The sequence below is a fragment of the Temnothorax nylanderi genome, unplaced genomic scaffold (genome assembly GCF_030848795.1).
Source record: "Temnothorax nylanderi isolate EJ_2023f unplaced genomic scaffold, tnyl_v1.0 TNYL_tig0276_pilon, whole genome shotgun sequence".
NCBI lineage: Eukaryota > Metazoa > Arthropoda > Insecta > Hymenoptera > Formicidae > Temnothorax > Temnothorax nylanderi.
Window position 1 is genome coordinate 29,100 of NW_027249338.1, and position 72,089 is coordinate 101,188.

At 37.5% G+C, this 72,089-nt stretch overlaps 1 protein-coding gene, 1 long non-coding RNA gene and 2 pseudogenes across 2 annotated transcripts; 3 read left to right on the forward strand and 1 right to left on the reverse strand.

Annotated features, from left to right (window-relative positions):
* Positions 1 to 25,043: 25,043 nt before the first annotated feature.
* Positions 25,044 to 26,190, forward strand: LOC139780402 (uncharacterized). Its single transcript, XM_071719037.1, has 2 exons — positions 25,044 to 25,544; positions 25,617 to 26,190. The coding sequence occupies exons 1-2, from the start codon at positions 25,477 to 25,479 to the stop codon at positions 26,188 to 26,190; spliced, it is 642 nt and encodes a 213-aa protein (XP_071575138.1). The 5' UTR covers positions 25,044 to 25,476.
* An 828-nt stretch (positions 26,191 to 27,018) lies between these two features.
* LOC139780403 (uncharacterized) lies at positions 27,019 to 27,608 on the forward strand. Its single transcript, XR_011720223.1, has 2 exons — positions 27,019 to 27,205; positions 27,416 to 27,608. It is a non-coding gene; the product is annotated as an uncharacterized lncRNA (long non-coding RNA).
* Positions 27,609 to 43,797: 16,189 nt separating this feature from the next.
* LOC139780404 (uncharacterized) lies at positions 43,798 to 46,557 on the reverse strand (annotated as a pseudogene).
* An 8,243-nt stretch (positions 46,558 to 54,800) lies between these two features.
* Positions 54,801 to 62,082, forward strand: LOC139780396 (KH domain-containing protein akap-1-like; annotated as a pseudogene).
* Positions 62,083 to 72,089: the final 10,007 nt, after the last annotated feature.

The following is a 72,089-nucleotide window of genomic DNA, read 5'->3' on the forward strand; positions in this document are numbered from 1 at the left end:
TATTTCCCATTAGTACCCATAATCATCTTCGTATGTTCTGCGTTATAAATAAAAAGAAATTCTCTAAAACATTATGAAGAAGAGAAGCAGACAGCGCCCACAAGAGGCGCGGAGAGCGCCACATTAAAATTTTAGTACTCTGAAGTTGTGAATTTTGAGCATAGCTGACGCTACTACAAGTAATCATCTTCGAACGAGACGTCTTCATATAATTCAGATCGAACTTCGCCCGCCTTCAGCGGGCTCGTTTGATCGTCGAATTATATTACAAAATTGCGTTACCTAATTCAACCTAAGTGATATGTTATTTCAAAAAAATATATCAAATCTTTAAATTGCGCCAACTACAAAGAGAATATATATATTGCTTTGAAAATTGTTGTGCTACTTTAAAAAAAATAAAACTCAAGTGGTACGTATCTTTGTATTCTCATTCAAGTGTCTTCCCATTCCAATCCAAGCTTTAATTCTTTTTATAATATTACAAAGAATCATTTTAATCACAAAGAATTAAAAAGATAACAGTATAAAATAAAAATATTTAATTAAAATAAAATAAATAAATTTTTTTGTAAAAAAAACTTGGCGCTGCTTTTTTACTCCTGTCGCATTCTTCCCTAAATTATGTTTATTGTTTTTTTATTCAATCAAAAATATTAGTACTAATGTTTAAATTTTAATGTTTAAATTTCGAAGTCTAGCAGCGCCAAGTTTTTTTACAAGAAAAATTTATTTATTTTATTTTAATTAAATATTTTTATTATTCAACCGGTTGAAATCGTACTTACTTCTGCTTACGGCCAACTCGTATCATCATTTCTATCGTCTTCTAGAATTTCGTCTGAAGCATTTTTTTTAGAATCACAAATAAAAAAGTTTTTGGGGATGATTGATTAAAATGGGACACTCTATGTATATTATACGAAAAAAAAACAGTGGTAATATTATACCTCGAAAAAACCTAAGTAACAAGTAGTAGACGTAATCTTTGTATCTCGAAAAATCTCGAAAAAACCTAAGCAGTAGTATGTTTACCTCGAAAAAAAACAAAGTGGTAGTATTATACCTCGAAAAAACCTAAGTAACAAGTGGTAAACGTAATCGAAAAATCTCGAAAAAACCTAACCAGTGGTATTTTTATTTCCGAAAAATTATAACTCAAGTGATACACATCACAAAATTACGTTACCTTATCAAAGATGAGTCGCGCTTCAAGTGATCTATTACAATTACAAAAAAGAAATGATATCTCTTTAAATTACAGCGCCAATTACAGAGAGAACATACACTAAGAAAAAAAATTTGTCAATCCCAAGAAATATTTAGTCCGATACGTTCAACTAAACATTTTAGTTAGTTAACTAAACATTAGTTGAATTAATTAATTCTTGATTAAAGAAACGAAATAAATTGTTGAAAGTAATATTTAGTTAACTAACTAAAATGTTTAGTTGAACGTATCGGACTAAATATTTCTTGGGATTAACAATTTTTTTTCTCAGTGTATATATTGCCTCAAAAAATAATTGTTGTTGCACTACTTTGAAAAATCTTTATATTGTGTCAATTAGAAAAAAAACGTATGGTAACAATTTTATAAGATTAAAAAAATTTATTTATATTTAAATACAAAGTTTATTTTCAATAGAATAAAAGATTGAATCATGAAGAATTACAGAGGTAACAGTACAAAATACAAATATTTTATTAAAATATTTAAACTCAACAAGGGAATACAAGGTATTTAAATACAAAGTTTATATAATGTATTTTAAAAGATTTAATCGCAAAGAATTACAGAGGTAACAGTACAAAATAAAAATATTTGGTAAACATGGCGTTAAGGGGACCCACTTCCGATGACCTTGAATTTGACATATATTGTCAAGGACACCCTCCCGAGTAACATGCAAGTGATTTTAGTCAGGGGTCGCTTTTTATTAAAAAGTTATTAACAAATAAAGTTAGCGAAATGAGAACAGTATATGTGTGAGCGGGAGGGCTGCGCCCCCCTGCAACCCTCCTCCACACACTGCTTAATCCTTCACCCCACACGCGCCCCCCCTCCGCCCCACATGCCCTCACACGCCCCCGCCCCCACCTCACCTTCCCACCTTCAATCACTCATGTGTATCTGTATTAGTATGGTGAAACTTAATTTCACGACACCATGTGCATTCAAAACGTTTTCCTATGTAAGTACGGTCTCTCTCTATCCGTGAAGTAAACGGATTTCTAAATACTTGATTTGAGACGTTTAGAGGTTGTTGCTGTTGTTCTTACTTCGTTTCGATTCTACGCTCAGTTGCTTTTCAGTCGTTCAACTACCTAGTTAGTTGAGGAATTTCGTGAGTTACGATAATTTGAAAATGCATTTGCACGAATATCTCCATATGACATATGATTTTGATTTGTTGTAGAATTTTTTATGTGACAAAATTTGTTCGGCGTGAAATAATGTGTCCACGGTGTAATAAATTATTACAAATAAGAAATCCGCAACAAAATAAATTATTACACTGTACGAACAAGTATTATAAAGTCGTTGGACACCATAAACGACAAAAAATAACGTGCAATTTTAAAATTAGTGCATTGCATGGAACGTGGTTTTCCAGAGTACGCATGGACTTGACTGTTGTTTGCCGTTTTATTGGTTACTTTCTCATAATGAATCCACCGCGACATTCTTTTTTAATGAATGAACTCCATATTGATGATCGAGCTATCGTTGACTGGACTAATTTTTGTCGAGAGGTAATGTGCTACTTGTTATTTATGATAAACTGAAGCAAATTCATCACTTTTGATATTGACCACAAAATAACTGCTATATTTTTTAAACTTTTTTTGTTAATAACTTTTTAATAAAGCACGAGCGCCGATTAAGTTATAAAGAAAAGTTATTCAGAATCATGTTTTTGACAACATATGTCAAGGTCAAAATAATCCGAGCTGCGTTAGTTATTAGTAGGTAAGCTACGTTAGTCCTAAATCACTCTGTGTGCGTGCATGCGTGTGTGTGTCACCATGTGTGCGTGCGTGTGTGTGTGTGTGTGATAATCGACAGGATCTCGTTATCGTGACCCGTTTTCGGGCGCCGCGGGGGGGGGGGGTATACCACGGGGGGGGGTATACCGCGTTTTCGGGCGCCGCGGGGGGGGTATACCGCGTTTTTGGGCGCCGCGAGGAGGGAGAGGGGGGGAGGAACCGCGTTGTTTGCCGCGCAGCGGGCGGGGGAGGGGGGAACCGCGTTTCCGGCGCCGCCGGGGGAGGGGTCCGCGGGGTGAGGGGACCCGCGTTCGCGTTTTCGGGCGCCGCGGGAGAGGGGTCCGCGGGGTGAGGGGACCCGCGTTCGCGTTTTCGCCGCGCCGCGGGGTCAGGGGACCCGCGTGCAATGGCCGCGTCGGTCCGCGTGACGTCACACGGCACGCTCCCGCTCGCGTTATCTCCCCCTCGTAGATGTTCTCTCGCGCCCCCGTCCCCCGTTCGCGCGCGTCTTCACGGTCGCGCGCGATCCCTCTCCCCCGTTCGCGTTATCTCTCTCTCTCTCTCGCGCGCGCGGTCTCTCGCGCTCCCGTCACCCATTATAGTTAGATCATTTTTATATTATTTTAAGTGATTTATTTATTGGAAATAAGAGGAAGAATATTTAATAATTTATACGAGACAGATGAGAAAACGTTTAATGATCGCGCGACGAGTGCGGCACGCGCATTCTTATCGAGAGTTACCGCTCTGTAATTCTAAACCGCTGACGGTGGACAAGGGAACGGTAGACAGAAGGAAAGATAATTTTAGATACAGTGATATGCATTTTAATATACATTTATTTCTCATATAATGCATCGTGTATAATATTATCTGCAGCATACGCCAACAGTTCACAATCAATAATCGAATTTTTATCATAAAATTCACGCAAGATTCTAACTGCATTACATTTATCGGCGATACAATTTTGGCGTAAAATGGCTACAAATTGTTTAAATTTTTCACTTACGCCATGAACATTTTGGCATAGTTGAAAATACACATTCTCGACGCAATGTTCTAGTTCGAACAGGAAGAGTACGGTTGATGGTTTCATGTACAAGCTGGTGGCGCATGATGTCAATTTTACAATATCTGCGTCACGTATTTTAACGAGTTCCAGGTCTCGAAACGCTAGCGATGATGGCGCTGGTGACTGCACGAGTCGCTGAATATCTGCACGTTTTTCGATGAATGTCACCCACGTTGCATGAGGCAGAATTATCCGATTGCCTCGGTTATCACCAATAAGTATATCCACAGAGGACATAGGTCCCACGTTGATTCCAACATCCAAAAATTTATACGCTGTCGATGTCAAGGCAAATCTTCTACCCAAAATACGAGGCGTATAACGAGGTTTATCAAAACTGAAAAAATACAATTATGTTTATAAAAGATTTTTTTTTTGCACAAGTATATACGAAAATTAGCGGTACTTACTCATTGTGCTGTTTCTCGCACGTTTCATCCTGAATCGGAACGTAGTAGTTTGCACCGTAAGTGTTCATCGTAACTGGAGGCTGTTTGCGACGTACTCGAACCGTATCAAACTCTTGACTGCGCGCTAGAATCCTCGCAGACCATTTATACGTACAAAAATGCGAATCTTGCAAATAGCGCCAATGTATGGCTGCTGCATGGTGACCACCACCACATATATGTTAAATGTGATATCTTTGTCAAGAACATTCGTGATGAGATCACCTCATCGGGCATTAAATATGATTTTTTTTTCAAGAGCATACGTGTCTTGCGATGATTTATCGAACACGTGCAAAACTGCAAATTTTGCAATTTCGCATAAGTAAATGGAGCGTTATTGTTTTCAAGAACATGTCGCGACGTGTCTGGCGATGATTTTATCGAACACGTGCAAAACTGCAAATTTTGCAATTTCGCATAAGTCAATGGAGCGTTATTGTTTTCAAGAACATACATGTCTCGCGATGATTTCATCGGACACGTGCAAAACTGCAAATTTTGCAAATAGCGCCGATGTACGGCTGCTGCATTGATACAGATCAAATCACCGAAAGTTAATGGCGCGATATCGTTTTCAAGAACATACGTGTCTCGCAATGATTTCATCACACACGTGTAAAACTGCAAATTTTGCATTTTTTCGGAAGGCGTAAATGTACGAATGCTGAGATGAAATTAGATATGATAAAAAAGCAAACGATGCATCATTAGTAGAATATAAATTGACGAATCTGGGGGATACGCTCAGTAGTCGAGGACTGGAAGTCGCGAGTACAACAAAGTGTGTCATAAAGAGGAACATGGAGCAAGAGTTGTTGGAGCAATCCACCCTTTTAAATTCGAGGGAAGACTTTGCCGCGTGGGAGCAACGATGCGACGAGTTTATCGAATCGTTGGAAGAACAAAGCCGAATTAAATGGCCGCGATTATCGATCGGTCTCAAACAGTCGTTGGTCGCCTGTATCGCACGACTCGAAGGTCTGAAAGACTCGGTACGTCAACGTTTCGTGCATGTGGGTGCAGGATACAGTGCGAGTGAGACAGGACTCAGATGGCGCGAGATAGATACGGCCTTTGAAAGTCGTATACTGACCGGTGTGGTAATAAATTCCAAACACATTGACCCTCATCAATTTCTCAAAGATGCGAGAGACATTGTACTCATTCGTGTGCGGAACGTCATGCAACGACATGACAATGTAAAAATAAACACAATGTTTAATGGTGAATTTGTTGCGGGTGACAAGCGCGCGAATAAAAGTATCGCTACGAGAAACTGTGAACTCTTCCGTGAGTCCGATCTGTGTGAGTGGTACAAGCGACACGTCATCGAGCCTACCCTAGCAAAGCTGGAGGAATTCCAGGAACGTGATAGCGGATGGGCGTTGTCGCGTATACTTAATTTGATTGTTAACGTAAACAAATATAATCCATTGCACGCGGGGTGTCTTGTGGAAATACCGCGAGAAATTAAATTGAAGAGAGCGGTGATAAACGTGCAATCAATGGACAATGCATGTTTCGCATGGTCAGTGGTGGCTGCTCTGCATCCAGCCCAAATAAATGCAGAACGGGAATCGTCGTATCCACATTACACGTCGGTGCTAAATCTTACAATCATTAAGTTTCCAATGACGTTGGATCAAATTAAAAATTTTGAAAATTACAACGACATCTCCATCAACGTCTACAGCATCGAGAAAAAAAACAAGGAACTTGCAATCCTGCCAATACGGGTTACTGGTCGAAAGATGGGCAGGCATGTAAATCTGCTGTACGTGCATGACGACAATGTTGGACATTTTGCGTGGATCAAGAACCTGTCCCGCCTCGTGAGCTCGCAATTGAACAAGAATAGAAACAAAAAATACTTTTGCGATCGGTGAGTATACATCCTAATAAAAATAAAAATAATTTTTACATAAAGGATATATAAAAAAAATTTCATTATTTACAGATGTTTGCACTATTTCTACACGAGCGAGAAATTGGAAGCCCACACCGTCGACTGTCGGGAGATGAAAGACTGCGCGATCAAGTTACCGAGCGATAACGACAAGTGGTTGGCTTTCAAGAATCACAACAGGAAGGAACGAGTTCCGTTTATCGTAGGGGAGACCGGGGCTAAAACGTCTACTGGGTAAATACGTCTAATCAAATATCTCGGAACCTGTATATTGTGCGAACTCGCTATTAACATTGTAAACGCTGCTTATAGTACCCATGTGACCAACGGAGTTTCGGCAGGTTACCTGCCGTGTTATGATTTTTACGAGGGCAAACGTGTTTTTGAAAGGTGAAAGTTACATTTTCTGCGCGTGGAAATTTTGTAATATCTGCAATAATATTTGCTCTCCAAATCTCGAGATACGTGATTATAAAGAGTAATGCATGCTGAACACGAAACAAGTGTAGTTTTTTCATTATCGTTGATGTCTAATATTTCGTGGGCGATCAAACCTGAAACTTGTGTTTGGGGCTAATCGGTCAGTAAGCAGTCCGGGTGCATTTCCAAGGCATTTTCGGGATCACTGCATATGGAATATGGATGAGACGGGAATTACAACCGTTCAGACACCGAATAGAGTCATCGGACGTCGAGGAGTGAAACAAGTCGGGCGAGTGACTTCTGCGGAAAGAGGAACCCTCGTAACTATTTTTTAATAATGTTTCGCATAAAAATTTTAAATAAATTTTTATATTTTTTTCTTAAAAAACAATTATTGCATGTATCCTATTATTTTTTAGGATTAGATGTACGTATATGTATTGAAAATGCAGTGCAGACTGTTATACCCCGGCATTTTTGAGATTTCAATTTTTCCACCGTTGTCGTTTTTGCTCTATACCGGTTAAACAAAGCGACGTAGACAAAAATTTCCTATATAAATTTTGTAGCTAAAGGTTCACTCTTTACAGTGGTATACCACATTTAACTACAATTATTTATTTTGTTGTTAAAAACCGGCATCGAAAAAAAACGGACTGTTTAGCCCCGGTCTCCCCTATACGCCGACCTGGAATGTACCCTGGAGAAGATGGAAGCGGATCCGGAATCGTCCAGGTACACATATTAACATCATCGCGTGTTTAGCATAGGGTACTACGTGCGTTGCTCGTATGACGACTCATTATCAATGTATCGGTTTCGTCGCGATAAGGATTGCGTCGCGTGGTTCGCCGAGGAGCTAAGACGTTTAGCTCACGACGTAAAGACAATTGTCCACTAATATACCCATGGCGGATTTCACGCGAGACGAGTGGGAAAAGTTTAACAGCGCAACGCACTGTCACGTGTGCAAAAAACCGTTCGAGCCAGACGACGTGCGAGTACGCGATCATTGTCATCTGACCGGTCAGTACAGAGGTCCCGCGCACTCAAACTGTAATCTGAACTACAAAGATTCGCATTGCATTCCCATAGTTTTTCATAATTTATCTGGCTACGACGCGCATTTTATTATAACGGAAATAGCAACAGCGTACGAAGGACATGTAGACTTACTCCCAATCACAAAAGAGAAATACATTTCATTTACGAAAAACGTTAAAAGTACCGAAGATAAAGATAAGAAAACTTGCGTCAAATTGCGATTTATCGATTTGTACAAGTTTCTCACCGCTAGTCTCGACAAATTGGCATCTTATCTCAGCAAGGATAAACTGCGAATATTGCAACGCGAATTTTGTAAAATATCCGCAGAAAATTTTGATTTGCTGACACGAAAAGGCGTATTTCCGTATGAGTACATTGACTGCGTCGAAAAGTTGGAGGACTCGCGTTTATCACCGCGCGACTCGTTTTATAGTTCATTGACAGGTGACACCGTATCCGAGAGCGATTACGCGCACGCCGTCAACGTCTGGCAGCGGTTCTCCATTCGAACGCTCGGTGACTACAGCGATTTATATCTCAAAACCGATGTCTTGCTGTTGGCCGATATTTTTGAAAATTTTCGCGATAGCTGCGTCGCGAGTTATGGACTCGATCCGGCATATTATTATACTCTACCGGGTTTTACGTGGGACGCTATGTTGAAGCATACACGTATCAATTTCGAACTGCTCACCGACATTGACATGGTCATGTTTATCGAACGCGGTATACGCGGCGGTTTGAGTCAATGTTCGAACAGATACGCGCTGGCCAACAACAAGTACATGCAGTCGTACGATCCATCGAAACCGTCGTCATATCTGATGTATTTCGACGTAAACAACTTATACGGCTGGGCAATGTGTCAACCATTGCCTTACGCAGATTTTCAATGGGTCGACGACGTAACCGATTTTAATGTTATGGATGTTGCGGTGGATTCCACGATAGGCTACATTCTCGAAGTCGACTTGGAATATCCGCAACATCTTCACGACGCGCACACTAACCTACCGTTCTGTCCGACGCGCGATAAACCACCCGGTAAGCGGCAGGACAAGCTCCTCGCAACATTATACGATAAGAAACGTTATGTAATACATTATCGCAACCTGCAGCAGTGCACTCGTCACGGTCTCCGTATAGCAAAAATTCACCGCATATTGAAATTCGCGCAATCTCCATGGCTTCGCGATTATATAGAACTAAATACGAAATTTAGAACATTGGCCAAGAATGATTTCGAGAAAAATTTATACAAATTGATGAACAATGCAGTGTTTGGCAAAACCATGGAGAATGTGCGCAATCACGTTGACGTGCGACTCGTGACTCATTGGGAGGGTAGATACGGCACGGAGGCATTGATCGCGAAACCAAATTTTCATAGCCAAAGCGTCTTTTCGGAGAATTTAGTAGCAATAGAAATGCGAAAACTCGAGGTGAAGTTCGACAAACCAATCTACGTGGGTATGTGCCTCCTCGATATATCCAAGACATGTTTGTACGAATTTCATCACGAGTACATGTTACCGTTGTATCGCGACAAGTGTAAAGTCACGTACACCGATACGGACAGTCTCATTTATCACATCGAGTGCGACGATGTGTATGACACCATGAAGCGCCACATTATTAGATTTGACACTAGCGATTACGCGGTCGATAATGCGTACGATATCCCACTCGCCAATAAAAAAGTTCCGGGCATAATGAAAGATGAAAACAACGGTGCGATAATGACCGAATTCGTCGGGCTTAGAGCAAAGATGTACGCCTTGCGAGTAGACGGTAAGAAAAATACGAAAAAAGCTAAAGGTGTTAAGAGTAACGTCGTAGCCAGGTCGATAACGTTCGACGATTACACGCGGTGTTTGCGCGACGAAATTGAAATGACGCGACAGCAGACCTGCATAAGATCCAAACAGCACGAGGTATACACCGTGTCCGAAACGAAAATAGCTCTAAGTCCGTACGATGATAAACGATACATTATACCCGGTTCTACCGAGACACTGCCATGGGGGCATTATAAAATACCATTGTAAAATACAATTGTAAATACATTTAGATATGTATGAAAATAAATGACTCATTTGTATGTATAATATGTTTTTATATTGTAATAAATTTTTACAATACATTATTCTTGTGTATCCATGAATTGTATGAATTATTAAATCCTAACCACTTTACATAAACCTCATCCCCCCTTTTGCGCAAAACTTTTTCAACGAGATACACGTCGGGATTAGCAACGCGATGTAACTCGTATTCGTAGAAGCCGCCGGCGACGGGTTTTCCGCAGGAATCTTCCAACAGATACGTCACGGGATTAGTTTTCTGCACTTTGATGATTCTAAACACCTCCGTGGTCCAATTTGGCGTGTATCCTTTCTCGAAGATTGTCTTGAATTTACTCACGCGTACCGAGTCGCCCACTTTGAAACGCGCGGGAGCAGCGATCTTTACGTGGCTGTACACCGTTGTTAGGAGCTTGTCGGCGATCGCGGGGGTAACATCGATGGGTCGCATGCCGATAGTTCGATGCTTTCGCGCGTTGTAATCCGATACGAGACCCGGCAGAGAGTCGATCCATTTGTAATTTCCGTTGAGCGTAAACATTTTCCACATATCGTTCTTGAGCGTGCGATTGAATCGTTCAACGACCGATGCCTTCATTACGGAATAGGTCGAATAGTGATTGATATTATGTTTCTTCAAGAGTTTCTGCACGTTTGCGTTGTAAAATACTTTGCCCTTGTCAGTCTGCAGATTTTTCGGGCATCTTACGCCGTCTCGAATTATTTTCGCTATCGCCGTAGTAACCTCGGTTCCGCTCTTGGCCTTGAGCGGTACGGCCCATGCGTGCTTGCTCAGCACGTCGATAACGGTGAGTATGTAGTAGTAGCCTCTGTTGAATCGCGTGTATGGACGCATCTCGACCACATCCGCCTGCCACAGGTCATCGTATCCGCGCACTATGACGCGTCTTCGCGAAAAATTTCTTCTCGCAGGAGCGTGTAATTCTTCCACCAGCCTCCGTTTCTCAGTTGATTGCTTCTTACTAGCCATGACGCTGACGCGCAACTGACGCAGAGATCAGATGTACGTTCTTATTATTCGCGATGATTCGCAATTACATCTTGAATTATCTTTTGAAGTTCGTTTAGGGTAAATTGCACGTTATTCTGGAATGCGGCCATCTTTCTCTCGATTTCATCCTGCTAATCTTTCAAAATTTGCACGCTCTGCTGCACGTAACGTTTATTGGCTGAGTAGGTAAGCTAGGCCGATTCTAAATGAAATGTGGGCGAGGGCGGTGAGGGGCGGGGGGGGGGGTATACCGCGGGGGGGGGGTACCGCGTTTTCGGGCGCCGCGAGGAGGGGGAGGGGGGAACCGCGTTGTCTGCCGCGCCGCGGGCGGGGGAGGGGGGTACCGCGTTTTCGGGCGCCGCGAGGAGGGGGAGGGGGGAACCGCGTTGTTTGCCGCGCCGCGGGCGGGGGAGGGGGGAACCGCGGTTTCGGGCGCCGCGGGAGAGGGGTCCGCGGGGCGAGGGGCGATCGCGTTCGCGTTTTCGCCGCGCCGCGAGGAGGGGGAGGGGGAACCGCGTTTTTGCCGCGCCGCGGGGTGAGAGGCGACCGCGTTCGCGTTTTCGCCGCGCCGCGGGGAGGGGCGGCCGCGTTCGCGTTTTCGCCGCGCCGGTACGTGGAATTAAATAAATTTATATTATACATAGACAATTTGCTTACCACCGCTGGATTTGAATCAGAAACCCCCGGCTCGTGAGTCAGTCACATCCCGCACTGTGTGACACAATATTGATGAATACGTTTTGTATTGTCTATATATGTTACAGTTATTGTTAGCAGTAGAGTCTCTTAGCAGTATAGGCCATAGTCTCTTAATTTTAGACAATAATATATACACTTAAAATAGTTAAAAAAATACTATTTCAAAGCAGTTAAAATTTACACAAAAACACACATAGGACATAGATTACATGGTGAAATTAAATATAATGGGTCTCCACATGACGAACAGAAGAGACCGTCCATTAGTATATAAGGCCTGGTGTCATGTTTACGATAAACTTACAGCATTGAGAATAATCCACTGATTCTCACAATGCATGACGCACAAAACTTCACCTGTCCTGGAGTGAAATAACAGTATGTGCAGCACATCTTTGTCAGAGGATTTAACGCATTAATTTCAGCTTGATTCAACACTCTGAAAATTTCATCCGGAATATCCTCATCAACCATTTCACTATCATAACATGAATCGTCTGACAATATAGCATCATCATCAACTTCCATTCCTTCCTCTTCATTCACTTCTATTTCTTCAGGCACTTCCATTTCTTCATCGTTTGCTTCAACTTCCATTCTTTCTTCTCCTTCAAACTGCAATTCTTCGAAATCCATTTTATATACACTCTGTTCCACTCACGCGCTAAAATATAAACTTTGGAAAATATCCGAAGTTTCTTTTCCAATCAAATTCGCTGTTGAGAAACTCCCGGTTCGATCGGAGATCGGCGATTCCCAATTCGCGACGGATCAAATATCGCGCTACGTCGACTCTCCACAATTTCAATCTGCAACAATTTCTCATGCGCGGTTCGCTGATTTTCACGATTTTGAATTTACAATTGAGCACCGGTTTGCACAATTTTATGTACTCGTCGCTCATATCGCGTTAAAAAGAAAAAATCGCGGTATTGCACTCACGACTTCTAGTCCTCGACTACTGAGCGTACCATCAAATTCATCCTTCTATATCCCACTATTGTCACATCGTTTGTTTATCATATCTAATTTCACCATGATCTCAGCATCCATACATTTGGGCCTCACGAAAAATCTACAATGTGCAGTTTTGCACGTGTGCGATGAAGTCACCGCGAGACACGTATGTTCATGAAAACGATATCGCGCCATTAACTTTCAATGGTTTAATCTGTATAACTGCTATTGAACCGCTATCAAACTTCTTTAAAACAGCTATCAAACAACAACTAAAAACAGCTATCAAACAACTAAAAACAACTAAAAACAACTAAAAACAACTAAAACAGCTTTAAAAACATCTATCAAACAACTATCAAACAACTAAAAACATCTTTAGAAACAACTAAAAACAACTAAAAACAACTATCAAACAGCTATCAAACAACTAAAAACAACTAAAACAGCTTTAAAAACAGCTATCAAACAACTATCAAACAACTAAAAACAGCTTTTGAACAGCTAAAACAGCTTTTGAATAGCTTTTAAACAACTAAAACATCTATATTATATTACAAACTATGTGGGAAAAGGAAATAAAACATTTTATATATACATATATAGTTTATTTAAAAAAAATCATAATTTTTTCTGGTGTCGCGACCACCAGTTACATATTTTTAATACATTTTGTAATGCGCAATTCTTAACATGTTTTTCACATCTTATAGTATTAGTAACATCTAGATTATTTAAAGATTCGATATCTTCGTAATCGGCATCCAAAGTCTCAATGTTTAGATTTTTTCTAGCTTTATTCTCAAGTAGATCCACCAGCCATTCTCGTTTCTGGCATCCCTTGACGTACACAAGAGTCGACGTCTCGTCGCCCTCTCCAAGCACGGCCGATGTAATTAAATGTTTCGCCATGCTGTATGGCACGTTTCCATCCTCCCATCGTAGTCCATGGTGATTTGCAATCAACCAAGAAGCGCATGATTTGTCGGATTTCGTGAGGAGACTCCATGGCATGGGACATGTAAAAATGTAATGCGCCAAAACGGTCCCGTTTCTCAGAACCGCCACCTCTTATCTTATCGCGGTACATCAGTGTATCTTATATCGCAATACCCGCTGATATTGCAATTTACATGATTTTGCGCACTACGTTCGACAATGGACAGTATTCGATTACGCGATCATGCAAAATGAGACAATAGGCGGTAGTATTTGCCGGTACATTCTCTTTGCAGTCAAATTCTATTCGCACATCCACGGTGGCGCTCTTGACAGATTCGTTTTGTCGCGAGCAATCGATGACAACAAAAGGTCCTTCCATCAGGAATGTATACAAGCTGCAAAGCGTATCACTGGAATCGTATCCGTAATAAGCTTTACGAAAACGCGCATACATATCGAAAAGGACGGCGTATCGATTTTTGCCAAAATCCAGATTCAAGTCGTCGTACGGATAAAATTCAGAGTTTAGATAAAGTTTCACGTTGGTCAAGTTACAGTCATCGAATACGCTAACATTTTGAGACATGATATTCTTGCGCCCGGTCTGCAGCGCAAAGATAACGTATCGCGGCTTCTCCAGCTGAGTCGCCGTTTTGACGGCCCACGAATGCTTGGTCGTGCTCTGCAACATGGGGTACTCGTACAGATCCCACGAACGGAAACTAACACTAAGATATCGCCCGCTTTCCAAGGCCCGTAGCATGGATAGCTTATTGATCTCGTTTAATGTGACGTGAGGCATTCGCCACTGTACTTTAAACAATTCAATTTCCGGCTCCGTCGCCGGATTTCCCACAATGCAATTGTTGTCGCTGCGCGCTCGTATCAAAATTAATTCGTGACGAGCGTTAACAACCACGCGTTTGTAATCCTCGCAAAAGCCCAGCAACCTCTTGAGCGGTACGCAAAAGTTGAAGTATCCTTCCGGTATGCTCGATGAAACGTCCCATCCAGCATTCCGCATGAGTTGAGAATCATTATACGATAGCGATACATAGTTCTTGATGGTACTGGTTATTCCAACGTTTCTGTTGCGATCAATCTCCACACCGTTGAGCTCGTATCGAATCTCATCGAACATGAACGCTGCACAATTATTCGCAAGCGTTGCCTGAGACTCGTCATTCCTTTTCTTTATCGTCAATCTTCCTTCAACGTAGAGAAAGCTCTCGCACGGCAACGTGTATAAATCCTGTTGTTGTATGGGTATTCTTATCTCATCGTTATGTCCAAACGTTGTGTTGGCGTACGGATTGTACGTGTGTGTCTCAATCTTGACGACGCTGTCGTCAAAGATCGGTTCACCTCCAATGTTTAAGATATTAGCCATTTCGTACGAAGAAACCCAATGATTTCAGAAATTCAACGTTCGACGCAGTGAGTTTCTTCTTTGGCGATCGGATTGTCTCTCTAATTTTGTTTCTCGTCTGTTGCACCTGCTCAGCTTCGTTCAGTACGAGCATCTCACGTTATCGCTGTCGTCTTCGTACATGCAGTCTAACGGTGATCTCCTCTCCACGAAAATCAATCAATCGGCCGTCCTGATCCACGACGCGAAGCGTCAAGTCCGAAATGCTCCGTACGATGATCGGAAGGTAAATGATCTGTGCCGGCGTTTCCGATATCTTATATCCTGGAGGCACACTCGCTGAAAACTCGTGTATCGTGTGCACGTACTTGTCGTTGCTGTACGCACCCGCGGTCACGTTACACTCTATGCGAATGATGTTTACGTTGATGATATTTATCGGAACATCCGATTCGTGCCATGGTCGCGACTCCAGCACGCGATTCGCTGAAAATCCCAGCAGCGATCCAATGTTGTTCGGTTTGGTGAAATTTATCCGATAAGCGCACTTGATCTCGCTCTTCATCGTATTGTTATTAGCCCGAATAATAATCAATGGGTGCGATTCATCTTCGTTTATCGAGACATTATTGGATTGATCCCATAAAAGAGCGCGTTTCAGATACATGTCTATATCACGCAGTTCGTACGATCCTTCGGGAATGGTAATTTCCTTGTCGTCGTCATAGTAGAATTTATTGTTCGACGAATTTACATTCGGTATCGTGTGATAGGTTTCAAAATCTGTCAGACCGAGCTCGTAAACGCCATCGCTCAAATCCACGGCGGGAAAGTAGCTTACCGCGAGGATGCTGCTCTTGCCGGTGAGCGTAAATGTCAGTGACATGTTTGAATGAATACTGAGATTAAACAGCGTAACGCCGGTCTTTAAATTGATTGTCAGCCGACTGTAGAAAACGCAGACACAGTTGTCCACAATTACTCTGATCGTATCGCTGATATGGCGTGCGATTGTACTCTATTACATTGTTCTTTAGATACTGCGCCAATTCTCTCGGTGGTCGAAGATTGCCAAAACTGTCGAAATATATGGCACGATCTTCCCCTCTACGCGTACGCCACCCAGTGAGTACCCGGTCACTCAGTATTATCCAAATTCACGATACCGCTCTCGTTTCGACGTACACCGCCGATCGGTAACGAGTCGCGCATGAAAATACCTCGAAAATATGGAATGCGCATACGCTTTGCCAATTGTTGCAGTTGTACGTTGGTAGTTACGCCCTGGGGAATTTTTAGCGTCTCTTCGACGTTTTTTTTTTTTCTCGAGACTCCCCGTCCGCGTTTGTATGGAGCGAGATAAAGTCCGTGACCTTCCATGGCGCGATTGTGACGTTGCATCTCTTCCAGCTGACGTCGCGCGGCTTTGTTATCGTTCACGGCCTTTGCGACTCCCGCCGCTCCGCCGACCAACGAACCGAGAACCCCTAATAACGGCAGGATCGGTAGGATACCACCGCGTTTCGCTATCGGAAGTATTCGCTTGTTCTTCTTCTTTTTCTTCGTTTTCAAACCCATACCAAGTTTCGTTTTAGCCTTCATGGCCGCCCAGACGGCTGTAGCTGCAGCTCTCTCTCCGAGAGTCGAATCGTTCGCGGTGACACGTTTTCGCGCTTTAGCGGCAAGTATATTGTTTGCCACGTGTCGTTCTGCGAGATCGCTGCTACGCGAGTAGGCTATGTCGTGCTCGCGACACGCTGCGTCCAATGGATTAATACCCTGATCACCTCTTGCCAATCGTGTTTCTAAATGAGTTCCCGGACCGCAAAATTGATAGCCGGGAATGTGTAATTCGATCGGAAGCGCGTTTATCGCGCGATTCAACAGACCTCGACCTATCTTCGGCGGCATTCGCCACAGTTTTTTATCAACGGCGGCGGACCGTCGATGTGCGTTTGCTGACACGACAAATTATAATGTATTAAACAGCGACGGTATTGCTGAACCTCCGAATCTGCCTTGATATGTTCGGGAAGCTTATCCCACAAATAATCTATATGATTATAAAACTGCCGTAGTAGAATGACCTTTGGTATATACTTTAACTGCTCGGCGGTTAAATCGTAAATATCGCTGTTATCCGACACGAGCAAAAACATTTTAAAGACTGAGCATCTCAGCTCTACGCGCCTCTATAAATAGGCCAGCTTTCTCGATACTGTTTTTCATTCGTTGTGGAGGGGAGGTAAAATGCGGTCCGTACGACAATCGCGGACGATCAAAGTGACAAACTTTGACGATAGGATACAGTTAACGAAAGAGGTACGCAAACTTGGAGACATGCTACCAATTTCTATACGTGGTATCATCTGCGGTCCGTCGAATTGCGGCAAGACAAACGTCTTGATAAGCTTGCTGGAAAGTCCGCACGGTGTACGTTTCGAGAACGTGTATGTGTACTCGAAATCGTTGCAACAGTCGAAATACCGATATTTGGAGAATATACTGACACCGATAGAAGAAATTGGCTACTTTACGTTCTCGAATAACAGTGACGTCATTCCACCGAGCGAGGCGCTCCCGAATTCTATTTTTATCTTTGATGACGTGGCATGCGACAAGCAGGATACGATAAGAGAATACTTTGCAATGGGCCGGCACGCCGACGTTGACTCCTTCTATCTTTGTCAGACGTATGCAAAGATACCGAAGCATCTTATACGCGACAACGCGAATTTATTGATTCTGTTTAAACAGGATGGTACCAATCTAAAACACATATTCAACGATCACGTAAACACAGATATGTCATACGATGATTTCAGCAAATTGTGTCATACATGTTGGCAACAAAAGTATGGATTCGTGGTGATAGACAAGGACAGCGCGATTTCGAATGGTCGATACAGAAAAGGATTTAACGACTTTGCGATACCGAAACGCGGTTAGTTGTTGTCGACGCGCCGATTGAACAACGTTATCGCGACATGGACAGCGGCGAGGAGATTAGAGAGCGCGAGAGAATAGCAAATCAAATTGCGAAAACGAGCGATTTGATTCGCAAAAAGTATCACGCCTTGAAAACTGGCAAAATGGAGGAAGATATCGCGTTGGAGAGACACTTTAAGCCCATCATCGAGCCTCTAAGACAGATTGCCGAAAACACCGTTGGCAAAGAATCTGACGTGTCAAAGCTTGAGAATGAAACTGCGTGGGAAGACGAAGAGCCAAAGTTCAAACGAAAACGACCAAACGCCTCGTTTAACGACTCTGTAATGGCTTCAACTCCGGTTACGTTGAAACGATCGATAAATGTGCCATCTAATTTGAGCGAAATAACCAAAATTTTACAACCGCATAAATCGAAACGATCGACAGGTCCATTGAATGAACCACCGATAACCTCTGCGCCTTCCGTGCAGCCCACAATGCTCGAATCACTCGCAAAAGAAGATGTTTTCGAAACCACGGATGACTCACTCGTGACGTCCGTTCGACAGCAGTTGCAAACATCTGAAGGTCGAGAAACGTTGCGAGATCACTTTGGTCTATTGGGCCAAAAGTACGTCGGGGCAGTTCTGAGCGGCGATCAAGAAAGCGGTATAGACACCGTATACGGCGTTTATTTCAGCAACGATGGAATGATGCTCGGTAATAAACGTTTTGACGTGAACAACGCGGACAACATAATTATCGACGGCATACGATACGCTGGCACACGCGGTCTTTACGAGTTGATCTTTAAGAAATTTCCCAATGACGATATCTACACGGTGGACGATATGCAAACATACAAGAGCATTCTGTTGACGACGAGTGCTCATAAACGCAATTATGATGCTCACGCTCGAATAAATGGCAACAGGGGATACAAGTACACACAAATAATCGCACCGTTGATTTCGGGTAAAAAAGCTGGAAAAGGTATACCGCGTGCCATGACATTAAACGGCAACAAGATCGACCATATAATTGCATCGTCGATTTCGGGTAAAAAAGCTGGAAAAGGTATACCGCGTGCCATGACATTAAACGACAACAAGATCGACTATGTTCATTGGGACGATCCCAACGAGCTTGTAGATCGTCTCCGATTGCTCGAAGCTTCGCGCCTAGCGGGTCACACCGGTCACGATAACGAGATCCTGTCGATTATCGAGGAACTTCGCGAGGCTGGACTTATTATAAATTAAACCGCGCGTCGGCGAGTCGTTCAATCAACATCGAAATGCCGATCAACAAGTTTGGTATATCGCTCGGAAGAGGCGGTGCGGAACCGTACTATCAATGGAGCGGATTAATCAGAAATTACGTGCGCGATAACGCTCTTTTCATGGTCGCCACCGACTTTGACGCGAAATCGCGCAAGATTCGACGGATAGCGCCGCCTGTAGATGATGGCGATGCAGCCAATAAACGTTACGTGCAGCAGAGCGTGCAAATTTTGAAAGATCAGCAGGATGAAATCGAGAAAAAGATGGCCGCATTCCAGAATAATGTGCAAATTACCCTAAACAAACTTCAAAAGATGATTCAAGATGTAATTGCGAATTATCGCGAATAGATAAGAACGTACATCTGATCTCTGCGTCAGTTGCGCGTCAGCGTCATGGCTAGTAAGAAGCAATCAACTGAGAAACGGAGGCTGGTGGAAGAACTACACGCTCCTGCGAGAAGAAATTTTTCGCGAAGACGCGTCATAGTGCGCGGATACGATGACCTGTGGCAGGCGGATGTGGTCGAGATGCGTCCATACACGCGATTCAACAGAGGCTACTACTACATACTCACCGTTATCGACGTGCTGAGCAAGCACGCATGGGCCGTACCGCTCAAGGCCAAGAGCGGAACCGAGGTTACTACGGCGACAGCGAAAATAATTCGAGACGGCGGAAGATGTCCGAAAAATCTGCAGACTGACAAGGGCAAAGAATTTTACAACGCAAACGTGCAGAAACTCTTGAAGAAACATAATATCAATCACTATTCGACCTATTCCGTAATGAAGGCATCGGTCGTCGAACGATTCAATCGCACGCTCAAGAACGATATGTGGAAAATGTTTACGCTCAACGGAAATTACAAATGGATCGACTCGCTGCCGGGTCTCGTATCGGATTACAACGCGCGAAAGCATCGAACTATCGGCATGCGACCCATCGATGTTACCCCCGCGATCGCCGACAAGCTCCTAACAACGGTGTACAGCCACGTAAAGATCGCTGCTCCCGCGCGATTCAAAGTGGGCGACTCGGTACGCGTGAGTAAATTCAAGACAATCTTCGAGAAAGGATACACGCCAAATTGGACCACGGAGGTGTTTAGAATCGTCAAAGTGCAGAAAACTAATCCCGTGACGTATCTGTTGGAAGATTCCTGCGGAAAACCCGTCGTCGGCGGCTTCTACGAATACGAGTTACATTGCGTCGCCAATCCCGACGTGTATCTCGTTGAAAAAGTTTTGCGCAAAAGGGGGGATGAGGTTTATGTAAAGTGGTTAGGATTTGATAATTCACACAATTCATGGATACACAAGAATAATGTATTGTAAAAATTTATTACAATATAAAAACATATTATACATACAAATGAGTCATTTATTTACATAAATATCTAAATGTATTTACAATTGTATTTTACAATGGTATTTTATAATGCCCCCATGGCAGCGTCTCGGTAGAACCGGGTATAATGTATCGTTTATCATCGTACGGACTTAGAGCTATTTTCGTTTCGGACACGGTGTATACCTCGTGCTGTTTGGATCTTATGCAGGTCTGCTGTCGTGTCATTTCAATTTCGTCGCGCAGACACCGCGTGTAATCGTCGAATGTTATCGACCTGGCTACGACGTTACTCTTAACACCTTTAGCTTTTTTCGTATCTTTCATACCGTCTACTCGCAAGGCGTACATCTTTGCTCTAAGCCCGACGAATTCGGTCATTATCGCACCGTTATTTTCGTCTTTCATTAAGCCCGGAACTTTTTTATTGGCGAGTGGGATACCGTACGCATTATCGACCGCGTAATCGCTTGTGTCAAATCTAATAATGTGGCGCTTCATGGTGTCATACACATCTTCGCACTCGATGTGATAAATGAGACTGTCCGTATCGGTGTACGTGACTTTACACTTGTCGCGATACAACGGTAACATGTACTCGTGATGAAATTCGTACAAACATGTCTTGGATATATCGAGGATGCACATACCCACGTAGATTGGTTTGTCGAACTTCACCTCGAGTTTTCGCATTTCTATTGCTACTAAATTCTCCGAAAAGACGCTTCGGCTATGAAAATTTGGTTTCGCGATCAATGCCTCCGCGCCGTATCTACCCTCCCAATGAGTCACGAGTCGCACGTCAACGTGATTGCGCACATTCTCCATGGTTTTGCCAAACACAGCATTGTTCATCAATTTGTATAAATTTTTCTCGAAATCATTCTTGGCCAATGTTCTAAATTTCGTATTAAGTTCTATATAATCGCGAAGCCATGGAGATTGCGCGAATTTCAATATGCGGTGAATCTTTGATATACGGAGACCGTGACGAGTACACTGCTGCAGGTTGCGATAATGTATTACATAACGTTTCTTATCGTATAATGTTGCGAGGAGCTTGTCCTGCCGCTTACCGGGTGGTTTATCACGCGTCGGACAGAATGGTAGGTCAGTGTGCGCGTCGTGAAGATGTTGCGGATATTCCAAGTCGACTTCGAGAATGTAGCCTATCGTGGAATCCACCGCAACATCCATAACATTAAAATCGGTTACGTCGTCGACCCATTGAAAATCTGCGTAAGGCAATGGTTGACACATTGCCCAGCCGTATAAGTTGTTTACGTCAAAATACATCAGATATGACGACGGTTTCGATGGATCGTACGACTGCATGTACTTGTTGTTGGCCAGCGCGTATCTGTTTGAACATTGACTCAAACCGCCGCGTATACCGCGTTCGATAAACATGACCATGTCAATGTCGGTGAGCAATTCGAAATTGATACGCGTATGCTTCAACATAGCGTCCCACGTAAAACCTGGTAGAGTATAATTATATGCCGGATCGAGTCCATAACTCGCGACGCAGCTATCGCGAAAATTTTCAAAGATATCGGCCAACAGCAAGACATCGGTTTTGAGATATAAATCGCTGTAGTCATCGAGCGTTCGAATGGTGAACCGCTGCCAGACGTTGACGGCGTGCGCGTAATCGCTCTCGGATACGGTGTCACCTGTCAATGAACTATAAAACGAGTCGCGCGGTGGTAAACACGAGTCCTCCAACTTTTCGACGCAGTCAATGTACTCATACGGAAATACGCCTTTTCGTGTCAGCAAATCAAAATTTTCTGCGGATATTTTACAAAATTCGCGTTGCAATATTCGCAGTTTATCCTTGCTTAGATAAGATGCCAATTTGTCGAGACTAGCGGTGAGAAACTTGTACGAATCGATAAATCGCAATTTGACGCAAGTTTTCTTATCTTTATCTTCGGTGCTTTTAACGTTTTTTGTAAATGAAATGTATTTCTCTTTTGTGATTGGGAGCAAGTCTACATGTCCTTCGTACGCTGTTGCTATTTCCGTTATAATAAAATGTGCGTCGTAGCCAGATAAATTATGAAAAACTATGGGAATGCAATGCGAATCTTTGTAGTTCAGATTACAGTTTGAGTGCGCGGGACCTCTGTACTGACCGGTCAGATGACAATGATCGCGTACTCGCACGTCGTCTGGCTCGAACGGTTTTTCGCACACGTGACAATGCGTTGCGCTGTTAAACTTTTCCCACTCGTCTCGCGTGAAATTCGCCATGGGTATATTAGTGGACAAGATTGTCTTTACGTCGTGAGCTAAACGTTTTAGCTCCTCGGCGAACCACGCGACGCAATCCTTATCGCGACGAAACCGATACATTGATAGCGAGTCGTCGTACGAGCAGCGCACGTAGTACCCTATGCTAAACACGCGATGATGTTGATATGTGTACCTGGACGTTTCCGGATCCGCTTCCATCTTCTCCAGGGTACATTCAAGGTCGGCGTATACGATAAACGGAACTCGTTCCTTCCTGCCGTGATTCTTGAAAGCCAACCACTTGTCGTTATCGCTCGGTAACTTGATCGCGCAGTCGTTCATCTCCTGACAGTCGACGGTGTGGGCTTCCAATTTCTCGCTGGAGCCGAAGTAGTGCAAGCATCTGTAAATAAAGAATTTTTTTTAAATATATTTTCTATGTAAAAATTATTATTTATTAGGATGTATACTCACCGATCGCAAAAGTATTTCCTGTGCTCTTTTTTACTCAATTGCGAGCTCACGAGGCGGGACAGGTTCTTGATCCATGCAAAATGTCCCACGTTGTCGTCCTGCACGTACAGCAGATTTACATGCCTGCCCATCTTTCGACCAGTAACCCGTATTGGCAAGATCGCAAGTTCCTTGTTTTTTTTCTCGATACCGTACACGTTGATGGAGATGTCGTTGTGATCTTCAAACCGTTTAATTTGATCCAACGTCATTGGAAATTTAATGTTTGTAAGATTTAGCACCGACGTGTAATGAGGATACGACGATTGCAGATCTGCATGTCTTTGGGCTGGATGCAGAGCAGCCGTCACTGACCATGCGAAACATGCATTGTCCATTGATCGCACGTTTATCACTGCTCTCTTCAATTTAATTTCTCGCGGTATTCCCACAAAACACCCCGCGTGCAATGGATTATATTTGTTTACGTTAACAGTCAAATTAAGTATACGCGACAACGCCCATCCGCTATCACGTTCCTGGAATTCCTCCAGCAATGCTAGGGTAGGCTCGATGACGTGTCGCTTGTACCACTCACACAGATCAGACTCACGAAAAAGTTCATTGTTTCTCGTAGCGATACTTTTATTCGCGCGTTTGTCACCCGCAACAAATTCACCATTAAACATTGTGTTTATCTTTACATTGTCATGTCGCTGCATGACGTTCCGCACATGAATGAGTACAATGTCTCTCGCATCTTTGAGAAATTGATGAGGGTCGATGTGTTTGGAATTTATTACCACACCGGTCAGTATACGACTTTCAAAGGCCGTATCTATCTCGCGCCATCTGAGTCCTGTCTCACTCGCACTGTATCCGGCACCCACATGCACGAAACGTTGACGTACCGAGTCTTTCAGACCTTCGAGTCGTGCGATACAGGCGACCAACGACTGTTTGAGACCGATCGCTAATCGTGGCCGTTTAATTCGGCTTTGTTCTTCCAACGATTCGATAAACTCGTCGCATCGTTGCTCCCACGCGGCAAAGTCTTCCCTCGAATTTAAAAGGGTGGATTGCTCCAACAACTCTTGCTCCATGTTCCTCTTTCTGACACAATTTGTTGTACTCGCGACTTCCAGTCCTCGACTACTGAGCGTATCACCCAGATTCGTCAATTTATATTCTACTAATGATGTATCGTTTGCTTTTTTACCATATCTAATTTCATCTCAGCATCCGTACGGATGCACCTTCCGAAAAAATGCAAAATTTGCAGTTTTACACGTGTGCGATGAAATCATTGCGAGACACGTATGTTCTTGAAAACGATATCGCGCCATTGACTTTCGGTGATTTGATCTGTATCAATGCAGCAGCCGTACATCGGCGCTATTTGCAAAATTTGCAGTTTTGCACGTGTCCGATGAAATCATCGCGAGACATGTATGTTCTTGAAAACAATAACGCCCCATTGACTTATGTAAAATTGCAGAATTTGCAGTTTTGCACGTGTTCGATAAAATCATCGCGAGACACGTCGCGACATGTTCTTGAAAACAATATCGCGCAATTGACTTATGCGAAATTGCAAAATTTGCAGTTTTGCACGTGTTCGATGAAATCATTGCGAGACACGTATGCTTTTGAAAATAAATCATATTTGATGCTATTGCCCGATGAGGTGATCTCATCACGAATGTTCTTGACAAAGATATCACATTTAACATATATGTGGTGGTGGTCACCATGCAGCAGCCATACATTGGCGCTATTTGCAAGATTCGCATTTTTGTACGTATAAATGGTCTGCGAGGATTCTAGCGCGCAGTCGAGATTTACTCGTGCAGTTGAGAGTTGATTGATATATCTGTAAAAAGAGAGTATGGGAACGGATGGACGTTATTGCTCGTCGATAGTGCGTTTGCTGCGTGGCAGAGAAGTTGGATTTCGAAACGTGCTCACTTGCACTAACAAGCGGTGTCCTAAACATTCTGTATTGCATATCAGTAAAACTGCAAACAATTGTATGTTTGCACAAAGCTACCTTAAAACATGTTGCTGTACGATTCAAGGTAGTGTTCGTGATGTTTATAATGAAGGATCAACACATGGGATTATCTTCAGATCAAACTTGTCACATCTGCCTATTGGAAACGCGCTCTGTTTACAGTGTGGTGGGGAGTGCAAAATAAAATGGGGTCCGCTAATATTTGTATCCCCATTCGCTCCGAGGATTCTACAGATACCACTTTGATATGTATGAGGGTATAATGAACTACTATGTTCCGATTCAGGATGAAACGTGCGAGAAACAGCACAATGAGTAAGTACCGCTAATTTTCGTATATGCTTGTGCAAAAAAAAAACTTTTATAAACATAATTGTATTTTTTCAGTTTTGATAAACCCCGCTACACGCCTCGTATTTTGGGAAGGAGATTTGCCTTGACATCGACAGCGTATAAATTTTTGGATGTCGGAATCAACGCGGGACCTATGTCCTCTGTGGATATACATATTGGTGATAACCGAGGCAATCGGATAATTCTGCCTCATGCAACGTGGGTGACATTCATCGAAAAACGTGCAGATATTCAGCGACTCGTGCAGTCATCGGCGCCATCATCGCTAGCGTTTCGAGATCTGGAACTCGTTAAAATACGTGACGCAGATATTGTAAAGTTGACATCGTGCGACACCAGCCTGTACATGAAACCGTCAACCGTACTCTTCCTGTTCGAACTAGAACATTGCGTCGAAAATGTATATTTTCAACTATGTCAAAATGTTCACGGCGTAAGTGAAAAATTTAAACAATTTGTAACAATTTTACGTCAAAATTGTATTACCGATAAATGTAATGCAGTTAGAAGCTTACGTGAAGTTTATGATAAAAATTCGCTAATAGATTGCGAACTGTTGGCGTATGCTGCCGATACTATTGTGTATAATGCGCTACATGATAAATAAATGCATATAATATGGTTTAAAAAATTTTTTTAATTATTTTTCCTTTTCATTTACCGTTCATCTCATTCCCTATCATTAGAATTAAGCTGTCTTCGTTTATCGTTTACTTAAATGTAATATTAAAAATTAAATATTAAGATCTAAACGATTAAATATCGTTGGCGAAGAAAAGATATGCGATCGTGAGCGAGAACGCGAACGGGGCCGGGAGCGAGAGAGACCGCGAACGGGGGAGAGGGATCGCGCGCGACCGTGAAGACGTGCGCGAACGGGGGACGGGGGCGCGAGAGAACATCTACGAGGGGGAGATAACGCGAGCGGGAGCGTGCCGTGTGACGTCACGCGGACCGACGCGGCCGTTGCACGCGGACTCCGCGGCGCGGCGAAAACGCGGTCGCCCCTCCCCGCGGCGCGGCGAAAAGGCGAACGAGGGTCCCCTCACCCCGCGGACCCCTCTCCCGCGGCGCCCGAAAACGCGAACGCGGGTCCCCTCACCCCGCGGACCCCTCTCCCGCGGCGCCTGAAAACGCGGTTCCCCCCTCCCCCGCCCGCGGCGCCCGAAACCGCGGTTCCCCCTCCCCCGCCCGCGGCGCCCGAAAACGCGGTTCCCCCCCCCCCCGCCCGCGGCGCGGCAAACAACGCGGTTCCCCCCCCCCCCCCCCTCGCGGCGCCCGAAAACGCGGTACCCCCCCCCCCGCGGTATACCCCCCGCCCCTCACCCCCCCTCATTGCCCCTTGGTTAGAACCGGCCTAGCTTACCTACTAATAAAACTATTATATTGTTATTTACTTCATACTTACCAAATCAAGTTTTATTTAATATGTAGGGTAGACCGGGGCACGTTGTCACACGGGGCACGTTGTCACATCGGCTTTATTTAAAAAACTAATAACCAGAGGGCAGCACCCGTCATTCCCAAAACGTGTTAGTGTATGCCCATCTTTGGTGTGTTTACAGTGTTGAGATTGCTCCAGCCGTGTTGACGTAAAATCAACTTGAAAGTTTTTTGCGACCGTAAGTAAAATTTTATTGTCTAACATTCAACGTACTGGACATGAAGCTTATGTTTTTTCAGAATAGACCTTTATATTATCTTAAAGTATGTACTTTTACCTACCGCGTGCAATACCTAACCTTATGAATATCTCAAACGTGTCGGCCATGAGGCTGTTTGGAGTAAAAAAATGCCCTCGGGGCACGTTGTCACGAATTTTAATGTCATAGGTGCAATTGGGATATGGTGCGCTCCTACAAACAGAAAACTGCGAGAGCCGCAGTAGTCGATCTAGAAGTAATTCGTCTTGCTGTTAACGATCAATAAGTTGCGCATTCGAGTGGAATTCTTGTATTTAGATTAAGACGAAAACTTCGTGCTTTTTGTACTTTTTTGAAATAAAATAAATGTTTCTGTGAAGGATTTTACTTTTTTACATTGCAGCGCACTATAATATATTGATATTTACGTTAAATACAGTTTGGATAACATTTTGCATGCAATTACATTTGATGTGACAACGTGCCCCGGTCACGGGGCACGTTGTCACAAGCGACCTGTCGTTATTTATTGTTATGTAACAACTGTAGAGTAACAATCACACAAAATTCGATACTGTCCAATTGAAGCTGAGGGTTCACTCGAAATTTTGGCATATCACAGTACTCTCAAATATTGAATGTAAAAAATACAAAAAATATTGAAAAAAATGTGTGACAACGTGCCCCGGTGTGAATATGTGAATATGCTACGTTTCTTATACATACATGAAAACATAATTGCTAAATAAACATTTAATAAAACTATTATATTGTTATTTACTTCATACTTACCAAATCAAGTTTTATTTAATATGTATAATCTATTGTAACTGTAAATAAATTTATTATTTACTGTATAATTAAATGCTGGTACATTCAAGAAATTTGTAATTCTGACCTGGATTTATATCCTGTCTAAACTACACATGTATGTTTAAATTGATGTTTTACCTAGTTATTGCACCAATAATGTTTAAATAAATCGTAGCTTTAGTTTTTAACGCAGGAAAAGAAAATTTAACGTTTAAGCGCTGACCAATGTTGATGCATTTCTCTGAAGAAATACTTACAGATTGATTTTGTTGCATATTCGAAATCTAAAATCCGAGCATGCTAGAAGCACTTTCATTATCTTCAATGTGTCAGGTATTTTAAAAGAACACTAAATTTATCTTTAAAAATAGGCAAAATTCAAGCAGCTGTAACTTTGTTAAAAATGAACAAAATTTAAATTTAAAAAAAGGATTTTAAAGCTTGAAATCTCTACTTTTGAAAGTTTTTATCGTGGATTGAATAAGAAATGAGCATTTTGACTTTGATTGCTCATAACTTCCTTAAAAAACATCGTATTACAATTCAAAAAACAGATTCTTAAAGCTGAAACTTTGCTTTATTGAACGGTATAATTGCCAAATTTTTTAAAATAACAAATAGACATGATACAAATGGATGAAAATAATGTAAATTATTTTTAAATGCAGAGTACTTAAAAGTACAAAAAAACATAAAGAATAAATTTGTTTTATTTGTATCATGTCTACATGTTATTTAAAAAAATCTATTTTCTTAGAAATAATAGTCTGTAACACCTTTAGCTTTACAATCTGTACATACTGTTTGTAAGATATACTCTTTATAAGACTAGTTAGAAGAGGATGCGTAACACTACAAAATGCATGATATCAGTACAAAATTACCTTTTTCAAAAAAGGTAAAAAAAGGGCGCCAAGTACACGCGTGGTTGTTACCTCGGAAAAAAAAACCAAGTGGTAGTATCATTAATTTTATCTCACAAAATTGTCTCACAAAAATTGTCTCACAAAATTGTCTCACAAAATTGTCTCACAAAAATTGTCTCACAAAATTGTCTCACAAAAATTGTCTCACAAAATTATTAAATTACAAAATTGTTACTTCCCTTACGGAAAGAAACTACAGCCAGTAAATATTACACTTGTGTAGTTACTACAGGACCACCTGTAGTTATCACAGAAAGGAACACAATAATCTGTAGTTATTACACGCTGTAATTACTTAGTGCGTGAAATCCCTGTAATATGGAATACACGTCTAATCATGAAGGGTGAAATCCACTACACGTGTAATCCACTATGTAATATACTACACGTGTGGTAAGTGACTTGTGTAGTAGACTACACGTGTAATCCATTATATGTGTAATATACTACACGTGTGGTAAGTGACTTGTGTAGTAGACTACACATGTAATCTACAAAATGTGTAATACACTACTACACATGTGTATTAAACGTAATGCTACCAGTAATCCATAAAATTTGAAATAGCGAGTCTTATCATATATGGAGGGGTAAAAACCACAGTGGTGTAAGTCAAATTTTTACAAATATTTTCTCGTGTGCATAGATGCAATTTATATATTGTACAGATTGCATCTATGCACACGAGAAAATATTTTTAAAAATTTGAGTTACACCACTGTGGTTTTTACCCCTCCACCTCCATATATAGTATACTTTTACTTCAATGCAGCTGTATATATATAAATTATTTTTATAAATATTGTTTGAAATTTATTAGATTTAATGTATCACTTTTTAACCACATTTTATTATTTTTTAATTTCATATTTTATAAGTAATTTCATAATGAGCCGGCACTGGTTTCTGACATTCACTCGACTTTAAGAAATATTATATCATATATCCAATTTAAAATTTTATTACTCTTTTTAAACTGAATTTATTTCTTAAGATGATTTTTGAAAAATTATATATTTGTGCTGGTTATGACATATGTAGACTATATATAACACTTACATCAAATTAAGAAGTAGTCTACCACGTAAGGCTCACGATCCAGAGGTCCCGAGGTCCCGAGTTCGAATCCCACCAAGGTAAGTGTGTTTTTCAAATACAAGAACATATTTATAATCATAGACTGCATCTTAAGAAACAAATTTAGTTATAAAAAAGTAATAAAACTAAGAAAAAAATAATTTTTTTTATGCCGGGTGAATATCGGAAATCAGTGTCCTCTAGTATTAAGAGGACTGCAATCTTGTAATCCTGTAATCCTGTAATATTTTCCTGTAATCCGAGCGTATAGTACGAAAATATTACAGTATATTACAATACTTCAGTCTGTAATTTTGTGTAATACTTTTATGTAGTTCCTGTAATATAATTTTCTGTAATCCGCTGTAGTTTCTTTCCGTAAGGGTTTATTCAATCCAAGTGATATCTATCTTAACAAAATTATTAAAAACAGAAGTCGTTTTTGTTCGACCCAACTGGCCTAATAATTAATATATTTAAACTCACAACGTTTCGAAAAATTATCTCACAAAATTGTCTCACAAAAATTGTCTCACAAAATTGTCTCACAAAAATTGTCTCACAAAATTATTAAATTACAAAATTGTTACTTTATTCAATCCAAGTGATATCTATCTCGAAAAAACCTAAATAACAAGTGGTATCTATTTAAAAAAAAATATGTGAAATCTTTTAATACTGCGCCAATTACAAAGAGAGAATATATATATATATATATATATATATATATATATATATATACCTTATAACAAAATTATTATTATATCACGAAATTGCGTTACCAAACTCAATCCAAGTGATATATATATTTCAAAAAAATATATGAAATCTTTAAATTACGCCAACTACAAAGAGAATATATATATTGCTTTGAAAAATAATTGTAGTGCAACTACTCTTAAAAAATAAAACAAAATTGTGTTACCTAACTCAACCCAAGTGGTATGTATCTTTGTATTCCTGAGGATCTTTCTATCAACCCAAGTGGTAGTGGTTTTAATTCTCCTTGATAAAATTATAATATTACAAAGAATCATTTAATCATTTTAATCACAAAGAATTAAAGAAGTAACATTATAAAATAAAAATATTTAATTAAAATAAAATAAATAAATTTTTCTTGTAAAAAACTTGGCGCTGCTTTTTTAAGGTTAATCCAGACAAACTTGCATAGGTGCATAAGCATATGCATAAAGAGATGGATTGGTCTATTTCCTTTTGCACATATATCTGAACCAATAAATTTCTTACGCTTATGTTTATGCGCGATGCAAATTTGTCTGGATAGACTTTAAAAAAGCAGCGCCAAGTTTTTTACAAGAAAAATTTATTTATTTTATTTTAATTAAATATTTTTATTTTATAATGTTACCTCTTTAATTCTTTGTGATTAAAATGATTAAATGATTCTTTGTAATATTATATATTTATCAAGGAGAATTAAAACTACTACCACTTGGGTTGATAGAAAGATCCTCAGGAATACAAAGATACATACCACTTGGGTTGAGTTAGGTAACACAATTTTGTTTTATTTTTTAAGAGTAGTTGCACTACAATTATTTTTCAAAGCAATATATATATTCTCTTTGTAGTTGGCGTAATTTAAAGATTTCACATATTTTTTTGAAATATATATATCACTTGGATTGAGTTTGGTAACGCAATTTCGTGATATAATAATAATTTTGTTATAAGGTATATATATATATATATATATATATATATATATTCTCTCTTTGTAATTGGCGCAGTATTAAAAGATTTCACATATTTTTTTTAAATAGATACCACTTGTTATTTAGGTTTTTTCGAGATAGATATCACTTGGATTGAATAAAGTAACAATTTTGTAATTTAATAATTTTGTGAGACAATTTTTGTGAGACAATTTTGTGAGACAATTTTTGTGAGACAATTTTGTGAGATAATTTTTCGAAACGTTGTGAGTTTAAATATATTAATTATTAGGCCAGTTGGGTCGAACAAAAACGACTTCTGTTTTTAATAATTTTGTTAAGATAGATATCACTTGGATTGAATAAAGTAACAATTTTGTAATTTAATAATTTTGTGAGACAATTTTTGTGAGACAATTTTGTGAGACAATTTTTGTGAGACAATTTTGTGAGACAATTTTGTGAGACAATTTTTGTGAGACAATTTTGTGAGATAAAATTAATGATACTACCACTTGGTTTTTTTCAGAGGTAATAGAAATTACGTGGATGCAGATTTATCCACAAACTATCCACATGGATGCAACGTTTTTTTTTCATCACTACATCGAAGTCTTTTATCCTCGAAATATCAATAAAAATTCCCTGTACATATTTCTTAATAGATATATCCACAGAGAATCTACATTGATATTTCGGAGATAATAGACTTCGATGTAGTGATGAGAAAAGAACGTTGCATCCATGTGGATAGTTTGTGGATAAATTTGCATCCACGTAGTCCACGTAAATTACGTGGATTCGACGTGGATGTGACGTGACTGTTTTTATCGGGTGGCTGGCCGTACCTGGGGGGTTTAGAAGTACGCAGGTGAGAAAAAAAACGGATTTTCAAGTCATAGTGTAAGTCTTAATTTTTATCGGATATTGATAATTGGTCACTCAGGAACATGCAAATAAATTGCCAGTTTGATTGCTCGGGGGAATTAAGTCGCCAGGCTTAATTATAAATAATTAAAAATAATTATTTTCAAGTCATAGTATAAAAGCTGGGTTTTTTTTAGTAACAAGTATAGTGCTAACACCCCTTACGAAAAAGTAGTACTAGCACTCAGTACTGAGTGATCAGTACTCGTAGTATTGAGAGTATTAGTATGTTAATACTCATGAATACTGCAGAATGGTCAGTACTGTGTCTGTCAGTGCTTACAGTACTGGCAGTACTACAAGCAATAATACTCATTAGTACTTCAAAGTATTGAAGTGGTCAGTACTTTATCAGATTAATATTCGGAGTACTATCATGATAGTACTGCCAGTACTGTAAGAACTAATAGGCACACAGTACTGACCATTCTGCAATATTCTTGAGTATTAACATACTAATACCCAATCAGCAGACAATGTTTTTTAAATGTGTTTTTAATATTTATTTTTTATTAATTATACATTTGTACAATTCATTGTAAAAATAATATTTATTTAATGTTTATTAAATATTTATTTCACATTGATTATTTATTTGAAGTAATAATTTAGAAAAAATATTTATTAAACGTTTATTTAACGTTTATTTAATATTTATTTTACATTAGTAAGTTATTTGCAATAATAAGTTAAAAAAACATTTATTTAACATTTATTCGACATTAATTTAATATTTATTTTATATTAATTATTCATTTGCAATAATAATTTAAAAAAACATTTATTTAATATTTATTCGACATTAATTTAATATTTATGTTACATTAATTATTTATTTGCAATAATGATTTAAAAAAACGTTTATTTAACATTTATTCGATCTTAATTTAATATTTATTTTACATTACTTATTGATTTGCAATAATAATTTAAAAAAACATTTGTATAATATTTATTCGACATTAATTTAATATTTATTTTACATTACTCATTTATTTGCAATAATGATTTAAAAAAATATTTATTTAATATTTATTCGACATTATTTTAATTCTTCGAGTGGGTGTCGGCCACCCAGACAAAAATTCAGGCCCGATATTTTTAAGATAGGCTTTAATAACACAGCCCCACAAAAAAAAATTTTTTTCTGTCCGGCGGACCGGACTAGTCAATTCTTACGTATTTTGGGTCGCTGAATCCGAATCCGAGGTCAGAATTCAAAAGTTGGTTCGTGTTTTTTTTTCTAATCTCAAAAAACATACTTTTTTAGTACATTTTGAGCCGTAATGAAAAAGCGCGAGCTAGTTTCGAAATTCTGACCGTGGATTCGGATTCAAAAGCTTAAATTACATAACAATTGACTAGATTTTTTAATACAAAATGGCAGATCCAATATGGCGGACCCAATATGGCGGATGTTTTTTCAAATTGATCCGATTCGCTTGAAACTTGGTACTCGGGGGTTTTTGTGGTCGCTGAGTACGAATCTGATGTCAGTTTTCCAAAATTCAAAATGGCAGATCCAGTATACCCGATGAGTTTTTGAAAATTGACCAGATTCGCCTAAAATTTGTTACTCGAGGGTTTTTGGGGTCGCTGAATACGAATCTGACGTCATATCATAACATAATCACACTGAAAATGCAGTTTTTCCCACATGACTCTGAGAAAGTACAAATCTTATATATTTGACGTCCAAGACCACAATAGTCAAAGTATATCCACCCTGGCGAAAATGAGAAGTTTCATAAACGTTTGTTTGATGTTTACGTGAGCGTTTGCGGAAGTTCGTTGAGAGTTTAGAAACGGTCAGTAGAGAGTTCGTAGAGCGGAAATTGCAACGCTGCAGCGTTTGAAAGGCGTTTGTATATAGTGTTTTTGAGAGTTTGCACAGCGTTTACATGACGTATGACGTTTGCTGAGAGTTCTTTAAAACATTTAGAGATCCTCTGTTAAGCGTTTAGGCTGCATTCGGAAACGTCACCCGGGTACACACGGGTTACTCCCTTCTCCTTCTAACTTGCTGAGATAGAAAGAGAAGAGAGTTTACTCGTGTGCACTCAGGTGACGTTTTCGAACGCAGCCCTGATAAGTCGAAAGCGTTTGCTTTCATCATTGAAAACTGCGTGCAGCCTCTATTAAAACGCTGTATATAACGTTTCATGAAAGTTCTGAAAAGCTGAGGCAACGCTTTTCAGAGAACGCTCAGTAAACGCTGCGTGCAGAGAGTTTGCTGTCAGATTTTTCAAACGTTTAGCAAATGCTTTTCCCAACGCCGTAAGACAAGCGTTTTCAATCCGTTCAGCAAACGCTCTTCCGATGGCGAATTGTAGAGGCGCAGTGAACGATTTGTAAGGCGTTAACGCAAACGGCTTAAAGACGCCCAAGAAACGGTTTTCCCGACTCCGTAACACAAGCGTTTTCCCTCCGTTCAGCAAACGTTCTTCTAACAATGCCGCTAGGCGGCGTATCTTTCTCGCATTTAAAATACATCCAGCCGCGTATATAAGCAGACCCCCTGCGAGGCGAAAAGCAGATTTTAACATTTAACGCTCTTTACGCCGTTTCTTTTAACGACAAGAGTAAACGCCCATTAGGGCCTAAGCAGAATGGCTGTCTTGGCAATGTTTTATGCCTTAAGTCTTTGTCTTATGTAACGCACAATACTGTACAGTACAGGGGCCCAGAACCGGGCCACGAAGCTACCATCCGTGGGATTATGCCTGAACGTCTCTAAGGCCGTATCCTCTCTAGTCAAAGGTGGCAATGATATCTCTAGGAGTCTCGTGAGTCGAAAGGCTCAAAACAATGTGACACACTACTAGGCGGCCGGTCTTCGCGGGCCGGTCGTCGCACGAGCCCGGTTTGCCGTACGGCGCCTCTGCCCGTCGTCGGGATCTCACCGCTTACGACGGCACGGCGTCTAACGGTCGAACATGAGTTTCGCGAGTTCGATGTCGAGACTCGGAATCGTCTGTAGACGACTTAGGTCCAAGACTTAAGGCATAACTTAAGGACAAAAACTTAAGGAATAAAACATTGCCAAGACAGCCATTCTGCTTAGGGCCATAAGCTCAATAGAGGCTGCACGCAGTTTTCAATGATGAAAGCAAACGCTTTCGACTTATCAGGGCTGCGTTAGAAAACGTCACCCGAGTGCACACGAGTATACTCCCTTCTCTTTCTATCTCAGCGAGTTAGAAGGAGAAGGGAGTATACCCGTGTGTACCCGGGTGCCGTTTCCGAATGCAGCCTAAACGCTTAACAGAGGATCTCTAAATGTTTTAAAGAACTCTCAGCAAACGTCATACGTCATGTAAACGCTGTGCAAACTCTCAAAAACACTATATACAAACGCCTTTCAAACGCTGCAGCGTTGCAATTTCCGCTCTACGAACTCTCTACTGACCGTTTCTAAACTCTCAACGAACTTCCGCAAACGCTCACGTAAACATCAAACAAACGTTTATGAAACTTCTCATTTTCGCCAGGGTGGATATACTTTGACTATTGTGGTCTTGGACGTCAAATATATAAGATTTGTACTTTCTCAGAGTCATGTGGGAAAAACTGCATTTTTAGTGTGATTATGTTATGATATGACGTCAGATTCGTATTCAGCGACCCCAAAAACCCTCGAGTAACAAATTTTAGGCGAATTTGGTCAATTTTCAAAAACTCATCAAGTATACTGGATCTGCCATTTTGAATTTTGGAAAACTGACATCAGATTCGTACTCAGCGACCACAAAAACCCCCGAGTACCAAGTTTCAAGCGAATCGGATCAATTTGAAAAAACATCCGCCATATTGGGTCCGCCATATTGGATCTGCCATTTTGTATTAAAAAATCTAGTCAATTGTTATGTAATTCAAGCCTTTGAATCCGAATCCACCGTCAGAATTTCGAAACTAGAACGCGCTTTTTTATTGCGGCTCAAAATGTACTAAAAAAGTATGTTTTTTGAGATTAGAAAAAAAAAACACAAACCAACTTTTGAATTCTGACCTCGGATTCGGATTCAGCGACCCAAAATACGTAAGAATTGACTAGTCCGGTCCGCCGGACAGAAAAAATTTTTTTTTTGTGGGGCTGTGTAATCAATGTCCCTCCACCTAGGATCCCTATGTTTGAGTCCTTCTCTCGAAGATGCGTACAGAAAGGATTTAAGCCATGTCAGTTATGTTTGATAAACATTCGAAAGTTATTATAGATTGTGACCACCCGGGATGTGACCTCGATCGGTGTATATTTCTTATCGCGACCAAAAATTACAACATTTTTGTTCATCAAGCACATTTCGGGTTCTGCATATTTTATTTGAAACACCCTTTTAAGATGTTTCATGAATTTTTACGTGCACATAATTAAATTGGAAATATGAGACTGAATCCATCTGGGTGCCGACCATCCAGTGTGGTCAAGGCGTATTAAAAAAAGAGGTGTGGCCTCGGGAGGGTTAATATTTATTTTACATTAATTATTTATTTGCAATAATGAATTGAAAAAAACATTTATTTAACATTTATTCGACATTATTTTAATATTTATTTTACATTAACTATTTATTTGCCATAATGATTTGAAAAAACATTTATTCATTGTAACATTTATTCGACATTAATTTAATATTTATTTCACATTAATTATTCATTTGCAATAATGATTTGAAACAACGTTTATTTAACATTTATTCGGCAGTAATGTTATATTTATTTTACATTAATTATTTATTTGCAATAATGATTTAAAGAAACATTTACTTAACATTTATTTAATATTAATTTAATATTTACTTCAAATATTATTTTATATTAATTATTTTATTATAAGAGATGTTTTATTATTTTTCTGTTGTCGTTTTGCTCTATAAATGCCGTTTCGTGGCAAATTTCCGCGTCACGTATCTATGTATATAAAGCTGATACATATATTATATATGTATGTGTGTGTTCAGATATTGCGCTCGAATTCCTTCGCGTTTTGAAAACGCCCGATCGTTTCATTCAGATGGCGCGACGCGTGAGTCGCCACTTTCAAAGCGCCCCCACCTCCTTCCTCGATCTCGTTCAGTGTCATGGCCGCTCTTGCTGCGTTTCTTCGGACGAGACGAGTACGTTTTCCTTCTTTCGTAACTGATTGAGCTAAGCGGCACGTATTCTGGAGACCAACCGAGCGAGATTCGACTTCCCAAGGAGAGCTCACCGCCACATAGTGGGGCAAAAATGAGAAATCGTGTTTCGTAATTGTCTAGAGCCTTCAAATGTTATTCAATTTTAATGCATTTTTTTTTTAATTGAAGCTTATTTAATTCCGAACAATGTTGTCGAAGCCGATTTTTGAATTGGGTTTTCTTTCAAAATGGTGGATGTAATATTAGCCCAGTCAAATGGGCTGAAATTTTGACTTTTCAAGGAAATAATACTATGTGCGCTGTAACTAGCGTGGAAGTGTGTCTTTTGGGGTTGTAATGAAGATACTAAAAGCCCACCCCCGTACCATTGTCGTAGCAAAAATGGGGGTGCAAAAAAGGTCCCAAAAATTGGTTTTTTGCAAATAACTCAAAAAGTATCGCAATTAGGGAAAAAAGTGAAGACGTGAAAGTTGTAGAGAATTAAATTTTACACAAAAAAGGTCCAGAGAAAAATTTTGTACGACCAATTGCAGTCGATCTAGATTTTTTTTGAAATAATAGGTATTTCATGACACATGGAAAACACATGAGCGCGTCGCACATTTTTTATCAATAGTTAGAAAATGGCGACTCGAATAAAAAAATAGTTCAAATAGAAGTTGTAGACAATTTAATTGCGAACAATTTCCATTTTTTTTTTTTCGATACGATCAATATTGACAGAGATATGAATTTTTGAAAACATTTATTATCGATCCTCGAGTATGATTTTTAGTGGTAAAATCGCTTGTAACTCAACATCTGTAAGTTTAACGCAAATATTACATCCGATGAAAGTGAAAGATAATTAAATTTCGAAAATTTTGATGTATATGCAAACTCATTTTGGATATATGCGTAGGTGATAATGCTAATAAACATGAAAAATTGTCATTTTTTGTGGATTTTGTCAAAAAAAGTCACTTTCGGTTAGCTGTAGGTCAAAATGTCTGTCTACATTTTTTGAAGAGAATAAAATTATCTTTAAAACGGCGTTTGGTTCATCTTTGTACGATCATTTGTTAACAAGTTACAGCTGTTTAAAAATTTCATAAAAAATACAATTTCATACAAAATTAATAATATATTTAAAAAATATATACGTAATAATTTTTTAAAAATTGGATTTCACCTATTTTTAGTAGTTTATATGTGTGTGAAAGTAATGCAGCACTGTAAGTTCATCGAAAGGTATGATTTCTTTAAAAAAAGAACCCTCGAAAAGTGGTGTTTTTTAAAGAAATTATGCAAAAGTGGCATTTGTATTTAGTTTTTTGCATGTATCTTCTTTTCTATTGATTTTACGAAGAAATTTCATCCGATCAAAATTAAAGCTGATAAAATTTCCTACAAAACTGATACTTTGATATTCGATTTGTAATAAGTAGTATTATGAAACGGACAATTGAAAATGCTTGTGATTTTGAATTTGCAGAAAAGTGAAATTTTGGAGCATTTGCAAAGTTAAAAATAATGTACTTAACAAATTTTTAAAATTTTTTCAAGTATTGGAAGTCATTCTGCATACATTTAGGTGTCATTCAGTACCGGTGCGATATTTTTAGGACGAATAGTACACAAGAAAACCCCATGCTGTCGGATAGCATGGGGCGAGCAGGTAGTCGGGCTTCAGTGTAACTTGTTAACAAATGATCGTACGAAGATGAACCAAACGTCGTTTTAAAGATAATTTAATTCTCTTCAAAAAATGTAGACAGACATTTTGACCTACAGCTAACACAAAAAATGACAATTTTTCATGTTTATTAGCATTATCACCTACGCATATATCCAAAATGAGTTTGCATATACATCAAAATTTTCGAAATTTAATTATCTTTCACTTTCATCGGATGTAATATTTGCGTTAAACTTACAGATGTTGAGTTACAAGCGATTTTACCACTAAAAATCATACTCGAGGATCGATAATAAATGTTTTCAAAAATTCATATCTCTGTCAATATTGATCGTATCGAAAAAAAAAAAATGGAAATTGTTCGCAATTAAATTGTCTACAACTTCTATTTGAACTATTTTTTTATTCGAGTCGCCATTTTCTAACTATCGATAAAAAATGTGCGACGCGCTCATGTGTTTTCCATGTGTCATGAAATACCTATTATTTCAAAAAAATCTAGATCGACTGCAATTGGTCGTACAAAATTTTTCTCTGGACCTTTTTTGTGTGAAATTTAATTCTCTACAACTTTCACGTCTTCACTTTTTCCCCTAATTGCGATACTTTTTGAGTTATTAGCAAAAAACCAATTTTTGGGACCTTTTTTGCACCCCTATTTTTGCTACGACAATGGTACGGGGGTGGGCTTTTAGTATCTTCATTACAACCCCAAAAGACACACTTCCACGCTAGTTACAGCGCACATAGTATTATTTCCTTGAAAAATACCCATTTGACTGGGCTATATAGCGGCTGGAAAACAGAAAGCATTAAACCGATTTGTACTAAATTGCGTATATGTATGTTTTTGATGTCGCAGATCATGAATTTGCTTTAGTGCACAAAATTCTTTTACATGGAAGCAAAATTATAGACTCACATTTATTACCAATCGGTGAATTATTTGAAGAAGTACAGGAAAAACGTAATAAAAATTTCTAGTGATTTAGAGAATATTACACTCGAAAACATTGCAGAAGTGCAACAAATAAAGAATATTAAAATTATAAAATTAATTATAATAAATTTAATATGGTCACCATAAACAAGAAATATATATTATATATCGTACCAGTAAATATGAATAAATGTAAGTATCATGAACTGATTTGCACAAGATATACATATGAATAAATATTTTTAAGGCCACTAATTGTGAATATGTTGCAACAATTAAGAAATTTCAAATAGCGAAAATGAAGTATGGTGGATGCCAAAATTAAAAATTAATATAATTTTTGTTAAAAATTATATTAAAACGTTTAAGAGATTGTTGATTACATTATCTGCAATCATAATTGCAAAAATCAAAATGGTGCATTCAATATGGCGGATATTTATTTACTTTTGTGAAAGTAACACTGTCGCATAAGAGGAGTATAACTATTTGGAGTATTCGCGTGAATAATCAATTACTTGGAAATCGTTATATGTAATTTTTTATAGAACTAGAAAACAATTTTTATTTAAATATCCGCCATATTGAATGCACCATTTTGATTTTTGCAATTTTGATTGCAGATAATGTAATCAACAATCTCTTAAACGTTTTAATATAATTTTTAACAAAAATTATATTAATTTTTAATTTTGGCATCCACCATACTTCATTTTCGCTATTTGAAATTTCTTAATTGTTGCAACATATTCACAATTAGTGGCCTTAAAAATATTTATTCATATGTATATCTTGTGCAAATCAGTTCATGATACTTACATTTATTCATATTTACTGGTACGATATATAATATATATTTCTTGTTTATGGTGACCATATTAAATTTATTATAATTAATTTTATAATTTTAATATTCTTTATTTGTTGCACTTCTGCAATGTTTTCGAGTGTAATATTCTCTAAATCACTAGAAATTTTTATTACGTTTTTCCTGTACTTCTTCAAATAATTCACCGATTGGTAATAAATGTGAGTCTATAATTTTGCTTTCATGTAAAAGAATTTTGTGCACTAAAGCAAATTCATGATCTGCGACATCAAAAACATACATATACGCAATTTAGTACAAATCGGTTTAATGCTTTCTGTTTTCCAACCGCTATATTACATCCACCATTTTGAAAGAAAACCCAATTCAAAAATCGGCTTCGACAACATTGTTCGGAATTAAATAAGCTTCAATTTAAAAAAAAATGCATTAAAATTGAATAAGATTTGAAGGCTCTAGACAATTACGAAACACGATTTCTCATTTTGCCCCACTGTGCGCCAGAAAAAGGAGAGCTGCGGCAGCTCGCGTCCGAGAGGGAGGATTGAGGCGAGGAGTCCGGTCCAGCGAGCAGGGCCCTTCCAATATTCTCATTTGGGACGCCATATTGGAAGATCGACATTGATCGTAGTAGTACAAGGGGCTCTGCAAGGTTAATTCTCGTCTTGAGATCTTGAAATTGCTCTCATTCTTGTGGCTCTGGTTTATATTCTAGCCCTAGAATTGATCTCGTAGACAAATGCAGAGGCCCCCCTCTCTTTTCTTTTCTTTTCTTTTCTTTTCTTACTTTGATTTCAATCAGTAATCCAAACTCCTTAATTCCGTCCTGTAAGATCTGGTTAATTCTCGTCTTGAGATCTTGGAATTGCTCTCATTCTTGTGGCTCTGGTTTATATTCTAGCCCTAATGTAATTTTAATATATGCATTACAATTTTACACTGTCAAATAATAAATATTATCGTTTGATAATAATAACAACAGTATAGATAATAGTAACAATTTTATTACTTGACTTATTTCATTCTATTTTTGACAACTCGTATATACATTAGAGCTCTCAAAAACCGGGTAACCGGTTAACCGATTAACCGGTTAATAACGATTACGACGGTTCAAAACCGGTTTTGCGGTTTTTACGGTTACGGTTACCCGTATTGAACGATTAATAGAAATTTAGTAGAAATTCGAACAATGAATAATTTTTTCCCAAAGTGAATAACTTTTTATTTCTCTTTAAAAGTATTTCATTGAAAGATTTAAAAACACATCGTAATCATAATTTTTTATTAGACAAATTACATATAATGAAACAAAATGAACATAAATGAACATAATGTATACATAACATTCTTTCTGTTTATAAAGGGATAACTTTAAATAAAATATATCCAAAATAATATACATATATCTATCACAATCAAAAACTAACAAAATTATAAATTACGAATATTATTAGCAATATGTATATTATACATTAATTGTGGCTAAGGTCTATACTATGTCATAGTGTAGATCTTAGCTACATTTCTGGCAAGTCAGTCCAAAGTATGCGGCTTTGTTTTCTATCCTTTTTATCTGTAGCAATTTTATTTCTTTTTTTTTTTAATTATTTTTTATGTATTATTTCTTATGTATCAGGTTTCTGAAGAAGACTAAGTATATAAAGTCGAAACGTAAAACGTTAATTGTATTTAAAATTTGTTTAATTAAACCAGATTTTGTTTTTAAATTTAAGTTAATGACCTTTTTATAACTCGAAAATCAGCCAGCCTTCCTTCCTATAGTTTATTTTGTGCTGTTAGTTTTTTTAATTTAGTTATATTTTTTTCCATTAACACATTTGTTATAGTGATTGTGCAGTAGAAAATCTGAAAAAATAAATGTTTTTAAAGAGTAAAGATAGTATATATTTTGAAATCTATGTATTTTATGTAAACATAACATTTAAATTTATTTGCAGTTTATTTTAGAACATGCCAAAAAAAGCAACAAGCACAGTAAGAACTGTGCCGCAATCAACACGTAGAACTACGTCTATTAGAATAGAACATATATGGAAGAGGCATTCAACATCAAGTCTGTGTCCGACATCGTGCAAGAAAGAAACGTTAATTGTGCAAGATTCATCCATTCATTTATTCATTTATTTATTTATTAAATTGCAAAAACATTTAACTTACATCGAGAGCTTTCAAAAACTATATAATAAAGTATATTTTTCTTTAATACTTTTCAAGAAGGTTTAAAAAATCGGTATCGAAAAATTAACCCCAAAAACATTTAGCTTACATCAAAAGCTTTTCAAAACTATATTTATATTTATTTAATCCTTGCCTTGCGGCTTAGGATGACTTCCGTCAACCCTTACATAAATTTACGCTTTCTCCTTTACATACATACATTTATATTTCATTTACAAACCACTAGCATTCTGTCTTTCCATTTCCCCTCCCACTATTCTTCTTCCGTCCCCTCCCCCCCTACCGCTTCCCTTCTAACCTTTTCTATCCATTTCATTACCTCCAGTCCATTTCCTTCCTCTCCTAAAAATACATTTAACTGTATCTCATTTTTTGTCGCTTCGCATTCTTTTAGTATATGTTCTATATTCTCCTCTTCTCTTTGGCATATTCTGCATCTTCTATCCTCTTCCCCTCTCCAATGTTCACTGCTTTTTACCTCGCTCCCACATCTGTATCTGGCTATCAACATTCTATCTTTTTTCTTCTTCTTCCCTAGTAAATACTTTGGTAGCTCCTCTGTTACAATCTCTTTATAATTGCTATTGTATCTTGACTCGTTTATCCTTATTTGTCTCTCTTCCTTCTCTTTTTCCTCTATTCTCCTTACGAGGTTCTCCGCCGCCTCCCCGTCCTCTGCCTCCATTTCTCTCCCTAGCTGCTCCTTCTCCATTCCTGCCTTCTCTATTAGTTCTCTTCTCTTCATCTCCCATTTGCTTTCCTTTTTCCTTGGCCTGCTCCTCTCTAGATCTTTTATACATGCTTGAACTATTTTCTTTTCTGACTGTCTCGCCTTCTCCTTGTACCTCACAGCTCTCCTTATTGCCCTCATTTTTATTTCCTTTATTTTGGCCTCTTCCGATATTATGTAATTCGGGGTTCTTCTATCCAATCCTAAAATCCATTTAACGTACTTTCTTTTTATTTTATCTAATCTGCTTTCGTATAACCACCCCCATATTTCGGCTCCATATAATGCCACGCTTTCTACCAGTGCCTCAAACATTTTCATCCTTCTCCCGAAATCCTCTTTAAATATTCTCTTGCCTATGCTCCATGTCCTCTTCATCGCTATTGTAGCCTTTTTCATCCTCTCCTTTATATGACTCTCCGCTCCTCCATTCTTCTGTAGTATATATCCTAGATACTTTATTTCTTTGACCTCCTCTATTTCCTCCTCCCCCCATTTCCATGCCCTTTTCTTCCTTCTCCCCCCCGCTTTCTCGAACACCATTATTTTTTATTTCTCTGGGCTCAAACTCAAGCCTTTTCCTTCCAAATACTTCTTGAATCTTCTCATCATTTCCTTCAATTCCGCCTCTCTCGTCGCCATTAACACTACGTCATCCGCGTATGATACTGTCCAGAATTTTCCCTTCCCTATCACCAGTTCTCCTGCTTGTCCTTTTTCCATTCCTTCCTCTAAATCCATGATGTATACATTGAATAGATTCGGGCTCAACGGGCATCCCTGTCTCAGTCCGTTTATTGTCCAAAATTCCTCTGTCTTCTTGTCTCTTATCTTCACTACATTTCTCGTTTCTTTATATGTCTCCATTATTCTTCGCCTCAAATTATCTTCAATTCCTATCTTCTTCATTATTTCATTCAGTTTTCTTCTATCCACTTTATCGAAAGCTGCTCTGAGATCTACAAAGAATGCAAAAATCTTTCCACTTTTCTTACTCAGCTCCTTATTCGCTACATAGTTTACTGTATATACTGCATCCATCGTTCCTCTATTCCTTCTAAACCCGAATTGCACTTCCCTTAACTTAGACTCTATCTCTTTCTCCAATCTGGCATTTAGGATGCTTGCATATATCTTGTACGCCGTATTCATTAGCGTAACTCCTCGGTAATTTTTTGGGTCGTTTCTCTCTCCTCTTTTGTATATTGGGCTGATCATACCTTTATTCCAATCTCCCCGTATACCCTCTCCTTTCCAGATTCTGTTAATTAGCTTCAGGAATTCTTCGCCTACATCCTTTTGCATAAACCTCCACGCCTCGTTCTCAATCCCGTCCTCTCCAGTTGCCTTTCCCATCTTCAGTTTCTTTAGTACTTCGATCACCTCCTCCCTTGATATTTCTTCGACTCCGTTTATACTCTCCGTCCTCGTGCCGTCTTCTTCTTCCTCGTCTTCTATGTCTAGCACCACTCTTTCCTCCGTCCCTCCTAACATTTTCATGAAGTGGTCTCTCCATTCCTCCATTTGTATCTCCTCGCTTATCCCTTCATTTTTCTTTTTCTTATATTTATTTATATACTTCCAGGCTTCCGCTTCGTTTTTAATGTTCCTTATCCTTTCTTCTTCCTCGCTTTCGTGCCTCTTCTTCTGCTCCTTACACCATTCCTTGTGCTCCTTTCTTTCCCTCACAAACTCTTCTTTTCCGATCCTTCCCTTTTTCCAGTTCCTCATCGATTTTCTCAGCCTTCTTTTCCTTTCCTTCCATTCTTTATTATACCATTCTCTTCTTCCTAATCTCCATGGTATTATTCTTTTCTTATGCTTCGTTATAGCGCTCTTTACTTTTTCTTTCATCTCCTTCCAGATATCTTCCGTATCTGTTTGTGTACTCGCCCATCCTTCACATTTCTCATGATATTCTCTCCTCCCTTCTTCTGTCCAGTCGCTTTTTTCTAATTCTATTTCTTTCTTCCTTCCACCTGCCTTCATCACCTTTGGTCCCATCAACTCCACCTCCAGCGGAACATGATCCGATTCCGTTCTGATTCCTTCTTCCACCATATTTATTTCTTCTCCTGCTCTATCATTCCCTAGGACATAGTCTATAACCGATGATCCCAAATCTTCTATATAAGTCCATCCCCCTTCTCTTCCGAAACTCCCGTTTAGTATCGCCCATCCTCTTTCTTCTATTTTATCTATTAGTATACGTCCTTCCCTATTTATAACTTTATCTACCGAGTTTCTGGTCTCGCTCCTCTTTTCTATCTCTTCTTCCTCATTCATCGGTCCTCCTCTGCTTCCCGTTCTCGCATTGAAATCACCTCCTACTAGCAACCATTCTTTGTCCTCTTCTTGTATCTTCTCCCTTAGTGTATCCATCGTATCTTCCATCTTTTGACTGTATAACGTGATTATTCTCCATTTGTTTCCATTATATTCTACTTTTATTTCTGCCACTTCGTCGCTAATCTCCCTAGTCTCTACCAATTTCAAATTCTTGTTGACCGCTGTTATTATCCCTCCTTTTGCTCTTCCTTTTCTGTGTTCTCTTTTCGCTGGTATACAATTCCAAATAAATTTACTGGACAGTTTGTTTTTAATCTTCCTCCATTTATCGTCCTCCACCCATGTCTCCACTAGTCCTATCACATCAAAATTTTCCAAATAATCCCATGTTTCCTCACATTTCTTAATTAGTCCCGCTACGTTCCAGAAGCATATCCTTAATCCCCCTTCTTTTTCCGCCTTATTTTCTTTTTCTCCCTCCTCTCTCACTCTCCCTCTCTCCCTCTCCCAGTCTTTACTCTTCTCTACTCTTTCTGAAAAACATCTCTGTTTTCCAGCCTTTCGGTGCTTTCATTCCATTTCTTTTCACAATTGTCTATCCATATTCTTTGGTATCCTACCGTTGCTTTCTTCCCCTTCTCTCTCTCCGCCTTTACTATACTCCATAGCTGCTTTTGTATTTGCCTCTCTGTTGCCGTCAGATCATCATCCATATATATCTTTCTTGCTCTTCCTATCTCCTTCCTCTTTGACATTATTTCTTTTTTATCCTCCCATCTATGAAATCTGACTAGCGTCATTTTGTGTTCACCCCGGCCAATTACCTGCACTTCATCCACTTCCACCTTCTTTTTGGAGATTTCTTCAAGTAATTTCACCATCCTCTCCCTTCCTTCACCTCCACTTTCTACTTTTATTCCTTTTACAATTATGTTATTCTTCCTTCTTCTCCTTTCGGCTAATTCAGCGTTTCTTTCCATCTCTTTCATTCTCTCCATTAGTTCTCTGCTCTCTATCTTTTCGCCTCCGCAATTCTCCGCTTTTTGTGCTTTCTCCTCCAACTGTTTTATTCTGTTTTCTAAATTCGCTTTTTGCCCTTCCCAAAGCATTTCTCTCTTTCTATATTCCTCCCTCAGGACGTGTATTTCTTTCATTATCTCTTCTTTATCCTTCTTTCTTTCTCTTTCTTGTTCCTCCATTTTCGCTAAGATTTCTTTCAGCATTCTTTCCGCCTCCATGCCTTTTTCTTTCCCTTCCTCTCTTTTTATTTTGTTTGGCGGCGATCTTATTACCCTTTTTTCTTTACTAAAATTTTCCAGTATTTCCTTTTCGGCCCTATCTGCTATTTCTTTTTCTTCCTCCCTTCCTCTTCTTTTTATGTATTCTACAATTGTTCCTTGGCTTCCTGTCCTATCTCTTACTCTTGACAGCTCCTCCGCTCTCGTGGGCCTGCCTCCTGTAGTTCTACCTTTTTCTATCGTCCCCTTCTCCTTCTCGTCTTTAGTATCTTTTTTCTTGCTTTCCCCCTCCTTCTCATCCATCTAAGTCTTCTTCTCGTTTTTGTTATCTCTTCAGCACCTCTTTCCTCCTGTCACTCTCTTCTTTATCGACGCGTGACGCCTCGCGGTGCTCTGGCTTCGGTTTCTCCGTGCTTGTTTCCGCTTCTATCACCTAACCTCTAAATAGTCGCAGCAACACAGAATCCCCGAAATTCGGCCGCAGCTCAACCTCCACAACGCCAATTTATATCTGCAGTCCGTCCTGCATATCTGTGCATGCAAATTACCTGAAACAAATTCGCCCCACGGCGAAGGAACGGCAGTTAAGCTCGAAAAAATACTGCCGCGTTTGACCAGCGTGTTTCTCTCTACTTACTCAGTACCGGAACCCCCTTTTCAAAACTATATAATAAAGTATATTTTTCTTTAATACTTTTCGAAAATTAATTCAAAGCTTTCCGATATTAGATTCACCCATTCATTCATTCATTTATTTATTTATTAAATCCATTCATCCATTCATCCATTCACCCATTCATCCATTTACCCATTCATCCATTTACCCATTCATCCATTCATCCATTCATCCATTCATCCATTTATTTATTCATTTATTTATTTATTAAATCCATTCACCCATTCATCCATTCATCCATTCATCGATTCATTCATTCATTTATTTATTAAATCAATTCATCCATTCACCCATTCATCCATTCACCCATTCATCCATTCATCCATTCATTCATTTATTTATTAAATCCATTCATCCATTCACCCATTCATCCATTCATCCATTCATTTATTCATTCATTCATTCTTACATTTATTTATTTATTAAATCCATTCATCCATTCATCCATTCATTCATTTATTAATTAAATCCATTCATCCATTCACCCATTCATCCATTCACCCATTCATCCATTCATCCATTCATCCATTCATTTATTCATTCATTTATTCATCCATTCATCCATTAATCCATTTATCCATTCATCCATTCATCCATTCATCTATTCATCCATTCATCCATTCATCCATTCATTCATTTATTTATTAAATCCATTCATCCATTCATCCATTCATCCATTCATTTATTCATTCATCCATTAATCCATTCATTTATTCATTCATTCATTCATACATTTATTTATTTATTAAATCCATTCATCCATTCATCCATTTATTCATTCATTTATTTATTAAATCCATTCATCCATTCACCCATTCATCCATTCACCCATTTATCTATTCATCCATTCATCCATTCATTTATTCATTCATTCATTCATCCATTCATCCATTAATCCATTTATCCATTCATCCATTCATCCATTCATCCATTCATCCATTCATCCATTCATCCATTCATCCATTCATCCATTCATCCATTCATCCATTCATCCATTCATTTATTTATTTATTAAATCCATTCATCCATTCATCCATTCATCCATTTATCCATTCATCCATTTATCCATTCATCCATTTATCCATTAATTCATTTATTTATTAAATCCATTCATCCATTCACCCATTCATCCATTCATCGATTCATTCATTCATTTATTTATTAAATCAATTCATCCATTCACCCATTCATCCATTCACCCATTCATCCATTAATCCATTCATTCATTTATTTATTAAATCCATTCATCCATTCACCCATTCATCCATTCATCCATTTATTTATTCATTCATTCATTCATACATTTATTTATTTATTAAATCCATTCATCCATTCATCCATTCATTCATTTATTTATTAAATCCATTCATCCATTTACCCATTCATCCATTCACCCATTCATCCATTCATCCATTCATCCATTCATTTATTCATTCATTCATTCATCCATTCATCCATTAATCCATTTATCCATTCATCCATTCATCCATTTATCCATTCATCCATTCATCCATTCATCCATTCATCCATTCATCCATTCATTCATTTATTTATTAAATCCATTCATCCATTCACCCATTCATCCATTCATCCATTCATCCATTCATTTATTCATTCATTCATTCATCCATTCATCCATTCATCTATTTATCCATTCATCCATTTATCCATTCATCCATTCATCCATTCATTCATTTATTTATTAAATCCATTCATCCATTCACCCATTCATCCATTCACCCATTCATCCATTCATTCATTCATCCATTCATTTATTCATTCATTCATTCATTTATTTATTTATTTATTAAATCCATTCACCCATTCATCCATTCATCCATTCACCCATTTATTAATTCATTTATTTATTTATTTATTAAATCCATTCATCCATTTATTCATTCATTTATTTATTTATTAAATTGCGAAAACATTTAGCTTACATTGAGAGCTTTCAAAAACTATATAATAAAGTATATTTTCCTTTAATATTTTTCGAGAAAAAACGTTGCAAGAAAAACGTTGCAAGAAAACGTTGCAAGAAAACGTTGCAAGAAAACGTTGCATCTGTGCCTGAATTTACCCCCCCTTACTGTCGACAAAGACGTAGTTCTACGTCAAAACACCGTTTCATAAGCTTTCCAAGAAAGTTAAAAGGCAGAAAGTGAATGTTGAAGTTGTAGAAGAACTCAATTCAACAGATTCTTTAATTGAATTCGATCAATCGTATATTCAGCAAGCACATGCTTCCGTTAAAAGCCAAAGTTCCGTAATACCAGATTTTCTTCATAATATAATTAAAAAGAATCTAAACTTTTTCATTATTCTTAACTTTTTCATCATTCTGAACTTCCTCACCATTCTGAATTTTCTAATAATTCTGATCATTTTGAGTACTCTGAACACTTTGATTTCGAGAATAACGATAATTGTATTTCGCGCCTCTTCCTCAAGATAAAACGTAGTACTCCTCAATTCTATGCCGAGGCGCCACAAGCTTCAAAGCTAAAAGAAGAGCTCTCTGTCCTCTACATGTCCATGCGTTGGGTCTCAAGCCATCATTCTTCTCTTTTGTGCCGAGGTAGTCACATCATATCGTTAAGATGGGAAAAAGAAAACCTAAAAGATCGGATTCAGACGACAAGGAGAATAGAAAACATAAAAGGTCGGATTCAATAACAGACCAGAAGAAGATCCTAAGTTATCGTCCACTCAAATCGCCTTAGTTAAGAAGCTTAGTAAAGCGGCACGATTGATGGCGGACTTACAGAGAGATGAAACTTTAACTCGCAGAAGCCTAATTCTCGCTACTATAGGTAACTCCCAGAAAGAAACTCTAGAATCACAAAAAGCGGATGAGTGGCTTTTTGGTGAAAAATTAGGGGAGAGCCTTAAAGCGGCAAAATCGATTGAGCGATCAGGAAAGGATCTGAAGGTTAAATCCAAAAGCTCTGGGAAGTCAAAAAACTTCAAGGCCCCGCCTCGACGTCAGCCTTTCAGGTCCAGGATGTCAGGCGGATACCGAAACAAAACGAGTTACAATCAGAACCAACCCTACAAGAAGAATTGGAAATATCAGAACAGGGGAGATCGCAACACCCAAACACAAACCCCAACACAGCAGAAGAAAACCTAAAATCAAAAGATGTAAGTAAACCGGCTGGTAGAGTAAAATTTTTTCTGGAAGAATGGAAAAAATTAACTTCCGATTCCAGAATTTTAGAGTGGATAAAAGGATATAAAATTCCTTTTCGTATACCAGTAATTCAAAAATCAGCCCCTAAGGAACCTTCATGGTCACAGGAAGATAGATCTCTTATTAGTGATCACATAAGAAAATTAGTCTCTAAAGGAGTTATTAGCGAATGCCTAACAGAAAAGGATCAGTTTGTATCTAGTATTTTCCTGGTGCCTAAACCAGACGGATCGAGTAGATTAATTCTTAACCTAAAAAAATTAAATGATTTTGCCGAAACAGATCACTTTAAGTTGGAAGATTACAAGATAGCTTGCAAGTTAGTAAGTCATAATTGTTTTATGGGTAAACTAGATCTCAAGGATGCTTACTATATGATTCCCATTATTAAAGAGCACAAGAAATATTTAAGATTTTTATTTAATAACAATCTTTATGAGTTTAACTGTTTGCCTTTTGGTCTTAATACAGCTCCGTACGTTTTCACAAAAATTATGAAACCCGTGATAGGTTTTTTAAGGAACTTAGGGCTTTTATCAGTTATCTATCTCGACGATTTGTTACTTTTAGGGAACTCGTATTCGTCTTGCTTAGAGAATATTAACACGTCTGTGAAATTATTAGAAAGTCTAGGTTTTATTTTAAATGAAGATAAATGCTGTAAAATTCCTTCACAAAATTGTAACTTCCTTGGATTTATTTTAAATACTCAAAAAATGACATTAGAGTTGCCATTAGAGAAAAGAAATAAGGTTCGCAAACAGATTATTAAATTTAAGAAGTTAAAAAAATGTAGAATTAGAGAATTTGCACAAATGATAGGAGTCTTAATATCGTGTTGCCCAGCTATTCAATACGGTTGGGCACATGTTAAGAGGTTTGAAAGGGAAAAATATTTAGCTCTTTTAAAATCAAATGGTAATTATGAAGCTATCATGTTTTTAAATCAAGGTTTGCAGCAAGACTTTTCTTGGTGGGAAGTAAACATTACTCACAGAACTTCGAATATTGCTAATCGAGAATTTAAGTTAGTTATATTCTCGGATGCTTCCCTCACAGGTTGGGGAATTTCATGTGGAAATAGTAGAACGCACGGATATTGGAGTGAGGCAGAAAGACAGCAGCACATTAATTATTTAGAACTTTTATCAGCCTTTTTTGGGCTAAAGTGTTTTGCCAAAGATCTGAAGGGTTGTAATATTCTATTAAGAATCGATAACACTACTGCAATTTCTTATATTAATCGTATGGGAGGTGTAAAGTTCAAAACTCTCAGTAATCTTGCCAGGAATATCTGGGAATGGTGTGAGGAACGAGAAATTTTCATATTTGCTTCTTATATTGCATCAAAAGAAAATGTTGAAGCAGATCTAGAGTCTCGAAGATTAGATAAAGAAACTGAGTTCAAATTATCGGATATAGCCTTTCAGAAAATTGTCAAGAAATTTGGCTGTCCTGACATAGATTTGTTTGCTTCAAGAATCAATGCGAAATGCAAAGATTATGTTTCCTGGACAAGAGACCCAGGTTCAATAGCTGTCGACGCCTTTACGTTAAGTTGGAATACATTTTTCTTCTATGCTTTTCCACCATTCATATTGGTGACTAGAGTTCTACAGAAGATAAAAGCAGAGAAAGCAGAAGGCATAGTTGTAGTGCCACAGTGGCCATCACAACCATGGTTCCCTTTATTCCTCTCTTTACTGGAAGCGGAAGTCTTAATTTTCAAACCTAATAGTAATACCTTACTTTCTCCCGATAGGGAACCACACCCTCTTTGGAAATCTCTTACCCTGGTGGCCGGGAAGTTATCAGGAAGGCGTTCCTGCTAAAAGACATTCCAGAAAAGTCTGTAATAATTTCTATATCTTCCTTGAGTGAGTCTTCCTTAAAGCAATATGATTGCTCACTTAAAAAATGGTGGAAATTTTGTGAAAACGAGAAGCTATCCCCTTATAAAGTGGAAGTAAAGGACATTATTAAGTTTTTAACCGAAGAATACGAAAAAGGAGCTTCTTATGGATCCCTTAATTGTGCGAGATCTGCTATTTCGCTTATTTTAGGACCGGAAATAGGCCAAAATGAAATTATTAGAAGATTTTTTAAAGGGTTAGCAAGGTTAAGACCGCCTAGACCCAAATACGAATCCACGTGGGATCCAAAATTAGTATTAGATCATTTTAAAGACTGGCGTAATGACGAATTAACCTTAGATATGTTAAGTAAAAAACTAGTTACGCTACTAGCGCTCGTTACTGGCCAAAGAATGCAAACTTTAGCCTTAATTAACATAAAGAATATAGTTTTAAGAGACTTTAATAGAGATTAAGATTCCAGACAGTATTAAGACCTTTAAGCCAAGAAAAATTCAGCCTATATTAAATTTACCCTTTTACAAAAACAACTTAAACATTTGTCCAGCAACTACACTTCAGTCTTACCTTGAAACAACCAAAGAGCTTAGAGGTAACGCAATATTCTTATTTATATCGTTTAAAAAGCCTTTTAAAAGAGTTTCGACCCAGACTCTCAGTAGATGGGTAAAAGACTTTTAGGTGATAGTGGAATATATACAAATTTATTCTCAGCACACAGTACTAGACATGCGTCTACGTCTGCCGCGAGTCGTAAAGGTATCAATATCGATACAATAAGAAAATCGGCAGGTTGGACTGAGAAATCAACCACTTTCTCTAAGTTTTATAATAGACCTCTCGTTCAGAATTTAAGTACGTTTGGACACGCGATACTAGAAAAGTAAGAAAAAGCGTTATGTTATAGTTTTTCATTCACTATGTTTAAACTTAAATAAATTTTTTTTTTAGTAATAAAACTTTGTGGCAATAAATAGTTATACAATCTATAGAAGCTGATTGTTTATGGATTATAATTACACGGTGCTGTAGCCTTCTTTAAACATCTACGTTTTATCTTGAGGAAGAGGCGCGAAATACAATTTAATGATTAAACGAACTTACCTGTAAGTGAAGTTCTATCATAATTGTATGAAGCGCCTCTTCCGAAAGATAGGTCCCACCCTATACCCTTGTTCGATAACCTCGAACCCCATACAAATTATAAGGCTACAGCGATATCTTTAAAGAATGATGGCTTGAGACCCAACACATGGACATGTAGAGGACAGAGAGCTCTTCTTTTAGCTTTGAAGCTTGTGGCGCCTCGGCATAGAATTGAGGAGTACTACGTTTTATCTTTCGGAAGAGGCGCTTCATACAATTATGATAGAACTTCACTTACAGGTAAGTTCGTTTAATCATTAAATTATAGAGATATATTTAACATTAACAGACACACCGGCAACAATAACGAGGCTCATTCAAATGACAACGATGATAACTCTGAAAACTGCGAGAATAGTGATGAGAACAATGAGAACCAAAAGAACGATGAGGAAAAAAATCTCCCATAAAGATATTTTACATGGGATATACTGTCCAGCTCTTGTTCATTTACGTAAGGTTAACATTTTCGGGTTTATCTACATGGGATTTCGGAGAGTAAAAGGTGACGCGTGACAAATATACATATAAAGATAAATATATTACATATAAAAGAAAAATATATATATATAAATATCGATATATAAATAATATACAGATATTTGTATAGAAATATATTCAAATAAAATAATGAGAAAAATAAAATTTTAACATTTATTTTTTCAATTTTAATAAAGTACTTTGTTGTTTTAAAGCCTATCAATGAGCACACAATTAAGTTTATAAATAAAAAATGTTTCTTAACGTTTATATAAAACGTTTATTTTAGATTTAAAAAATAATTGTTTTACATTTGAAAGGTTGTTTAAATGTTTGAAAAACATCTTACGTTTGAAAAATGTTCTTTTAATACGAATACTAAGATTTTTATACAAATAATAATATAAATATATAAAAAAACAATTTTTAAGATGTTGTTTTTCAAATATTTAAAACAAACTTTTTAAATGTGAAAAAAATATTTATTCAAATCTTAAATTAACGTTTTTCAAACGTTAAAAGAACTTTTTAGAACACGTTAAAATAGATGTTTTTGTAACATAAAAAAAACATTTTCTCAAACGTTAAAATAAACATTTTTAAACATTAAAAAAATGTCTTTTTAAACGTTAAAATAAACGTTTTTTTTACATTAAAAAAACACTTTCTTAAACGTTAAAATAAACGTTTTTAAACACTAAAAAGAGTCTTTTTAAACGTTAAAATAAACATTTTTTAAACATTAAAAAAACATTTTTCTTAAACGTTAAAATTAACGTTTTCAAACATTAAAAAAATGTTTTTTTAAATGTTAAAATAAATGTTTTTTCAATGAAAAAAAGGTCTGTTAACCCATTATTTTTAACATTTTTAAAAATGTTTTCAAAAATGTTTATATCACGCCGAAACAGTGCGGTAATATCTCATTACCGCACTGTTTCGAGTGGTGTGTGGAATTGGCTATTTGTCGCACAAAAAACACGCGCGTAATGGGCCACTTTCCACGCACGTGTGATATAAATTAGTATGTGTAACACGTGCGGGTTGAAAATTGGACACGCGTGCGAGTGATCGCACTCGCCTTCGGCTCGTGCGTCCACTCCGCACCCGTGTCCAATTTTCAACTTCCCGCACTTGTTACACAAATAACTATTTCCAAATGTTTTTAAAAATATTTTTAAAAACATTTCTTTGCTGATTGGGTACTGTCAATACTACGAGTACTGATCACTCAGTACTGAGTACTGATTGCTAGTACTACTTTTTCGTAACGTATCTTGGAAATACTAAATTAATAAAATACTAAATTAACACACTAAACTATCAATATGACGTTATTTTGATATCATCTTGACTTTTTATTCTACTTGGATAGTACTGCGCAAGTACTGCGCCTGTACCACACGTTAGTATCCCACGTATTCGATAAGTACTAAAAGAGTACTGGAGGGAGTACTGGAGGAAGTACTGGAGGGAGTACTGGTGGGAGTACTGGAGGGAGTACTGGGGGGAGTACTGGAGGAAGTACTGGGGGGAGTACTGGGGGGAGTACTGGAGAAAGTACTGGAGGGAGTACTGGAGGGAGTACACTAGAGGAAGTACTGAAGGGAGTACTGAATGAGTATTGGATGAGTACTGGGAAGGAGTACTAACGAAATCAGTATGGTCAAATTTAGTAGTACTTTGAGTACTTATGTCTCCAGTATTTTCACCAATACTTTTTCCAGTATTAAAACCAGTACTACTTTTTCATAAGGGACATGTCACCAAAAAAAAGCCAAGTAAAAATTTTGGTGGCAACATCTCTAAAAAAATTATTGAAAATGCACAAATCCGGCGCGCGGCGGAGGGGTCTGACGATGGCCTCAATTGTTTTTAGCGTCCATGAGCTTTTAAAAACGTGTATTTTAACTATTATGAAAATATTGATAAACAATAAATAGTGTGTGAAAAAAAATGGCTTTGCAGGCGCAGCGTTGCGTTATTTGTGAAGATAGTGGTGGTGGTCCAATTATCTTCTTTTCTGAAGAAACATTGTTGAAGTGTCGAATTGTTTTGAAGTCAAGAATTACACATTGTGCATTTTCAATAATTTTTTTAGAGATGTTGCCACCAAAATTTTTACTTGGCTTTTTTTGGTGGCATGTGTTAGCACTTGTTACTAAAAAAACCCCAGCTTTTATACTATCCCTTACGAAAAAGTAGTACTAGCAATCAGTACTCAGTACTGAGTGATCAGTACTCGTAGTATTGAGAGTATTAGTATGTTAATACTCATGAATACTGCAGAATGGTCAGTATTGGCTGCATCCAGAAGCACGATCGCTCATTGAGCGCTCACAGGTAGCCGCTCAGTGAGCATTTTTGATGTACTGGATATATGCTCACAACAGTTCACTATACGCATTTATGTGACGTATAAGTTATAGATATTTATTTGCATTATTTATAATAGACATCTACGTCTCTAAAGATCTGCGTAATTATTAATTTCTATCTTTACTATCTGCCACCTGTAAAAATATACAAATGCTTTATTTAAGGGCCATTCTACAATACGTCGCAAACAATGGCAACTGCTAGTTGAAAAATGTTATTTCCGATTGCGCTTGCCAATTGCGGTTGTCAAAAGAGAGTTGGCGAATTTTTAACTTTTTTGGCGACAGTAACTGGCAATCGGCAATCAGAAATAACACTTTTCAACTAGCAGTTGCCATTGTTTGCAACGTATTGTACAATGGCCCTAAATGTTATTAGCTAGAGTTTAAAGATGTATTCTATATTTTGCATGTTACATAATTATTAAAATTTGTAATTTTGTATAAATATAATTTTCTCTCTTTTGCAGTATAAGCGTATTATGTTTTTGTGCCGAGTGTATTATCGCTTACATCGAGAGCTTTAAAAAACTATATAATAAAGTATATTTTCCTTTAATACTTTTCGAGAAAAAACCCATATCGAAAAATTAACCCCGAAAACATTTAGCTTACATCGAGAGCTTTCAAAAACTATATAATAAAGTATATTTTTCTTTAATACTTTTCGAGAAAAAGAAAACGTTGCATGAAAACGTTGCAAGAAAACGTTGCAGTCGTGCCCCCCAAATTTCCCCATACCCCCCGAGAAAGACGTAGTTCTACGTCAAAAATTTCATAGTTTCTTAATTAATGGTCTATGTAAGTCGCAACTTTGATGCAATAGACTCTATGTTAATCATCAATATCAAGAGACACGGTAGTGTCTCGCGCCAAGTATACGCGGAGCGAGACCGACCGTGACTCTTTTACGCGACGCGACGGGTTGCGAGTACTCGAGATGTTGAGATCTCGATAACGAGTGAACGGATCAAGTTCTAAATAGGCTTGATCGATAGCTTGGGGTCGATTTGGGGGGGGGGGGGTACGTTCTTTTCATTTTTCCGTTACGTGCCCTACGAGCCTAGATATTGCAACGCAAAGTCCAAATGTGAAAATTTTATTTTAAGATACGTCGTCTACGTCGACGCTCTCAATCAATATATAACATATATATATCAGAGAATGTAACTTTCACTTTTTCGACACTGGCGGCGCTTTCGCGCAGTGCAGATAGTGCGTTCAACGCGCTGTCACAGTCAGTTCAGTTAATACGTGTGTGTACTGCGCGCAGTGCAGATAGTGCGTTTAGCGCGCTGTCACAGTCAGTTCAGTTAACCTATCGAGAGACACGGTAGTGTCGGAGCGAGACCGACCGTGACTCATCTTTACGCGACGCGACGATTAATTCAAGGTAATTATTTTATATGTAATTATCCTATATATCTATTATTCTATATATTACTGTTACTTACTATACTACGTTTACGCGATTACGCGAGTGTTTACACAGGTTAACCTAGATAGATTGTGCATAACATGGATATAAATATCAACGATCTGGGACTCTCTCATTGGGGCGACATAAGACTCATAAAGAATCAGAAAACGTTTCTGACGAGGAAAGACGCAGAAATGTAAATACTTATTATTCGAAGGGTTTAATGTCACGTTGTTGGACATCGCGCGAAAGATGAACGTGACCAATTTACCGGATTCTAAATTCGCCTGGTTCTCTACGGGGTGAGTTCAATGAATCGAACCTTATGCATCAAGCAATTTGAGTACATACGAGTAGTCTCAAATATGATCACGTAAACCTTTATTTTTTTTTCTTACAGAGAAACGATTCTTTTTTCTTACAGAGAAACGAGTCGGATAGCTACGACGGCACATTCAACATGTTAACTGGTACAACCAACTTGTATGATATGGGAATGCTAAAAGAGTGGAATTACAGTAATCGGACGAATAGTTACGAGGGTTCGTGTGGTAAAATACGTGGATCATTGGGGGATTTGTGGCCACCTGCAATAGATAATACAACAGTATCTGTATTTCTCCCCGATATTTGCACGTGAGTACTAAAAGACATTATAATACATATTATTGAAAGTGATCTGTATCTATATGCACGTGTGACAGGCACTAATTTTCTGAAGAATCTCGTATTTTTTATCTCTAAATTTTTATTTCTTCATACAGGTGGAAGTATTAACGGATGCAGGAGGGATAGTACCGCACCAACAATGTATGACTTTGCTATACCGCAACATCTAGTAGGCAGATTGATTGGCCGTCACGGTAGCTTCTTACACAGTATTCGAACGAAGGCAAATGTCGGTATATACCTCAACGATCATCCTTGCGATGGTGATCATAAGATTTGCTCGATACGAGGCAGTGTTGAGGGAATTAATATCGCGCTTAAAATGGTAAGGCAGAAGTTTCTGGAGAAAAGGTTTCCGCAAGTAACATTAGCGGAGATCGCGACAATAGCCGAGGTGATCGAAGAAGTTGTGTATAATGTCCCGATTCAACGGCCCCTGTCCCTGGTTGAGAGTGTTAATAATGACATTAATATCTCTCACACTGTCAAGCCAAATTGGCTCTTCGTTCAGCTTCCGACTCATTCATCATTTCTCCTTTTGCAAAATTTGGAAGACAGCATGATGTATTGGTTGGTATAACAATGAATTGCTGCCAGTTCCAGATGTATTGAACAGTAAGTGTTAATCTTAACACGTTGAATAAAAAAGAAATCAGGATATTCTGATTATACAATACATTTTTACTTTGTAGAGGATAATTACGTGGCTGTATATTGGAGCGACAAATGGATTAGAAGATGCATTGAACATCCAGATCCATCGGGGGAGAGAAGCGTAGTACGATTATTCGATCACGGTGGTTACTGGCAGTTTAGTAATTCGTAATGTAGGCCATTGATATATAATTAATTATTTGAGCCTACCCTTCCAAGCCATCGAAATCTTTTTAGCAAATATTCAGCCAAAGAACGGTAACTATATATTGACGTTATGTATACTATTCTTCCAGATTATACATCTCTACTCAAAATTATTTATCTTTGGATATGTAATTATACTTTGATGTTACTCTTTTGCAGGTAAATGGTCGACAGAAGTTTACAATGTGGTACAAAATTGTTCCTCAAAGGGAGTTGCTGCTCAAACTCAGATTGAAGGTCGCATTCAAACTAATATTTATGCAAATATTTATTTTATGATACAAAATTATGGGGTAAGTAGTTATATTATTATCCAATCTTCGAGAATCTCTTTGCAGATAATTGAAATTAATTGATTTTTTTTTAAAGCTAATTTCTCTTACTGAAGAACTGGTAAAATGAACAGATAATGAACGGACATGCTGAACAAGTAGCATGGGACCAGATGAAGCCAGAAACACTTGAATCCATCTGTACATAAGAGTTGACAAGAAACTCTACAATTTTCACGCATAATCCGCGATTCTTAGTCAGTATGGACTAGAGTTTAATACACTCGCCATTGATGATCCCCTTTAATCGCGTCAAAATTGATTATTTCGCTTTTTGACTTCGTTCTTTACTCATGTTGTAAAATAGTTTTCCGATTGTGTAGAATATTTATATTTAGAAAGAAAGAAATTTATAAAGATTGCTATATTGATCGTAGAGTAGAGAAAACAATAACTTAACATTTTACAAAGTAGTGTCACATTTAAACAAGAACATTGTATCGAATAACTCAGACGAATTAGGAAATTCGTTTCTACGTGACTCATGTCTATTTCTGATTGGGGACGATTCGAGAACTCATTGAAATAATTTAATTTCTTTTCACGTTTAAATTTAGGTCACCGTAGATTAAACTTGTTACCTTAGAAGTTATTGTTAAATGGCGCATTTTATTTAATATTCCGCACTTCACTGTTGTGGCATAAAATTATTTTATGTTTCAAAAGATGGAGACTAAGCTTTCGGATTAATCCAGATGTACGCATATATACTGTATATATTTGATTAATTGTTTACTTAGATATCGATGATTCTTGCGCGATATGCTAATACATTTTTTTCTATGCAAGATTTCAATGCAGTAGAAACTAGTTAACTGAGAAAAAGAGTCTATAAATGATTCGTAACTCGTGCAATTGCGCTCAACTGGAAACGTTTGGCAGTTATGAAATGTTAATATTTAATATTGTTGTTAAACATAATATAGAAATATTTTTCTAGGAAATGTATACAAGTAAGGTTACAATCATTAAATCGCTCACAGTGCTCACGTACATAACTTTGTCGCGCGCTGCGATTAACTCAATTTATTATAATTTATTATAATTTTTTAACAAAGCGAAAATATAGCGCAATGAACATCGTTACGTAATAATCATTCGTAATTCATTTTCGTGTATATAATAATTTTCGTGTATATAATATGTAGCTGACCGCAATCTTTGACTCTATTCAAATTTTGTACAACACTTCATTTAGCATTGTATTAATCATTAAGTAGCTTTGAGTACATTTAGTAGCTTTTGTATATTCGTCAGTTTAATTCTTGAAGTTATTAAGACTTGCATCAATTTTTACAGCAAGTCCTCTTACATCTTTTATACGCCTTCTGTAAAATATATAAAAATATATCATAACTGAATTGGACTTGGTAGAGAATAAGAGGAGAGGCGTGAGAAGCGGTGTGAGTGAAGGCGTTGCATGGGATCGCGTTAGAGTTTAGATTTCGACGTGGTTTTTTGCAAGCGGCTTTGTATAGGTTATGGCGTCGAGGGGCTCGCCGAGCGCGGGAAACGTCGGGAAAGTAGGTAAGATAGAAAGGCGCAAACCCGACGGTACGGACGATGGTAAGCAGAGGAAGTTGGTAACGGAGGTAGGTAAAAGAGTTACTTTTAAAGAAGAGGTGGATGAGAAAACTATAAGTATGCTGAGGAAGGAAACTGATGAAGTTAGGGAACAATCTAAAGAGCAGATTTCGAAGTATATGAGTAAAATGGAGGAAATGAAAGAAAATTTCGAACAGTATAAAAAGGAATGTGAAAGAAAAGAGGAAAGCTTAAAGGAGAGACTAAGGGAGATAGAACGTAAGATAACAGATATGGAAAATAGGTGGATTGGATGGCTGGAGCGTTGTGAAAAAGGGACGGATGCAAATAAAGATATAGATTTAACGGGGGAAAGTGAAGGGGAGAAAAGTTTAAGTGAAAACAGAGAGACTAGAAGTTTAAGAGCGAGTAGTTACGCGCGGGCAGGTCCATATATTTGGCCCCTCATCTACGACAAAATACAAAAATATTAATATATTCGGATTGTACATCGTTTGTACATGAATGTACTATGATTTTTAGTGTTTGTACATTCTTGGTTAATTAAAAAAAAAATAAAAAAGTTTTACTAACAAGACCTCTAAAAGTTAGCCCCTCATTATTTCAAAAATAATGATAAATCACAGTTTATTGTGCTTAATCGTTTGTACATCGTTTGTACATCGTTTGTACATTCTTATTAATTGATTTACTTTTCATTTAAATATATATTTCTTTGTTTAAAATATAAATAAATAATTTTTATTTGAATTCGGCGGGTAAATCTTCGGCTGGTAAGTGCGTTTACATTGGCGTCAATTCTACCAATGTCAAGACTCAAACAGTAGCCAACTGTTAAAAGGAAAAAAATCGCTTTATGTAAATGCGTAAACACTTACGAAATTGTTTACGTGAGTTTATTTTGACAGACTTGGTTATGTCATCGGCGATATTTTGTTTGTTGAATAAAAGTCATAAAATTCTAAATAAATAGTACAATTTGTTACAAATTAACATAACTCTCCACTTGTATGTTGTTTTTTTGCGACCTTTATAGTGTACACGTGGGTCTGTCGCGTCCGACGTTATTTTCTTCCCGAGTGGGACTCAATTGACCACGTCATCAATTGGCCGATTTAAAATAAAAATATCTGATTGGTTGGTGAAAAAACTCCAGGCACCGGGGGCTGTGGTCACAATCGCAACGTAGTACAAAACATCTGTTTACATTGTAATTGACGATTTGATAGTCATTTTGATAAACATCGTTTATTATTTAATATTTTATTTTAAATGATTTACAAGCAGATGTTGTTTTGGCACCGACGCCGTAGACCCGCGTATACAGGTAGAGGGATAATAATAATTATTTTAATTAGTGTATAATATTTATATATTTATATTTATAATATTTATAATATTTATAATATTTATATGTATATTAATAAATATTTATTACTTTATTTATTTTATTTTTTCTCTTTTAACAGTTATAACATATATATTTAATTAAACATATATATATATATATAACATATATATTTTTTCAATGTAAACGCACTTACCGGCCGAAGATTTACCCGCTGAATTCAAATAAAAATTATTTATTTATATTTTAAACAAAAAAATATATATTTAAATAAAAAGTAAATTAATTATTAAGAATGTACAAACGATGTACAAACGATTAAGCACAATAAACTGTGATTTATCATTATTTTTGAAATAATGAGGGGCTAACTTTTAGAGGTCTTGTTAGTAAAACTTTTTTATTTTTTTTTTAATTAACTAAGAATGTACAAACACTAAAAATCATAGTACATTTATGTACAAACGATGTACAATCCGAATATATTAATATTTTTGTATTTTTTCGTAGATGAGGGGCCAAATATATGGACCTTACGCGGGCTCCTTTATGAGCGAGGATAGGTTAAGTTATCGTGAGGTAGGTAAATTGAAGAAATGGATGAAAGATAAAGAAAAAGAGGATAGGAGGAATAATGTAGTAATAAAAGGATTAAGGTTGGATAATGAAATAGTAGACTGGAAGTATGGGTGCAAAACTTTTTATCAGAAAAGCTAGATGTGAAATGCATGGTCAGTAATGTCAGGAAAAGTGGCTCGGTTATTATTGTAAAATTAGAGTATGAGGATAAAAGGGAGGTAATGAGAAATAAATACAAATTGAAGGGAGGGAACGTTTTTATTGAAAATGACCTGACATGGGAAGAAAGAAAGGTACAAGAAGAAATAAATAAGTGGGCTAAAGAGAAAAGAAGTAAAGGGGAGGATGTGAAGGTGGGCTACGCTAGGGTTAGAATAAAGGGTATTTGTAAATCATGGACGGAGATTGAAAAGGATATGGGGAAAAAAGTAGTCGAAAAAGGGTTACAAGATGATAATAATATTGACGGAAGGGAAGGGCAGAGTTTTGTATAAGCCAAGTAGTGGAGAAGAATGGAAATAACCCTGGTAACCAGTCCATTGCAATTCTGCTGTAAAACTGCACGAAAAGTCGTGCATTAACTTTCGGGCAGATCATGCGTTTTCTATTTCCAACTTTGACTATTTTTCTGTTGGCAGAAACTTGCTCTCGTCGTAGTGCAACAGAATTGTGGAAGATATATGTATGCATTTACATATAGCAGAATAGTGCAAGAAATGCGGTAGATGCTTGCGCAAATTGCAGTGCAACATAATCGCGCCAGATTTGTAGCAGCGCCTACTGCTACCCATACAGCACAAAATATTTTTAAAATATTTTTTAGGAAGATTAAAATAATTTACAAAAATATTTTTTATATTTATAGCACCGCAGTGGTGTTGGGTAAGCCTTGCGTTGTATTACTAGCAAAAATATTGTCACAAATGTCATGATTTTGCTTCGCCGGAGGCCTGCTTATATTAGATCCCAACTGAAATTTATTTGCGAGTTAGTTTTACCATTATGCGCCGCCTAGCGGCATCGTTGTAAACTAGCACATACAGCAGAATTCAACAAGAATTACGGCAGATGCTTGCGTAAGAAGTAGAGCAGCAGAAATACAAATGACTTTGGCAGAATATACCGTACATCTGATTTATCAATCAAACATTTTTCGAAATTCGAAACGCCAAAATGGACCGTATAGCCTACATCTTACATCACGAAGCTATAACAGTTTCACAATCTCCAGTTAACTTACAGTAATTATTTCTATAAATATTTATAACATAAATTAAAAACAAGTTTAATAATATTGATGATAATTATTTACACTTTATTTTAAAATATTTATTATAATCTTTTAGATACTTTTATTTTCCGGACATTACAATATTTACAAAATATTCAACGCATATATTTTCAAAATATTTAAATATTTTTTATAAATATTTTGAAAATATTTTATAAATATTTTGTGCTGTCTGGGAGTTTAGCGCGCTCGGCTGTTCTTTTTCTGACGGGCAGATGCTTGCACGCTTTTTTCGCATTTCTGTCACTCGGATCTGTACGGCAAAAACAACAATTTAAGCGACATTATACACTTGTGAAATTTTGCTGCAAATATGTTTCAAGAGTCTAGCACATTCGACTGCTCTTTTTCTCACGGGCAGATGCTTGCACGTTCTTTTCGCGTTTCTGCCCGGTCGGATCCGTACGACAAAAACAACAATTTAAGCGACATACACTTGTGAAATTTTGCTGCAAATATGTTTCAAGCGTCTAGCACACTCGACTGCTTTTTTTCTCACGGGCAGATGCTTGCACGTTCTTTTCACGTTTCTGCCGGTCGGATCTGTACTCAAAACTCTGCTGCAAATGTGCGTGAAGAGTCTAACGCGATTTGCTGTTATTTTTCAGTTGGGCAGATACTTCCATATTGTTTTCACATTTCTGCTGCATGTTTACTTTTAACAAGTAGTATAAAATTTCACAGTAGCTTCTTACAGCAGACTACTGCAATAGTACAGTAAGTACACGTTCAATCACAGATATTATGCACTTCTGTCGCAATTTTGGACTGTTTTCTTGCGCACTTCTTCGGGACGTATCTGAACTATCAGACTGGTTACCAGGGAAGGGAGGGTTACAGAAAATAGGTAAGAAAATTATATTTTGGAATGTGGCAGGTTTAGAAAGTAAAGATAGAGACTTTTGGAATTACATTAAGGTTTATGATTTTGTGAGTTTGAGCGAAACTTGGATTGACGAGGATAAATGGGAAATCATAAAAGGTTGGTTACCTAATTCTCACATATGGGAATGTATTTACGCTACTAAATTAAAAAAGAAAGGGAGGGCTAAAGGCGGGATGTTAGTAGGTATAAAGAAAAACTGGAAGGTGGAAAGGTCGGTGCTGATTAAGTCAAAGGAGGAAGGTTTTATTTTATCTGAAATAACTGAGGGAGGAGAAGTAATAAATATAATATCGGTTTACAATACGGAAGGCTGGAGCAGTATGGAAGAGATTTTGGATAAGTGGTTAGAAAATAAGGATAGAGAACGCACATTTATTGGTGGGGATTTTAATATTAGAATCGGTGAATTAGGGGGCGGGGAAGAAGAGGAAGGAGGTTTGGAAAGGAAAAGTAAGGATAAAACTATAAGTAATAGAGGCAGGAATTTGGTAGAATGGGTGCAAAATAAGGGATGGTACATCTTGAATGGTCAATAGGCGACTGGGAAGGGGAATACACATTTGTAAGCTCGAGAGGTAATTCGGTAATTGATTATGTGATTGTATGCGAAGAATTGTATAATAGCGTTAAAGAATTTATAGTAGATGCGAGGGTGGACTCGGATCACATGCCTGTAATTGCGGTAATGGAAGATAGCAGCAGAAGGAATGGAGACGATGAAGAATGGGTAGATGAAGAGGATGAGAACACTGAAAGAAGATGGAAAACATGTTGGGATAAGGAGGCTATAAAATGTTACAAGGAAAGGACAGATGAACTCGCTTGGGATGGTGCGCAACAGGGAAGATCAATTGAGGAAAAGTGGAGTAAACTGAAGGAGCTTGTTCAGAAGTCTATGATAAAGAAGGAGACAAAGGTTAAAAAGTGGAAAATTGGATCCAGGGACTGGTGGGACGGAGACTGCACGAGGAAGAAAAGGGATGTGAAGAGAACATATATAAAATGGAGGAAGGGGAAGATAGCCAAAGGAAGGTACATTAAAGAGAAAGGAAATATGAAGGCGCTATATGAACAGAAAAGGAAGAAGAAGAGAGAAGAGGAAGAAGAGGAATTAAAGAACTTAAGGCAAGGTGCAGATGTTTGGAGATTTATAAACAGAAAGAGGAAGAAGAAAGTCTGGAAAGATAACAACATTGGCTGTGAGGAATGGAAAGAGTATTTCAAGGTGCTATTAGGCGGCACGGAGGAGAAGCGGGTTAACAAGGAAGAAGGAAGTTTAAACAAGGTAGGAGCAGTACAAGAAGAGCTTGTAGGATCACATTTGGAGGAAGAGGAGGTGGCAGAAGTGGTCAGAGGGATGAAAAAGAAAAAAGCGGTAGGAGTAGACGGTATTCCGATGGAGGCTTGGTTGTATGGAGGCGGCTCAGTAAGGAAAGGGCTGTTGGAGGTGCTAAATCAAGTTTGGAGTGAGGGATATATTCCTAAGGATTGGAGAACTTTAATTATAGTCCCTCTATACAAGAGAGGGGAGGTAAATAAGGTTGGAAACTACAGGGGAATCTCTCTTCTGTGCTCAGCTTACAAAATTTATGCTGAGATAATTAGAAGAAAGTTGGAGAAGATTGTGGTACAAGAAGGTTTGCTGCCGGAGAGCCAAGTGGGATTTAGAAAAGGTCGCTCAACGTTGAATAACATTTTTGTATTGGATCATTTAACACAGAGGGAGGATAGGGATGGAAAGAAAGATAAAGTCTATGCGTTCTTCGTTGACTTGAAGGCGGCTTTTGACAATGTAGACAGAGGTCAACTGTGGAAGACTCTTAGGGAGATGGGGATTGAAGAGGAGCTGGTAAAGAAGATGGAGGTAATTTATGAAACTACAGAAGTTGCGGTTAGAACGAAGGATGGCTTGTCAGAAGAATTCAGGGTTACGAGGGGGGTGAGGCAAGGCTGTGTTCTGAGTCCACTTTTATTCAGCCTTTATATGGCGGACATTGGGAAAGCATTGAAGGAAAGAGGAATCGGCGGAATTAAATTAGGTAATGATAGGGTATGGTCGTTAGAATACGCAGATGATATGGTATTTTTAGCTAAAAATAGGGTTGCGATGTTAGACATGATGGACACGATTAAAAGATTTCTGAGGAAAAGGAAAATGGTATTGTGTACCGAAAAGACCAAGATGGTGGTGTTCAATAAAAATGGTAGGGAAAAATTTGAAAGGTGGAAATGGAATAATAAAGAAATTGAAGAAGTTAAGCAGTTTAAATATTTGGGATTTGTGTTCAGCAGGAATGGAAAATATGTAGAACATGTAAAGGATTTATGCAGAAAAGGGAGGATTGCGGTAAATAAGGTATGGGGTTTGGGGGAAAGAATTTGCAGAAACGATTTTTGTAGAAGGTGGATGTTGTTTAAATATTTGGTTCAAAGTGTGATTTTGTATGGTGTAGAATTATGGGGATGGGAGGAAAAAAAGGAATTAGAAAAAATTATGTTGGATTACGTTAGATGGATTTTTAATTTAAAATTTTGTACACCAAGATATATGATGTCAAGGGAGTTGGGATTAAAGAAATTAAGAATAGGGTGGGGGATAAGGGCTATGAGATATGAAGAGAAAATTAGAGCGGCTGATGATAATAGATGGATTAAAATGTGCTGGATAGATAAAGAAAGAAATGATTGGAAAGATAGATATAGTAGAGAAAGATCAAAATATTTTAATAGGAATGGTTGGAGTATTGTGGCTGTAGATGCTTTAAGAAGGGAGGGAAGAGATTTAGTTAAGGAAATGAGTGAAAGAGATGAAGATGTACAAAGACAAATTGAGGAAAGTAGTATTTTAAATTCTAGGTATAATAAGAAATATAAGAATTTAAGTAGAGAAATAGTTGGCCCTAAATATTTAAGGAAGGAAAATATGGATAAATATGATAAAGGCGAAATTATTAGAGCTCTGGTGAACTTAAGATGTGGTAATTTGGAGGACGCGAATATGTATTGGTTAAAAGAGGAAAGCGGTATTTGTATGTTTGGTAAACAAGGTAGGGCTAACACGAATCATCCCAGATAGCCAAACCTGAGCAGCAGATTCCAAGCAGAGTCTGCATTAAATTTTTGGTATCAGAAAGGCAACAAATTGCACGCGGAAACTGCTCTATCAGACGATGTTGTCAAACTGTAGCCAGAAATGCGACAGAGCCTGCTGACAGGCAATGTGAGCAGATTAGCAACAGAAACCGCGCAGAGCCTGCACACATACTTGGCAGCAGATTGACAACAAAGATCGAGCAGAGCCTGCGCGCATGACTTGAAAACAGAGTGGCAGCAAAAACCGAACAGATTCTTAATTAAGAAAGATGCATGGTAGCGCATCTTTCCGTGATAGTTTGCAACGACGCCACTAAGCGGCGCATAATGGTAAGACGAACTCGTAAGTAAATTTCAGTTGAGGGCTAATATAAGCAGGCTTTCTGCGAAGCAAAATCATGATATCCGCGAGACATATCTTTGTCAGCAATACAACGCAAGGCTCAACCAAAATTGCTGCAATGATATAGATATGCAAAATAATATTTTCCTAAGTAAGATGTAAAGTATATTGTGTGTAATGTATATTTTTCAAATATTAAAAAAATCTTTCAAACGTGAAACAATTATTGCTGATTGGGTTAAACATATTTTATTTTTCGAAGCAATATTTCTGATAGAAAGATTTTACAAATATTATTGTATATATTTATTTGCAATTTTTTAAAAATATTTTCGAAAATATTTTTCTGACATAATCTGGCGGACATAGAAAGATTTAAAAAATATTTTTGTGAATTATTTTAATCTTCCTAAAAAATATTTACAAAATATTTTGTGCTGTATGGGTATGGACAAAGTCTGCTCGGTTTTTGCTGCCAATCTGTTCTCAGGTCGAGCGCGCAGGCTCTGCTCGGTTTTTGCTGCCAATCTGCTGCCAGGTTATGTATGCAGGCTCTGCGCGGTTTCTGTTGGCAATCTGCTTACATTGCCTGTCAACAGGCTCTGTCGACAGAACACGAGCTTAATGCGGACACAGATGGCTATGGTTTTGGTGTGGGATTTTGATCAAATTTGCTGCCAATCTGCGCGCATTCTGCTAACATTTTGCTATCTGGGATTATGTGTCGGAATGCGAAGCGATAAAAAATTGGTTTATAGAATTAGGTAAGAATAACTATTCTAACCTAGGTGATAGTAGCTTTAATTTTTCTGAACAAAATTATTAAAAACAGAAGTCGTTTTTGTTCGACCCAACTGGCCTAATAATTAATATATTTAAACTCACAACGTTTCGAAAAATTATCTCACAAAATTGTCTCACAAAAATTGTCTCACAAAATTGTCTGACAAAAATTGTCTCACAAAATTGTCTCACAAAAATTGTCTCACAAAATTATTAAATTACAAAATTGTTACTTTATTCAATCCAAGTGATATCTACCTCGAAAAAACCTAAATAACAAGTGGTATCTATTTAAAAAAAAAATATGTGAAATCTTTTAATACTGCGCCAATTACAAAGAGAGAATATATATATTATATATATACCTTAACAAAATTATTATTATATCAAAATTGCGTTACCAAACTCAATCCAAGTGATATATACAGTACAAAATTACCTTTTTCAAAAAAGGTAAAAAAAAGTGCCAAGTACACGCAATGTATTTTGTAAATTCAAAATTTAACCTAAGTGGTAGCTTTATATCTTTTTCACAAAATTATATTATCTAACTTAACTCAAGTGACATGTATTTCAAAAAAAAAGATGTAAAATCTTTAATTTCTTCTTCACAAAATTATATTACCTAACTTAACTCAAGTGACATGTATCTAACCTAAGTGGTAGCTTTATATCTTCTTCACAAAATTATATTACCTAACTTAACTCAAGTGACATGTATTTCAAAAAAAGATGTGAAATCTTTAAATTAAATTGCGCCAATTGTAAAGAGAATATGTATATTGCTTTGAAAGATAATTGTTATGCAACTACTTTAAAGAAATAAAACCCAAGTGGTATCTTCGTATTCCTATTCAAGGGTCTTCCTATTCTAAACCCAAGTGATAATAGCTTCTTAATTCTCTTTAACAAATTTTTAATATTACAAAGAATCATTTTAATTACAAAGAATTAAAGAAGTAACAGTACAAAATAAAAATATTTAATTAAAACAAAATAAATAAATTTTTCTTGTAAAAAAACTTGGCGCTGCTTTTTTACTCCTGTCGCATTCTTCCCTAAATTATGTTTATTGTTTTTTATTTAATCAAAAATCTTAGTACTAATGTTTAAATTTTAATGTTTAAATTTCAAAGTCTAGCAGCGCCAAGTTTTTTTACAAGAAAAATTTATTTATTTTGTTTTAATTAAATATTTTTATTTTGTACTGTTACTTCTTTAATTCTTTGTAATTAAAATGATTCTTTGTAATATTAAAAATTTGTTAAAGAGAATTAAGAAGCTATTATCACTTGGGTTTAGAATAGGAAGACCCTTGAATAGGAATACGAAGATACCACTTGGGTTTTATTTCTTTAAAGTAGTTGCATAACAATTATCTTTCAAAGCAATATACATATTCTCTTTACAATTGGCGCAATTTAATTTAAAGATTTCACATCTTTTTTTGAAATACATGTCACTTGAGTTAAGTTAGGTAATATAATTTTGTGAAGAAGA

What these genes read in the sequence shown, in the direction of transcription:
- LOC139780402 (XM_071719037.1), top strand. Translation starts at nt 25,477, where the DNA reads ATGTATGAGGGTATAATGAACTACTATGTTCCGATTCAGGATGAAACG. An exon ending in TGCGAGAAACAGCACAATGA is followed by an intron (nt 25,545 to 25,616) that starts GTAAGTACCGCT and finishes GTATTTTTTCAG; the next exon opens with TTTTGATAAACCCCGCTACA.